The 55,785-nt window shown below is 43.7% G+C and overlaps 2 long non-coding RNA genes across 3 annotated transcripts; one reads left to right on the plus strand and one right to left on the minus strand.

Annotated features, from left to right (window-relative positions):
• Nucleotides 1-12,142: 12,142 nt before the first annotated feature.
• Nucleotides 12,143-29,615, minus strand: LOC108178118 (uncharacterized). 2 transcript variants are annotated; one of them, XR_016212479.1, is made up of 4 exons: nucleotides 29,491-29,615; nucleotides 26,160-26,227; nucleotides 15,444-15,524; nucleotides 12,143-12,282 (listed from the first exon to the last, which is right to left on the minus strand). It is a non-coding gene; the product is annotated as an uncharacterized LOC108178118 (long non-coding RNA). The 2 variants fall into 2 exon arrangements; XR_007909459.3 differs by lacking the exon at nucleotides 26,160-26,227 and having other exon boundaries at nucleotides 29,491-29,607.
• On the plus strand, nucleotides 12,237-28,866 carry LOC149125123 (uncharacterized). Its single transcript, XR_016212478.1, has 3 exons — nucleotides 12,237-12,391; nucleotides 14,420-24,343; nucleotides 25,152-28,866. It is a non-coding gene; the product is annotated as an uncharacterized LOC149125123 (long non-coding RNA).
• Nucleotides 29,616-55,785: the final 26,170 nt, after the last annotated feature.

A 55,785-nucleotide genomic window follows, 5' to 3' on the forward strand; every position in this document is an offset into this window, starting at 1 on the left:
TTTTCTAGCGTTTTCTTTCTTTAGCACATGCTTCTGGCACCAGCTGGCATGAACGGGTGAGGCTATGAAATCAAAATGGCTACTGTTCATTGCTCTTGTGTTTGCTACAGTTTCCTAGCAAGTCACAAAATGCTTTGGTAAGCAGGCCTCCAGTGTATATTCCTGAGATGAAAATCCAGTATTGCTTGTAGACAGTTCAGCAAAGATTAAGCAAAGCCAGTCCTACCTTCTTCCTGGATGGCTCTGATCCAAAGCTATAAACATGGACAGTGCTCATTCCTTCTGAGCAACTCCAGCTGAGAAGTCTTGTAGCTCATTGTTCCTTGGCAAGAGCATTCTGTTCACCACTGTGTTCTGCATATGAGAGATAGTCACTATTTGTTGACAAACTGACCAGCTGTTGATTCCAGATACTATATAGAGTCATGTCCTTGTACCTCTACAGAGGACCCATTTTCTTTCTTTCTTTCTTTTTTTTTTTTTTAAAGATTTTATTTATTTACTTGACAGGTAGAGTTACAGACAGTGAGAGAGACAGAAAAGTCTTCCATCTGCTGATTCACTCCCCAGGTGGCTGCAACTTCTGGAAATTCTGCCAATCTGAAGCCTGGAGCCAAGTGCTTACTCCGGGTCTCCCACACAGGTGCAGGGGCCCAAGCACTTGCCCATCTTCTACTGCGTTCTCAGGCCGTGGCAGAGAGCTGGATTGGAAGAGGAGCAGCCAGGACTAGAACCAGTGCCCATATAGGATGCTGGCTCTGCAGGCAGTGGATTAACCTACTGCGCCACAGCACTGGCTTCAACCCATTTTCTGTGTATTCAACTTGGTGGCCACTAGCCACATGAAAATATTGAGCATATGAAATGTAGCTAGTGTGACTAAGGGATTGATTAGTTTTAATTCATTTTGTTTAAATTTATAAAATGACACTTAAACAGAAAACTTAATTATACTTAGATTTACTTGACTGTGAATCTGAGTAATTTTTCAAGTGTAAATTTTATGAAGTTTAAGTTCACAGGAAGTATTTCTAATAAATGTTTCACAACCAAATTGAGGTGTTAGGTAAGTATAATAGACACACAGAGATGACACTAAATAATTTAAAGTATCTCATCAAATTATTTTATATTAACTATATAAGAGAAATAATATTTTGGATATGTCAGGTTAAATAAAGTATATTATTAAACTTACTTTTGTTTCTTTTACTTTTTACCTGAAACTACGTGTGTGGCTTGCATTATATTTTGTTGGGGAGTGCTTTGCTAGAGATCCCCTTTTACATTTCATTAAAATTCATTTTTCCTTTTAAAAAAGGATTTACTTATTTATTTGAGATTCAGAGTGACAGAGAGTGAGGGAGAGACAGAGAGATCTTCCATCTGCTACTTCATTGCCCAGTCACAGCACTGAGGCTGACTTGGGTCAGCCCAGAGCTCCATCCTAGTCTCCTACATGGGTGGCAGAGGCCCAGTTACTTGGGCCATGAATCTACAGATGCAATAATTTAAATAAAATGATGTTTTAAAAAAATGATGCCACTCATATACTTGCTCATTCCAATGAAACTCTGGATGCAAACAAAAGCTAGAAATGGAAAGTTGTGTCGGATGTTGGATCAGGCATGGATCCAAATTTTTTTTGAGGCATGAAGCTTATTTGAGGACCCATTTTAAGAAAAATAATATAAAATTACAAATTACATAATCAACAATATGGAAATTTGGAAGAAAATCATGTAACAGAGGAATCCTAAAGTGTAAACATCATTAGCTTTGAGGCAAATCAACTGTATTGGAGAACCTTCAAGCACACGTGTGGAACAGAACAAATTACCTGTACTTATCTCTTGGGAGCTGCCAGGTTCCAAAAATGTGGACCACTGCCCTCAGCTGCTTGTCAGTGAGAGTAAGTCCACAGGCCTCAGAGCTCTCAGCTCCACAACACACATAATATTCCCTGTATTCACATTCCATCTCCCCAAATGTGACAACTTTCATCTCAGAAATACCAAATGCCTTACAGATATTTTCTGTTAATATTGACAAAACGGCCATGTAATAGAGAAAACTGTAACATTATAAAGATAATTCCCTGGGAAGAATTCCAAGGGCACCTGTCAATCTCATGTATCCTGATAGTATGCATAAAAGTTCCAGCTGGTAAGTGGTTTCCATTGGGAAATGACTTCCTTGTACTAAGTTTGAAGCAGATAAGCTGGCAAATTGCAGTTAATGATCTGAAGTTAATGATCTATTTCTGCAGCAGCTTGTTCATCTGTCCCCAGGTTTTGCTACCATTCCTTAGGCTAACACTCCTGGGGAACCTCCTGGGACAGAACATAGCCAGCAGGTGAGGAGACGAGCCCAGTCTTTGGAAGAGCATTAGAAGAGAAACATAAGCAGACAGTCAAGAGAGGGATCCAGAGCCAGATGAACTAAGTGGTCAAATACCAATTAAAAACAAAGTGAATATCAAGTCCAAAAGAGGATAATGTATAAAAGAGAAAGTTAGAAATACAATGCATCTGCCAAGCAAGATTGGAGTTTTAATGGAACTGACTTCATTCAACTAAGTCTTACATGTGACATTTAAAACATAGGTATTATTCAGTTAAGTGAGATTTGGAAGGAGCCCATGCCTGGCCACCTGCATTGCAAATTCTAGAGGTTCTATGCCTAAGGTTAGGTCGTGCTGACTTTGAGCCAAACGTGCCTCATGAGCTGAGTTTCCTGTGCATTGATAGCATCCAAGCGCCCACAGCTGAGTTCTCAGGTCCATGGTGAGCAGAGTTGGTCACTGCTTGCTAGGAAGAGTCTGCTACTGAACTTGCTTTTTCCTTCTCTTTTGTTTAAAGATGACTCACAGGTGGGGAGGAGAAGGTCAGTGAGGCTTATGCACAAGATCACCGATTTATATCCAAAAAAAGTTACATAATAAAAGTTCCATCACCTTTCACTCATTCTTATTTTATTGTTTCAAAAAAGCCTGTGCTTACTCTTTCTTTGATTTCTTCAAAATTCAGCCTATCCCCATGGTGTCATTATTGGGTGATGGAAATTTAAACCTTGCCATTATTGGGTTTTTCTCTCCCTCTGATCACATATGAATAGAAGATGTTTAGGTAGTACCCAGAAAATTAGATTTGGTAGTCACTATTGTATTGGCTAAACCAATAGACACCCCCAAACTTCTTCTGTTTTGTCACTTCCCTTACAGCAAAGTGTGGCCAAGTGATAACATGAATGAGTGATGACAGGACTTGTTCGTGGGCTGGCTGGAAAGGCTTTGTTTTTCCTCACAAACTGGATGCAAAGGCCTAGTGCTTCCTCTTCCTCTCTTCCTCCTGACTTTGATATGGTAATAATGCCTGCAATTGCATCAGCGGTTTTACAACCAGGAAAGACAGGACAGGAGAACCGCAGATGGGGTACCCTCAGTTCTAAGAGCCATTTCTCTCGGAATTCTGGTTGTGAGAGGTAAAGAAACACCCTCTCTGTTTAAGCCACTATATGATGGGTTTTTAAAACTTAACTTTATTTATTTCCATTTTATTTGAAAGGCAGAGAGAGAGAGAGAGATCAATCTTCTATTTCCTAGTTTACTTCCCTGAAACCTGTGTCAGCTGGAGTTGGGCCAGGCCAAAGCTGGGAGCCAGCAACTCAGTCTGGGTCTCCCACATGGGTGGCAGGGACCGAAGTACTTGAGTCATCACCTGCTGCCTTCTAGTGTGCATATTAGCAGGAAGTTGGATCAGAAGCAGAGTAGCCAGGACATGAGCCACGCATGCTAGTATAGGATGTGGGTGTCAAGGGGCACTGTGTCAAATGCCCCTCCCCACATTTATTTATTCGAAGCTAAAAATTATTTGCAGCTAAAAGCATTTCTAACTGACTCACGGAGTAAACAACTGTCCTGGTTGCTGCTCATTTTCTTCTTGTCCAATAATTCTTGAAATACATTCCTCAGCAGATTGGGGTCCTTGTGCCTTGCTCTAAAAGCCCCACAGCCATTCCCCCTGAGGCCTGTCCTGGGGACAGGAGTGGATGCCTGCCTCTCTGAAGACTTGTAGACTAGGCTTCTGCCCCCAGAATGGAGAAGCTGACCCTTTTCCTGTCTGGCCACTTCAAGACACTTTCCTTGTTCCTCCCTCTATGTGGGACATTTACTACAACCCTTTTGTAGTAAATAAACCAAGTGAGTGCCTTTCTACTCAATTACAAACTACTTCTGAGACGAAGGAATGAAACCCAAGATGCCTGCTTCAAATGTAGGGCTTAAAACTATACAGAACCAACACAAGTCAGTATTTTAATAAAGTATCTAGCCACACCTACCAATCTAGCCAAGTAACCACTGTGGCAAGAGATGTTGTGAAAATCCTAGCAACTGGTTGACTAGAATGACTTTTGGTGCCAATTTGCATGAATGACATCACTTATCATCTGCACAGCAGGTTTTCCAACGCACTTGTGACATCCCCTGGTCCACCTCCCAGATGCCCGCAACAGCTGGGCCTGGGCCAGGCCTATAACAAGAACCCAGAATTCAATCCGTACTTCTCATGTGGGTGGCAGGTACCTAACTACTAGAGCCATCATCTGCTGCCTTCCAGGGTGCACAATAGCAGGAAGCTAGAATCAGAATCGGGGCTGGGACTCAAATCCAGACACTTTAATATAGGAAGTGGATGTCCCTACACTGAATGCCCGACCCATTTTCTCTTGATTTTTGAACAAAAGGCACATACTCTCGTGGAATTTACAAACCCTACTCTTTTGGCCCGTGTTTCTCTTTACAATGTAAAGTTCTATGCCAATGATTGCTATCAGCCAGAGTAACCAGGGCCACTCATATATTCCTTGTGAATTTCAGAGAACATTTCAGATGCTAACTATAAGGGCACAGGTGGACTTTAACTCCATCAAAAATAGCCAAAGAGTTCACAAAACTGCTCCATCCATACACTACAGCACAACTAGTGCATGCAGACGTTTGGTTTGTTAGCTGAACTATGTTCTGTTTCTCTGGTGTCACGGCCCCCTGTACTTCACATTTTTGGAAACCCAAAAGAAAAACTTCTCATGCATTTAGTTTAGGGCCCTCTCAACACCTACAAGCCCATCTATGATTCCTTCACAATTGTCTGCACTGCATGCTATTTGAAGGACATGCAATTTTAAAGCAATATAATTATAATTATAAATGTTTTCCCTTCCTGAATTATTTGTAGGTAGTCATAATTGGCCCCAAAGAACAAATATTATTGATCAATTACAGAACCCTACTGCAAGAAATAGTAAGTGGTGGCTTTTAAAAGGCTGGGACAACATATAGTTCTTTTCTAAAATCTTTGGACTCAAAAGGTCATTCAATCAAAACCCAAAGATTTGTGGCCAAGCATCACTCCCTTTCAATAAAAAACCCTTCAGTTTCATAATAGTCTACAGTAACTGCTCACAAATTAGAGCAAAAATATTCTTCAATGTCAGGTTTCCATTATTCAGGGGAAAATTATGAGGTTTGTGGCTCTTTCTAAACCAAATTTCCCTCTTGATGCTTGTTTTCCGGTTATGTCAGGTTTCTTCGGCTGGTTCCTCAGAGCCTTCAGGAAGAAATGGAAATCATGAGATTTGGAAAATTGAATAAAGAATCACAGAGTATTGGAGCTCATTTAACCTAACCTCTTCAATTCACAGGTAAAGAAACGACAGAAGGCAGTGGTTAAATGACTTAACCTGACATCGTGCAATGACCTCCAAGAGAGCAAGGATTGAAGTCCAAGCCTCCTGCTTCCCAGTCCATCATCCCTTCTCTCACATCAGGATGTGCGCTCTTGGGCATGGATGAGAAAACGCACACCAAGAATTATTATTAACAACGGTGTGACAAAAACCAATGCCTCGCTGGCGCCGCGGCTCAATAGGCTAATCCTCCGCCTAGTGGCGCCAGCACACCAGGTTCTAGTCCCGGTCGGGGTGCCGGATTCTGTCCCGGTTGCCCCTCTTCCAGGCCAGCTCTCTGCTGTGGCCCAGGAGTGCAGTGGAGGATGGCCCAAGTGCTTGGGTCCCTGTACCTGCATGGGTAACCAGGAGAAGCACCTGGCTCCTGCCATCGGATCAGCGCGATGCGCCGGCCACAGCGCGACAGCTGCGGCGGCCATTGGAGAGTGAACCAATGGTAAAGGAAGACCTTTCTCTCTGTCTCTCTCACTGTCCACTCTGCCTGTCAAAAAAACAAACAAACAAACAAACAAAAAAAACCCCAATGACTCTTCAAGACATTTACACAGTATTTCTTCAGAATATCCTTTTCCTATTAGGCAATCTCATTCACACCCATAGCTGCCATTACCACTTGCATATTCAATGACTTGAATTAGCATAATCAGCTGTGGCTTCTACTATTACCACTACCAAATCTTCCTATGCCACTAATTCACCAACTCTAACACAGTCTTGCCAAATCGGAACTTATATTTCATTTCCACAAAATCTCTTCTTTCTGTATTTTTCTTTTGTTTTGTAGCTTGATAATCAACCAGTGGCCTAGCTTTCCATTCACTTCCAATTTATTAGCAATTTCTGTGGTTCTATTCTCTAGATATTTATTTACTCATCTCTTCATCTCTATTTGCACATGTGTTGGTTACATCTCACCTGGACTCTGCATTTGTCTCTTCTTCAAGCTGTTATCCATACTACCTTCAGACTCATATTTCCAAAGGGTATTCTCTTGCTGTGCTCTTGCCTGGATCTCTTTACTCCCCTCTCCATGTCCACCCAATCAAGCCCATGTAGCATGATGACTTAAGGTCCTTTGGGATATGACTCCTGTTTGCCTTATTTTATCTCCTGAATATTACTTGGAATAGAGTAATTGTCCAAGCTATAGAATTGAAGTGTTTTGAATTTATAGAATTTTAATAACTATAATTTAGGAAGACCATGATTCATTATCTTACCCTTTCATTGAATCATGGGTTTCTTTCCTTACCATGAAATCATCACAGATAATTCTCTCCAGATGGCAAAATAGTCATTTCAGCATGACATGCAGATAAGGAAAAGACATCTTATATCTTATCTCTTTTTCAGTAGGGTATTTAATAGAGTGTTTCACATATCTTTAGTGGCATTAGCTAGCATCCGTATCTCTAGCAATCTTCAGTCAATACATTTTAATGAATATTTATTAAATTGTTCTCTACTTCTAAGATTTAGGAACATAAATAGATGAGCTTATTTTGCATATACTCATAGATGAGATATTTGGGGTTGAATATGACACTGACTAGATTAAAGCGACCACTTAGCAAGTGGCAACACTAGCCTAGGCACTGGCTAATGTTTCACTGCAGGACCTGATATACATTTCTACCAAAGTACACAGTACAGAGGTGGTTGGTTGGGATCTATGGGAATCTAGGTATGACCTCCAAAGGTAAAATTTATTTGAATTGCCAATTGCACCTAGACTTTGCATTTTACTTCATTATGTATTGTTATTTTTAAGAAAGCTTAATTTTTAAATGATTTCCACGTAACACTAGAAACCTTGAAGAGTAAGCCATTGCTTCTAGTACTTCTTTCATGTTTCTTATCTGCCAGGAATGATGAGCTACCAGGTTCCTTAAGCAGAGAGGTTGTGTAAAGAGTATGGAGTCTTATCACGAAGACAGATCCAACCACGAGTATGATACCTACTGGACTTTCCTCCTAAACAAGTCACCTAACTTTTCAGAGTTTAATTTTCCTCACCTGAATGAGAATAATAATTTACTTTCTTAGATTATTTTAAAGATCAGATGAAAATTGCTTAAACATCTGAAGACTCGGGCTTGGAACATGGGCAGGAAAAAAGGAATTCAGGTAGCCAGAGCTACAGTCAAATATGCCATATTGAATCACTGCATCAAAGAAACTGCTGTGGCCACCAGTGGGTCCTGGGTGTCTTACCTTAGGTAGTTGCCATCACTACCGGCCTCGAATCCAGCTTGTGGAGTATCACTGTTGCAGCCATGGGCACTGTCAGAATGAATTACTGTCCCACTAAACCACCACTCTAGCTGCCAGGAAGGCTAGGAATGCAGGGATAAGGCCTTTTTGTCTTTTATAGTAGGAGATTAACCTATGATCCCAATCATAGGCCAGCAGAGAGAAGACTCCCTCAGATTCTACAGAGGATGAAGAGGTTGGCCCATAGCATCTTTTTCTTGAACTACTGCCATGGTCTCCTAACTGGTTCCACTGCCTCCATCCTAGATCTCCTTCAATCCAGTCTCCCTTTTGGCATCATAGTTTCTCTTTCAAAGGAAAATAAAATTCTACTATTGTTCTGTTTAAAGCCTTCAAAGACACCCTTCGCTTAATGCCTAGATCAATGCAAACTCATTGGAAGACCATCCACACCCTTCCAATCAGGTGCCACACTCTTCCATACAAACCATCTTTCTGTCCAGCTGAAATGTTAGTTTTCCCAGCGGCTCAGGCTGTTTAATGCCTTTTCATCTTCCCATTTGTAAAAAGGGGAACTGTGATGGAATTTTTAAAAATTGCAAGATTTGCATATTAACTTCTTTGGAAAAGCCCAGCATTGTGGGATCTTCTCCACATGGAGGAGATGAAGGAAGCCCTTCCCCAGTTAAGGCTGAGGCCAGGAGGCCAAAGGATGGGAAGCTCCACGGCCCACGGTCGCAGGTGGCAGCATGGGCAATCTGTGGTTGGTGGAGATGACGACTGTGCCTGGCCAGAGCACAGATCCCAATGGGTAGAGGGCAGGGACCAGTGTTGGAGAGCAGCAAGCAGCCGAAGAGGCGAACTCAACTCTACCCTGTTTTCCTGGTATAGTATAATTCTGGGATGCTTGTTTTCATCCACAGAGGGAGAAAGAGAAACTCCTTGAACGAAAACAATGGAGTATTTTATCTGATGACCAAAGTGATCTCAGACCAAACAATGCTTAATTTAGAAGAGGACTAGACACATGTGCCACAGAAATCAGACGTGGCCATAACAGTGAACACTTTTGTTGTCCCTGATTGCCCAAACTCTACTGCTCAGCTTTCAAGACTCATCTTTAACATGCAGATAAAGAAAGTTGTGGAAGAACTCAGAGTAAACCGCTAAGATTTGTTAGTTCTGGGCAAGGAGAGTATGGGGGTGGGGGTAAATGAAGTTTTGTTTTATACCCTTGGCCACTATTTGATTTTTTTCACAATATTAGTGTATTCTTTTTATTATTGGATTTTTAAAAGAGGAATGGCAGTGTTTCCTTCTTTGTTATTTTCCTTTTAAAAAGACATAAAATGGGACAGGTGTTTGGCAAAGTAGTTAAGACACCCCTTAGAAAGCCCGCATCCCAAATCACAGTGCCTGAATTAGAAGCCCAATTCCAGCTTCTTGGTGATTCACATCCTGGGAGGCAACAGGTAATGGTTCATGCACCTGGGTTCCTGCCACCCACGTGGGAAGTTCGCATTGAATTCTCAGCTCCCAGCTTTGGCCTGGATCAGCCCTGGACATTGCAGACATTTGGGGAGTGAACTAGCAGATGGAAGCTCTCTGTCTGTCTTTGCCTTTCAAATAAATAAAATAAATAAAAATTTAGAAAAGACTAGAAATGGGAGTAGGAGTTTAGCTTCGCATGTGTCCCATATCTGAGTACTTGGGCTCATCCCCAGTTCTGGCTCCTGACTCCAGCTTCCTTCTGACGCAGACCCTGGGAGGCAGCACTGATGGCTCAAGTAATTGTGTTCCTGCCAGCCATGATGGTGACACAGATTAGGTTCCTAGATTCTGAGTCCTGGCTGTTGTGGGCATTTAGGGAGTGAACTAATGGTTGGGAGCTCTCTTACTTGTTTCTGTCTCTGTCTCTCTACCCCTCCAATAAGCAAGCAAACGAAAAGACTTGCAAATGCTTTGTAAGGAAGTCACAAAAGCTATATGGGAAATGTAAAAATATCTTAAGAAAGAGTGTGTGTGTGTGTGTGTGTGTGTGTGTGGTTATGGGGGGGTGCATTTGGTGCAGTGGTAGGTACTGTTTGGGACTCAGTGCTGGGGTTGGAGTCTTGGCTTCATTCCCTCCCAATTCAAACTTCCTGATAATGCATACCCTGGAATGTAGCAGGCGAGGGCTCAGGGAGTTGAGTCTTTACCATTCATGTGGGACACTTGGATTGAGTTCTTAGCTCCTGGCTTCAGCCTGGCTCAGCCCTGGCTGTTGTGGTCATTGGAGGAATGAGCCAGAGAATGGGAATGTCTGTCTGCCTATCTGTCTGTCTCTTTGACTTAATAAGTAAATAAATAAAATACGCTTTAAATGAAGGTGTAAAAAAGAATGTAATCTTTAAAAATAAATAAAAATATTAAATGGTTTTAAACAATTTCTATTATCATATGTATCAATGAGAGTTGTATCAGACATTCATCAATATATCAAAGGATAAAGTAAATAAGTAAATAAAAAGTATGTTGTATGTCTTTTCTATAGGGGTACTTGAAATCATTTGTGGGAGAATGGAATTCAAAGATCATGTGACTTTTCCACAAACACTTCAAGTACCCTTGCACATGCAAACCAAACTTTCAGCCACCAGCAATGGGCCATTAGCTGCCATGAGTTTTTCCTGCTTTGGCCTCTTCAATGTCTCCTTGCCTGTGGGACAGTGTCCAGGCTGCACAAGTGTGCACACCACATGTGCCCTGAATCGCATGCCAGTCTTTTCAAATGTGCATGACCTGACTTAATAGAAAATTAAAGACAAGTATTGCTCTTCAACAAAGAGGTAATAATTGTTGAAACACTCTTGTAGTTTCTGGTGGAGCTGGGATGAGGCTCCTGGTCTCTTGGCCATGACGTTTCCCTGTTTCTGCAACACTGCCTCATCTCTGCTGCTTTTAGACCTGTGTACCCGAGTCATAATCCATTCCCTAGGGTATTGTTCTAATGACACTGTAGATGCCACTGTCCCGTTCTCCTCTTAGCATTTCTCAATATCCTCTTCTTGTTCCTCCATAACATGAAAAAGTGAATGTTTATATTCAAATTGGAAGTATGGTGAGTGTGTGTGTGTGTGTGTGTGTGTGTGTGAAAGAGAGAGAGAGGAACTATGTCTTCCACTGCCACCACTCTGCCATTTAGTATGCAGCATACAGTAGGCAGTGGTAATTCTTTACTGAATAAATGAATGAACACCAGCTATTTATTAGGTAGACTTCTCTTGGTCACAGATCTCTTATTTAAGCTGTTTGAACAGAGAAGGAAGTTGGTTGACTCGTCTCTAGGAAATTTAGGCCTCAGCAGGTTTTAACCATGGCTGTGATGCCTTTAGATTCATTTCTTCTCTTCTCCCTCCCTCTTTCCTGTTCTTCCTCCCCTTCCCCCTTACTCTCTGTTCTCTCTCTACCCCAGCCCTCTCGTTCCTGTCTCTGTCCTTCTACCTGTCTGAAATTGAGCCTCCTCCACCTCCTCCACGTGTGGTGAAGATGGCAGCTGGGAGCTCTGGTGTCTCCTGCCCTAGTGTAGCATTCCAGGGGACAACATCCATCCATCTCAACATCAGTAGTTTAATTTCAGGAAAGGAGAGTTTTAGGATCGGCCCTAGGATCTCTGTCCTACACTACCAGTGTGGCGGAGTAAGCGTTGGGTACTGTGATTGGCAGCTTCTCCGATACCACATGGAAGGGGGTGCTGGCAAATTGAAAACAACATATGCCTGCCATAAACATTTTCATGGAGAAGTTCAGCGACAAGTAAAGGAGGGGCTGCTTTTAATGCAAAGCAACTTCCTGCCTCTTGGATGGAAGCTCCTTGGATTGAACTAGACCTTTTGAACTGTTCAAGAACATGAACTTTTAAAAGCGGGACTGCATTTTATGCCTTGAGTCCCAAGGTAATAAAGAGAAACCCCTCCACCGCCTTGCACATCTAGCTATCCAACAAGACAGAGAACTGCAAGACAATTTTTATTTTGGCTTCCAGCCACATAGAAACTCTAGAAATTTGCTTACAGATACACGGTTTCGGTGTTGGGGAGGAAGTGGGCTGCTCAGTAACCGGAACAGGATGCAGCTCCCCATTTCAAGGAGAAAAGCCTGCAGGCAGGTGGCTCTCTTTCCTGCGCATGTGGAAAAACTCAGCGTGCTCTTCAATCACCTGACTGCTAAGACGTTGAGAGTGCTGATATTTTTGGAGCCTCAATTTTTAAAGGGGGAAGTGGGCTTTCAGTTTTGAGCATTTGTTGATTTGTCCAGGTCTTGGTGTTTCAAGGTTGTTTTCTGGAAAAGAAATAATAACCAGAATTTTTTAAAAATCTTGGTATTCGTAGACATCGCTCTCTAACTCCATTGGTGCCTCTTGCTCACTGAGCTCCGGCTGAAGAAGGAGGTAAGTCAGAAGGCTGCAGACTGCCTGCAAGTTCATGAGTGGGAAACACTTAGGAGGTAGTGGACTACAAAAGATGCTCCCAAGAGTGCGCCCTCTGCTGGAGGGGTTAAACAAACCCACATCATTACAGACCTGGTATCGGGGCACTCCTGGAAATTAAGCAGTATCAGAAATCCACTGAACTTTTTTTGTTGTTATTTTATTTTAATTTGATGAGGGGAAAAGAGACTGATTCTCCATCCACTGCTTCACTCCTCAAATTACTGCAACAGCTGTGGCCAAGCCAGACCAAAGCCTGGAACTCCCTGTGTCTCCTACTTGGATGGCAGGGACCCAGATACCTGAAGCATCATCTTCTGTCTTGAGGTTGTTTTTCGCAGGTAGTTGTAACAGAAGCAGAGGTGGGTGGGACTATAACACAGGCACTGCTATGTGGGTTACAGGCACCCTAAGCAGTGCCCTAACTGCTGTGCTACAACGCACACTCTCCATGGAACTCCTGATTTGCAAACTCCCCTTCCATGTCTGCCTTGAGAAATTGCTCAGAACTTCAAAATAGATCTAGAGAATAGCTATTGGTGCTTTGTAGGAGTCAAGTGAAGACCATCTGGTTGGCCTTTATTTAAAACATATTTTCCAATTTTATTTTTTTTTAAATTTATTTACTTGAGAGGCAGAGATAGACAAAAACAGAGCTCCTTTCTGCTGGTTCACTCCCACATACCCCCTCCCACGGTTGGGGCTGGGCCAAGGGAAAGACAAGAGCCCAGAACTCAATTAAGGTCTCCCATGTGGGTGGCAGGGACCCACGTATTTGGGCCATCACAGCTGCCTGTTAGAGTGTGCATTAGCAGTAAGATGAAATCAGGAGAGGAGCTGAGATGTGGGTGTCCCGACCACTGTCTTAATGCTGGGCCAAACAGCTGCCTGTGGTTGGCCTTTTTGAAGACCCTCACCTGTGTGTTATCCAATCCAAACATGTAACACTTATGAAAGAAAGCCAGCCAGCCAGCACAGCACATATGTGGAGAACATGCATGAGAGTCCACTTTGACCGGAAACATTTTGTTCTCCAAAGCTGTGTTCCTCTTCTTTCTCAACATTAGTCCTGAATGTAAGACAATTTTTCCCCACTAAGGGTATTTAAGTATATAATCGAGAGTGGAAAATAGGGGTCATAGATCAGGTATTGGCAGTTTTTTCATTTTTATTTGTCTTTGTTCTTAATATAAATGTAGAGATATAAAACATCAACTCAAATCAAAAGGTTTTAGAGAAAAAGTTTCAGCAGTTCAACTTTGTAACAGTTATAAATAAATCTGTTAAATTTTTTCTGGCTAATGCCAACATTTGGATTTTTAAAAATAAATAAATTTCTTGTGGACAGGAACTAAATGGTGTTTGGAACATTTTTATCAAACAGTAGAATCTGTCCATACACTATTTTTCTGAGTTGTGCTGCATGCAAGTACATATTTTAAATGCTGTTGTCTTTGTGCCTTTGTAAGTTCACTGTTAACGAGCATCAAACTGTACTTCCTACCTCAAGATATTTTACTTTTACAGCCTTTCCATATTGGGATGAAATGGCTAGAAATGCAATGGTTTTTCTAAATGAATTAGAAGGGATGTGATAAAGATTGCGTTCAGATGCTCAAAAATGTAGTACTTGCATACTTAAATATTGCTGGAAATAGAATATAGAAAATATTCAACTAGTTCTTTGTTCACATTTTTAAAATTTCATAGATTGGATTTTAAGGGAAAGTAATAATAAATATTTCTGCTTTTCAAAGTTATAAGTATATATGATTAATAAGAAAAACACTGGAGGAAATGAAAATAACCTCACATCCTGTACTTCCTGACATCCTCTTTTGATTTTGTGAGGTTTCCTGTCATTATTTTTCAGTGTATTTATTTTTAAGGAAATTTCTTAGCAAGAGGAGAAAGACAAGGGCCCTATCCCTCCACACAGTGCCTTCTGTGAGTGTCAGAAATTGACTGCAGTATCATTCCATGTTTTAGCATATTGGCCTATGATGCACATCTCTCAGCTTACATGTGGATTCAGGAAGCAGCAGAGAAAAGTCCCAGCACTAAAGAGAAAGCAAGAAGTACCATGAAGAAACATGAGAGATACAGGTCATGGTTATCTTTACTTATTCTTATTAGTATGGCTGGGTACCATTACTGAACTAAATACTATTTCTCTCTCTCTCTCTCACATACACACACACACACACACACACACACTGCAAGTTTGTCATGTGCCTGTAGTTCTTAATATCAGAGTTCCTGCTGCAGATTAAGCTGTGTTTTAGGTGGTCTGACTCATTGGTGAATCATGAAATTAATTTAATGGGAAGAGATAAATTTAAATCTACAATAACATTTTGTGAGGTCAATTATATTATTCCCATTGTACACATGAGGACTAGCAGATCTGTTGAAGAAAACCAGATTGGTACAAGGTAGAACTGCATTTTGAGTCTTCCTGATTCCAAAACCTTGTCTTAACCACTAAGGCTATGCAACATCATTTAACATATCTCTTAACAGTCATGGATTTATCATATACATGTAGCCATATATAGAAGAAATTCTATCTGCTAATATATCTTATAAAGGAATACATAGGGCTTGTAGAGAATCAACAGCTTGCATTATCTTGAATCTAGGCTTTGAAATAAACTGTACACATATGCGTACATGTTTGTGCATGTGTGTGAGTTGTGGGGGGAACATCCATGAGACTCAGCACCACTAATGTACTAAAAATCACTGGGGTTCAGAATCATGAGTAGCTTCTCAGGCAAGAGAGAATTTCTTGTAAAATATCCAACAATGATATTTCATATTTACCTAGTCCTTTACAGTTGGTACGGGGCCTTCCTAGATATCACTTGACCCTCGTGTGTTCCATGGACTCGATATGTGTGGCCTTTGCACGGTACATGCTGTAAGAGTGGTGACAGCTGATAATGACTCGTTATCAACAAGAAAGTCAACACAGTCGACCACAATCCAATAGTATAAAAATGGTGCTTACAGATAATCTGCCATCCCCAGCTCTTAAAGAGGCAGCATGGTGGCTCCTATGTGTGTGACTGAGCAGCTGCATTCACAGTCTCTAAAAAAAATTAGACAAAAAACCCACAATCAATAAATTGGCTTAAGAACACCAAGAACAGTTGAGAAAACACCTTTATTTTTTAGAACTAACTAGGATGGTGTTTAATAAACACACCTGTCATTTCAGAGAACTCTCTTAGAAGCACCACACCAGGTATCTGTATTCCTATACTCTCACTCACTCTACTGTTTTTAGAAGAAAAAAAAAAGCACAGAAACACATAAACAGAGCTCTTTCCAGTGTGTGTTGGCTGCCATTTTACTCAGGTTTAAGCAGGGAGGGCTTAACGACCTTCAAACCCTGCCTTGCATGTGTGTGATGTCACATCAGTCTGCTGTGGGTTAAGGAAGGATTTTGGAGGCCAAAGTCATCCATGAAATCAATTTGGTGAATAGAGACAAACATTCTTTAAAAATGCAATAGGACCGAAGAGAAAATGTCCTGATGCATCAGAGGCAAGCCAAGGTAGGCATGTTTTCATGATGTTTTAGCCTCATATTTCTTTTTGTATCATGTGTATACTGAGGGTGGGTACTTAGTGCAGATTATAGCCAAAAAGAACTTCGAGAGCCACTGGGTGAAGTCATTATCACAAAAAGCATTTCAATAAAAATATCATTTTGCGGAGGATGTCTCAGAGCACACAGACTTTTTGTTACAGTCAGTGATAAGCAAGGGAATTCCTAGGAGGGGAGGGGTGATGTGCAAAATACAAAAGAGGGCGAAGAAGCAAAAATGCACCCAACCCAGCTATCCACAGTGGTGGTCCTGCTGTTTGATTCTGGCTGTGATTAACAAGATAAAGATAGACTTATTGGCCCCACTAGCAGGGAGAGGGTTAAAGGGGAGAGGGACAGACAGAAGAGACAGGGAGAGCAAGAGGGAAAGTGCCAGAGTGTACACAGCACGAGGCAGAGCAATGGATCATGAGGGGTTCACGTGTGAAAGACACAGAGGAGAAGAGGAGGAGAGAGCATAACTAAGAGACAAAGAGGATGAGGGCGGGCAGACAGAACCACACTACAGTAAAAAGATGCCTTCACCTACCAGTGACGCAACTAGACCTGAATGGCTGAAACAATAAAGAAAGGTACTAATTGATGCATGACTTGGCTTATGTACCAAGGGTCCACAGTTCTGTTACAAAGCTCCACAGTGTTGGCCTCAGCCTTGTTCCTCTTGTGGATACAGGATAGCTGCAGGATGGTTTGGAATATGGGATGATTGTAACAGCGAACGGGACTGTGTGCTTCCTTCTTCTAAGCCAAGGAGAAAAAGGCTGAATTCCTGTGGTTCTCTAAAGGGCAGGGGATGACTTCCCAGAAGCCCCCAGCAAAACTCTGCTTTCATCTTGTTGACCAGAAGTGAGTCGCTGGCTCACCCGAGTCTGTTCCTGACAGATGGATGACAACACCCAGACCAATCAGACTCCTCTCTGGATCTGGGACTAACCTTTCCCAAGCACGTGGCTGGATAACAGGAAAGCAGAATTGAGTTTTTATTAGGAACGAGGGAGAGGATATTTTGCCGAATTGGCAACCAACAAAATTCACTTCAAGTAAGAATTTTTCAAAAACCTTGATAACATATCCTAGTAGTTCTAGTGGATTTGATATTAAATATTTCCATCACTAAATTAGTTTCATCTTGGTAAACTAGTGTCATTTTCCTTCTCATAGGATGCCTTTGGAGATATGTAAATAAAAGCAAAGAAATCAAGTACAGAGAGCTTCTATTTTCTGTATATTATACCACAGAAAGAAATCTCAATTTTTACCCAAAAATAATATGCTGTATTCACTCCCCCAGAGACAATGCACAATGGCTGACCTCTGTTGGAACAAGCATCATAAGAGAGACCCACTAGCATTGTGTAGGGCTTCACTTCTCTCCCTGGTTTCCTCCCCCACTCAGAAGCTACACTTCAGCATTAAACTCGTGTGTACTTGCCAACTTTCTGCATCGTGACACAAAGACATTGCTGGTTAGGATCATTCTAGCCTGAAGAAAGGCAAGTGCGATGCCAGCCAGGCTTAGATGAAACACACACTGTTTGCTGAGTGGCCACGGTGTTTTGAGGGTTCCCTTTATAAAAGGGTAACAGAAAGTCAACAGCACACAGTTGCTCAGATCCGTGCTTTGGTCTCACTGCCACCACCCGCCACTAACCTACCCAGAAGAATTACAGCCTGGGTGGTGTTTGAACTATGTCCCCAGGAGAGTGTTGAGTAAGATAAAAAGCAAGCAAGGTCACCAATAAATCATTTCTGGAAACAGGGACATTTCAGGAAAATTAAACAAAGAGTAGAAAAGCCTTAGCTTGCAATCTGTTGCTGCAGAATTTGAATGATGGCTTTCCTCCCCGCTTAGACAAACACCAAGCAGGAAGCCCTGGACAGGAAAAAAATTCCATCCGGAGAGCCACAGAAGAGAATAGCTAACGAGGACGGTCATTGTTGCCTCATCGTCCGCTTAACCAAAATTGAGGCAGTTAGTCCTTTAACCCTTTCCAGTTGATCAGATCATTTTCACAAGTTCTGCGGTGGGGACCTGGCCACTCTGGGAATCGCGCTGCTGGGAACACCGGCTTTGAAAGTTATTTCACAGCACAGCTGAGTCCCCGGACAGTTTCACTAGCCTCTCTCTTGTGCCCTGGTTATCGTGTACAGGTAAATTGCTCTCCCTGGGATCTTTACTGATGGCACGGTAGATGGGAAAGCCATTTTCACAGCTCACTCCTTTATGGTTGTAAATACCTTCTGGAGTTGGAACCCTGCATTTTCCTATGTGCATGTGGTGATTTTTCTATTCGGCAAGTTTTGCCGTGGTCCTTCTTCCCTTTTATTCCAACACTTGGACGTTTGTTAATTGCTGCCGTAGCCCATCCCACAACCATGTCAGCCCAAATTTATTAGCTGAGCTTGCTGCTGGCTGCCTCCATAGCAACCGGCTGAAAATATTAAAGGACTTTCCCCATGAGCCCATACTGAACAAAAGCACATTGCCACTTCTTTCTGTTTTAACATTTGCCTACCCCAAGAGGAGCTGGACAGAATTCAGAAAACATTCATCTTCTGGAAACAGAAATCATCAGTTAGGTCAAATGCCAGGCCCTGTATCTTTAGATGCCCTAAAGTGAGATGGTCATAATCATTGCATTCTGATGAACGATCCATGGCATTCACCTTGAATAAATCACTTACCTCACTTTCCATGTAGTATGTGCTAAAATAGACATTGCTGGAATGAGAACTTCTTATAACAGGTAGGGATTCAGTGGATATTCATCTATTTGACTAAATAATTTATTGAAGATGTTTTTAATTAATTTAAAAGTTCAAAATCTCCTCGGACATTAACTAGCATTTTAAAGAAATGCTAGGCACTGATTTTTTTTTTTTTTTTTGACAGGCAGAGTGGACAGTGAGAGAGAGAGAGAGACAGAGAGAAAGGTCTTCCTTTGCCGTTGGATCACCCTCCAATGGCCGCTGCGGCCGGCGCGCTGCACTGATCCGATGGCAGGAGCCAGGTACTTATCCTGGTCTCCCATGGGGTGCAGGGCCCAAGCACTTGGGCCATCCTCCACTGCACTCCCTGGCCACAGCAGAGAGCTGGCCTGGAAGAGGGGCAACCGGGACAGAATCCAGCACCCCGACCGGGACTAGAACCCGGTATGCCGGCGCCGCAAGGTGGAGGATTAGCCTAGTGAGCCACTGCGCCGGCCTAGGCACTGATTTTCATTCTCTTCTAAGAGTCCTTCTGGCTGTTAAATCCTATGAATTTATGAGTAGATACTACTGCAGGCTCAGGAGATTCCAGATTGTTGTTTTGTTGTTTGTTGTGAAGTTTTGAAGGAATCAGTCCGACGCTGTCTGGGTGGTACAGATCTATACATAGGGCACTATGATTCCGGCATTATGTAATAATACCTTGCACACAATAGATGCTAAACAACTACTACTTGATTCTTGCCAATTTCACATTTTGTAATTACTAGTTTGGTAATTATACAAACTATATGTAGTGAAATTTTCTAATAAATGGGTCGTCTTATGGCAGTATTTAGTAGCTTGTGTGACTGCTACATGATTGTAAGGGAGTGCATTACCTTTATGCTTTGGTAGCACAGGATTTGACATTCCTGCCATCCTTCACTGGGACTCCTCACTTAATTATACATGTATATGACTCCAGGGAGTATAACAGGAATGGTCTTTGTCTTTCCTTTATACAGAAGTTAGACATTAGAAGAGCAAAAAATCATAAAATTTCTCCCCAGGAATACACCAAACCAGGCAAACAAAGAGGAAACCAATCAAGCTTTGCCCCACTTGACCTTAATTGTGCTAGTTGGGTGCACTATATTTTTTGCTGAGGCCCAGGCCCTAATCTAGTTGCACTCAGTTCCAGTGATGTCCTCTTTGTTTAACGGGAGAAAAGGCATCCTTATTACTCTCTCGGCTTTACAGGCATGGCCCTGTATCCTTTTCCTAATGGTTGCCAGCCTGCCCTGTCAGTTCTTTAACCACCTTCTGCAGCTTGCTTGCTGCCTGGGCTGTGTTTCAGACTCCTGACTTCCAGAAACATAAAAAGCACTACAGGTGCATTTAGGCTAGTTTCTCCCTGGAAACCTATCATCATTATCAGCACACAATAACAGCATCTCCCGTTATTACTATGGGCCAGCTAAGCAGTATGCTTTAAGTGGATTATCTCATTTAAACCCCAGCAATTCTGTGAGGCAAGTGCATCATTCAGTGCTTCAATTACTGAGAAAGTACATAGCAAATACATAGTTGTGGTACAGAGAATTCAACCCCTGCCTTTGATACTAGCATCCCATATCGGAACACTGGTTCAAGCCCCAGCTGCTCTGCTTCTGATCCAGCTCCTGCTAATGTTCCTGGGGAAGCAGTGGAAAACAGCCCAAGTACTTAGGGCCTCTGCCATCCATGTGAGAGACCCGTAAAGAGTTCCTGGCTCCTGGATTTGGTCTGGCTCAGCCCTGGCCTTTGTAGCCATTTGGGGAGTGAACCAGCAGATCAAAGAGCTCTCTCTGTCTCTCCTCTCTCTATAACTGTCTTTAAATTAATTAACTAATTAATCTTAAAAAATAATAGAAGCAGGACTTTAACCCAAGAAGTTTCTCAACTGCTGTTCTCCACCTCTTCCCAGTCCCTGTCTAAATAGAGAATTGAATGTGAGCTACTGAGGTTGGAGCCAGGCTCCCTAACCATATGGCGTTTATTTCCAACATGGGAGAGGGTATAGGAACAACGGTACAGAATGATGCTGCTCTGTGATAGTCTTCTCTCAATTCTCTTAGTGACAAGATGTTTTATATATTTTATTTGGATTCAAAATTGGCTTTTTTACTTTTTATCCCCATGAAATGCCACAGACAGCCCAAATTCCATTCATTACGGACTAGCTGTGTCTCTTATCACTTGTTTACATAGAGGGTTCTTGCATGGCCCTAGCTACTTTTAGGTTATCTTAGGAAAGACAAAGAGCCATAGAAATAGTTTTAAAAATGACAAACCTTGCAAGCGTTCATTTTATATGCACACAATCTTTATTTTCCAATTTCTGTTAGTTGAAAATAAGAACAGTAGGAGAGCTCAGAAAATAGTGGAGCTTTAGAGATACTCATGGTTACCTATAAACAAAAGCCAAACACCCTCCTATATCCTCACTCCATACAGACAAGATGATTTCAAAAGACTTGAAAAGTACTTGATAACCTGCATGTAGGCTACAAGAACCTAATTACATACAAGTGAATGGAAGAACTAAGTAGTACAGTTTTTTTTTTTTTTTTTTTTTTTTACTCTTACCATATGAATCAAAAGGATAAAAAGACTAAAGTATGGATTCAATTCAGAACTCACTAGTGGCTTTTATCAGGAGGCATTTCCTGTAAATATTTCAGGAAGTCGAAACAGTGACATTACAGGAAGCAGTGTTTCCGTGAGAAAGTATCGTGCCTCAAGAAGGAAGTCAAGGCCAGGTAAGAGATAGAAGTAGACTTGTGGCTGCCAGGGTGCGGGACAGAAGTATTATTAGCTATGAGGAACGCTCTTACTTGAAGAAATTTCTTTTTTAAAAAGCTAAAGGCTTAGGCTGGGAGGGAAGGATCTCTCCGGCCTGAAATGTGGCTGTGAGTTCTGAGCTACCGAAACAGGAAGGAAGCTGGGCAATGGCCTGTTCTGTGTTGCGTTTGCCCTGCCAGGAAACCACGAGATGGGCATGTGATAAGCCCAGTCTGCTCCTGTCTCTGCCTCCTCCTCTGGGAGTCTTGACCCACACTGAATTTTTCTCAAACGGGCAGATTTTCCAATTCTGAAAAGTGCCCACTCACCTCAATAGCAAGTTCCAGATAGCGGGGCTCCGGTCTGTTTTGTATACGGTTATATTGTGGGTGGCTGGACCATAGTAGGTGCTCAGTGAAATATTGTTGAATGAATGTTGAATGCACACTGCAGAGTCCAATCATTTGAGAGCAGCCAGAGAAATATGTGGGACTTTCTCGCTCCTCACCTCAGCAATGATGACAAAAGCAGCAGCAGCAGCAGCAGCAGCAGCAGAAGTCATTTGTCATCTGTTATAGCAACTGAGATATTTTGTTCATCTCCAGTTTGTATTGTGGATTCCTTGCAGAGAAGTTGCCCATGTGATGGCATGATCGTATGTTTTGTGCATGTGTGTGAGTGCATGTGTGTGTGTGACTTCTAACTGAGGAAGAGAAATCAAAGCATGGAGCCCTCTTCATGTGTGGGGTTGACTCCCGCTGAAGTGGGAGACTTAATTCTCCTGATGTGGCAGCAATAATATAGAATTCTAAGAAGCAGGATTAGCTCATAAACAAAAGAGCCCTTCCTTGCGAATAACACGGCTTAGTGATACTAAGAGAAAGGAAATCTGGGAAGGCCACTCCTCCGCTCCCGAAATCTCAGGACATCTAAATTGGGAGTTGGTGGCCATGTAAACAAATTCAAATTACCTTCCAGCAAAAACCTCAAACTACTCATTTGAGATGGTTTTGGCTAGAAGATGTGAATTGAGATCAGAATCAAAAGCCACAGAAATACTGAAATAGCTGAAACAGAGACAGTCATTACAGGAAGCTCATGGAGGTTCAAAGGAGGTTAAAAACAGAAGAGGAAAAGCTGCAGCAAGAGGGGCTGGGGGCACCGCCATCCCTGCTGGAAATCTTCATCGCGTCCTCTGAAGAGGAAGGGGAGGGAGCTAAAGGTGCAAAGCAAGCAGTTTAGAGAGCCACACACAGGAAATGGGAGTGCTGATGCAACCGAACTGGAACTGGAAGGCTGCGTTGCAGCAAAGCTGCTACAGGGTGGCTGAAGACACTCACAGAGGACAAAGTCAGCCCAGTGCGGGACGCAGCGTGAACTGCAGGTCCAATATACAGTTACAAACGATTATAAAGTCTCAAGTTCCTTATTGAAATGACACCCAAACTGGTTTAGCTGTATCATGAGAGAACTTCCAAAAAGTTGTAGAAAAGGCTTATTACGAAAAACCAAGCCCTGCATGGATTTTAAACTGCCTTTGCACCAAAATAGACTTATTTTTAATCTTATTTCCCCAAAACTCTTTATTGTGTTCCCTTATGTAATCATTCTAGAAATTTTCCATTGTGCTAGAATTGAATTGGTTCAAATATTGCTTGAAATAAATGGACCTCTAGGTTTAGAGGAGTTCTGTGTTAATGTATAGAGCTGTCTCATGATGCTGTTGGTTAATTGTAGTAGGTAACATTTAGTACATTTCCCACAAAACTTTTTGTGTATTATTATCAATCCTAAGAAATCTTAAAAGGGTTTATAGAAGAAGTTCTCTAAGGCAGTGTGATTTGTTAACAATTAGGAGACCTGGGTAGAACAGTCTCAGGACAAGAACCGACCACTCTCGAATGCAGAGCCTATGTTTTAACACCGCCACTCCATCTTGCCTCCAGACTACCACTCCATTTGGTAGATACACGATAGTCTTCCCAAATGTAAATTCCATTTACATTTTCCCTTCTTACCAGAATTGTTATTTCCCTTGGTCAACCTTTAAAGGGAGAAAGAATGGACAGGAAAATGGTGAGGATTAAAGAATAACCCAAGGAAGAGGAGAAAAAAAGATGTCTGTAGATTATAAGGCCTAGAATGGTAGAACATCAAAGCCAGTTGGTTATCATGGATTATGGGTCAATTCCCTCACTAGAGGTAACTGCTGACCCCTGAGTAAGAGTCTTGATAAAAGCGTCTTAGCAAATCAGTGACAAAACACTTTGACCAGATGGGGGTTGGCTAGTTATTTTTCTTACATTTATGTTATAGTACAACAATACTTTTGGAAGATTATTGTATCAATAATCTAATTTTACTATGATTACTACTATTTATAAAATCATAACAATTTGATGTGGTTAAGTGATTTCTCTGAAGTCATAGAACACGGTGCAGGCATTTGGCACAGTGATTTAGACTCCACGTGGGACACCAACATCCCATATTGGAGTGCTTGCATTGGAGTCCCAGCTCCTCTTCCAACTCCAGCTTCCTGCTAATGCATGCACCCTGACGGACAGCAGGTGATGGCTCAAGTACTTGGATCCCTACCATCCACATGGGAGACCCAGACTCAGTTCCCAGCTCCTTCTTTTGGTCTGGCCCAGCCCTGCCTGTTGCTGGCATTTAAAGAGTGAAATCAGTGAATAGGAGACCTCTTTGTCTATTGATGTCTCTCCATATTTTTTTTTTCCAGGGGATATGCTGTTTGCCAGTAAGGCCCATTTGGGGTTGAATGTAAGTTTATGCCACTTAGATATGGTTGTTTGCTTTGGAGTCTGGAGCTTGTGTTTCTCACTTGGCTGCCATCCCGGGACTGTGACATGCAGAGGACACTTCCCCAAACAGTTGGGACAGTTGGGATACACTGCTGCTTTTTCACGACACAGTGGGCTCGCCATGCTCCTTGGGTAGGGGAATGAGCTCCTCAAGCCTAGTTGCCTGGAGTTATTTAATGTCTTCAGAAGGAAAGTGCTAAATGTACAGAGAGGCCCACAGATATGCACATGGATAAGGTCATTGTGAAACACCCAGAGGATTTAACACAGAGCATGATCACAGTGCCAGGAATTTGAGGACAGATGTAGAACCCTGCACATGCTGCGGCAGAAGTGTGCGGACTTCCCTCTTTGCTGAGGAAAATTCAGGGAGGCCTTGTCTTGGGCAGGTTTTCAAGTCCATTGGCTCTATGGGAATCTCTTCTGGGCTGGGCTTACTGGGAGACTGGCAAGCAGGTGGCTTAGAGTCGCAAAGAATGTGTTTCTAGAAATCTACAATTTTATTTCATTGGAATGAATGAAATGCAATGTTTCTGTCATAAAACACCTGAAAATCCTGTTGCTCTTTATAGAATAAAATGAATTTAAATATTTCAGTCATGAAAAGCATACACTTTTACATTGAATCAGATATTTTTGTATACTATTTTAATAGAATGATATTATTTCTACACTAAGGGAAAATGTAAAATTTATGGAGAAAAACCTACAACTGAGAGCAGTCAGTCTACTAATTTAAATTTTTTTCTTGATATTTTGTGTGGAAGAGACTGCCAGCTGCCTAACTGGACATCATTCTCCTCTTCTTCAACCGAACCGTGACTTTTAGCTGGGCACAGCATCACTCAAGACAAAGACTCTGTTCCCAGCTACACTTGTGTCTGAGTGCGGCCATGTAATTCATTTCTGTCAAAGACAGGAAAGCATCGTTCCTGGTGGGAACATCTACAAAGGCTTCTTAAAGGGATTCTCCTCAACCTGGAGTGATTCTTTCTGCTTTTCCTTCTTTTGGCCTCTGATGCAGAGGTGATAACCAGGAGCACTAGCAACCCAAGAGAACCTTAAGTGTAAGTCACATGTAAGAAAATGGAAAAAAAGATAACCCATGTCCCAGAAGGTCTCTTACAGCAGCCACATCCAGACTGCTCTCTCCAGATTCCTTTTAGGCGAGAAAAAACCCACAAACGTCTAGATAATTTACATCTTTCTTTTCTGGGTGGCTAAACCTAATCTCAATTGATCCATTAGCAATAAACTCCTCCACTCTGAGTCCTTATATTGAATTTCAGAGCCTAAACTCCAAAAACTGCTGAAAATTTCTACAAGAGTGTAGGTTGAGAGACACATATTTGGTTATTATCTGCTTGTTTTCTCTGAAAAACTATAAGAAGAATCATTTCAATTTCTATTTTTAACTTTGAAAGTCTTGCTTTTGATTAAAAAAAAAGTAGGAAAAGAAAAATGGCTTAAGATCTCATTAGTTTCTCTCCCTATTCCCCGAGTAATATTTAATAATGGTATAAATATTATCTGGATAAAATTATCTGTTTTTCTACATAATTATATGTTTTAAGTTCATAAAGTACAGCCATATAATTATCTCATATGAGTCTCATAATCGATACACAAAGTAAGAGTAAGGAAGCAAGATAATCATAATTATTTCCCTTTCTACCAAATTAGAAACTGGGTTTTCATTTTCATCACATCACTCTGAAGCAGATGGAACTATCTTTACCTCTAATACACATAAAGCCAAATCATGGAATGCCCACCTTCTGGTCCAAGGTCTTGTGTACACACTGACATTCAATAAATTCTTGTTGACTACTTGGATGTGTGCCTGGGGGAGTGAGTGAAAAAGGAAAATGGAAGTTAAAGGAAGTATCAGAGTCACAACATTGGAATTAAAATGAGGGTTTTCTTACGCCTACTTTGATTCTTTTTCCATTACACCATGTTGCCTCTCCCTAGAAATTCATTCCTGATTTGCTGAGTTGTGCCTTTTGGTGTACTGTTGGTGAAAGACAGTTTCAGATGGTCATCAGTGGTGAGCAGCAACTGATGCCCTGGCACAACACTGCACACATCACAAAGGAGTTTGCTTTCACTGGCAGCTCTCCCAATCCTCACATATTAATGCTGTGCCAACAGCTATTGTCTAGGACAAGTGACTGTGCTGGCAACATAGGATTCCCCTAAACAAAGTACTTCACATGGACAGCCAGCAAGGACTTCCATTTCTAGCTTTGCCTGATGCCCTCACACAGCTACACCATTTGTTTCACTTGGGAAAATATTCTCGAAGGCTTTGTGCTTTGAAGATTATGGCTTAACAATAATTTAAAGATTTGAAATAGGAAACACAAGAGCCTAGTGACTCTTAACGTTTAGTGCATTGTCTATCTTCTGAAAGACCTGAAAGAAGAAAGAACCAGAAAAAAACTGCAATTATCACCAGATTGATTTGAGGGTATGTGACCAAAGTGAATGTACTCCCAATTACTATACCAATGACATTCTTCTCAGATCTAGAAGAAACAATGCTAAAATTTATATGGAACCACAAGAGACCCTGAATAGCCAAAGCAATGTTAAACAACAAAAACAAAACTGGAGGTATAACAATATCAGACTTCAACTCATACTACAGGGCAGTTATAATCAAAACATCCAGGGACTGGCACAAAAATAGACATTTAGACCAATGGAACAAACAGAAATCCCAGAAATCAATCCATGCATCTACAACTGAGTAATCTTTGAGGAAGTGGCTAAAATCATTTACTGGAGGAAGGGCAGTCTCTTCAACAAATTGTGCTGGGAAAACTGGATCTCCATGTGCAGAAGTATGAAACAAGACCCCTATGTTACACCTTATACAAAAATCAACTCAAAACGGATCAAGGATCTAAATCTATGGTCAGATACCATCAGATTACTAGGGGAGAACTTTGGGGGAAACTTTGCGAGACATTAGCATAGGCAAAGACTCCTTGAAAAAGATTCCAGAAGCACAGGCAATAAAAGCAAATGGACAAATGGGATTACATCAAGCTAAGAAGCTACTGGACTACAAAGTAGACACTCAATAAAGTGAAGAGGCAGCCAATAAAATGGAAGAAAATATCTGCAAACCATGCGACAGATAAAGGGTTAATATCCAGAATCTATAAAGAGCTGAAGAAACTCAGCAACAACAAAACAAACAATCCAGTTAAGAAATGAGCCAAGGACAACAGGCATTTTACAAAGGATGAAATTCAAATGGCCAACAGAAACATGACAGAATGCTCAGGACCACTAGCCATCAGAGAAATGCAAACCAAAGCCGCAATGATGTTTCACCTCACCCCATTTAAAATAGTTCTCATATAGAAATCAAGAAATAGTAAATGCTGGAGATGATGTGGGGGAAAAATGTACCCTAATACACTGTTGGTGGGAATGTAAACTGGTACATTGTGGAAGACAATATGGAGATTCCAAGCTTCCATTGTGTAAAGCAGTATGAAGACTCCTCAGAAATCTGAAAATAGATCCACCATATGACCCTGCCATCCCACTCTAGGGAACTTACACAAAAGAAATGAAATCAGCATATTAAAGGGTTGCGTGCTCCCCCATGTTTATTGCAGCTCAATTTACAATAGCTAAGATATGGAATCAACCCAGATGTCCATCAACTAATGTCTGGATAAAGAAAATGTGATATATATATATATACACACATACAAACTATGGATACTACTCAGCCATAAAAAATGAAATCCTGTGTTTTGCAACAAAATGAATTCAAAAGGAAACCATCATACTTAGTGAAATAAGCCAGTCACAAAAACACAATATCGCCGGCGCCGCGGCTCACTAGGCTAATCCTCCGCCTAGCAGTCCGGCACACCGGGTTCTAGTCCCGGTTGGGGCGCCGGATTCTGTCCCGGTTGCCCCTCTTCCAGGCCAGCTCTCTGCTGTGGCCAGGGAGTGCAGTGGAGGATGGCCCAGGTGCTTGGGCCCTGCACCCCATGGGAGACCAGGAAAAGCACCTGGCTCCTGGCTCCTGCCATCGGATCAGCGCGGTGCGCCGGCTGCAGCGCGCTTGCCGCGGCGGCCATTGGAGGGTGAACCAACGGCAAAAGGAAGACCTTTCTCTCTGTCTCTCTCTCTCACTGTCCACTCTGCCTGTCAAAACAAAACAAAACAAAACAAAAAAAAACCACAATATCATATTTTTTCCCTGATCTATGGTAAGTAATAGAGTACAAAAAATATAATGTATATGAGTGCAATTGACATTTTGAAATTTGATCATTGTTTATAGCCCTCGTCTCAATTGTTGAGGAATAGTGTTTTTTTCTTCTTCTTAATATTTGTTGAATTATTTACTTAGTGGAAGGTTAAGCTTATGAGTATAAAATAAGCTGAAAGTATGTCATTGTAGCAATTAAAAGAAAGAATAAGAAAGGAAGGAAGGAGGAGGAAGGGTGGGAGTCTGGGTGGGAGGGAGGGTGGCATGGGCAGTATCACCATGCTCCTGAATTTGTATACAAGAAATATATGAAATTTGTTCAGCTTATATAAATAAAAAATTTTTTTAAATAAGTAAATGTATATTTTTTTTGCAGACAACCAAGACAAATATTAAGAGATTTCTCATAGGTCATGTAGTTTGTTAAGACATTAGCTATTGATTCTAGGTACTATATTAGTCAGTAAGCTAGTAGACAAAATTTTAAGCCTGCCATTTAATAGGTGAGTGACTTTAAAGAAATTAGCAGTTCTCTCTGAACATTGATTTAAATATATTTATAACTAGAATAATACTACTTGAATCTCAAAGTTGTCAAAGTTTTAAATAATGCATTGTAATGTGCCTAGTTTAGAAGTCACTGAATTCCATGTTAGTTTCATTCCTTCACCTGAGATTCTAGCTCTGTTTAAAGAACTCTTTACCACTAAGTGGAAGCACCAAGAAATCCAATATAACATCTATCAAAACATTCTAAACTAGAATGCTTTAAGATACAGAAGTTTAAAACTTCATATAACACATAAAATTTACCAAAATATCTAAGTGGAACTGGAAAACACATGGCCTGGTTACTTCACCTGTGATAGTTCTGATTCTTCATGTGCTTTGGGCCCAGATTCTGTAACAGAAGTCAGAAGAGCAGGTGGAGATATTTTGGTGCCTATTACTTTCTCATGTTCATGACCCAAATGTACTGACTTACGCTGACGTGATCTGCCTTATGTTTTAATAGGACCAGTCTAATGACCATATTGTGAAATAGGCTGAAAATGAGTGAGATCAGTAAGGAGATTATTTCAATAATCTGGTGAGACATGATGCAAATATTTGCTGATGGACTGGATGTGATAGGAGTCAGAAAGGACTCCAAGTTTCTTGGCATGAGAAAGTAAGAAGGAAGATGTTGCCATTAACTTAGGTGCAGAAGGCTACAAGAAGAACAGGTTTGGGGCAGACCAACAGTCTGGTATTAGACACGTTAAGTCTGAGAGGTTTTCAGACATGCACATAGAGAAGTCACGTAGGCAATTGGATATCCAGTCGGAATCTACAGGGGGAGATCCGGGCTGGGGTGAGCAGTTGGGTGTGTTGGCCCATACATGATATTGAAAGAAGAGAAAGCAGATGGATGTTGGTGCAGCAGCAACAGGTGGTAAACCGTGGCGGAGGGAGCTTGTGGCAAGCTCTTCTGAGTGCTTCGGTTTTCCCAGTGGGTTCTGAAGCAAGGTCATCTGGTGGGAGTGCCTGCTGGAGATTCAGAAGCAACGGCAAATGCCCAGCTGTTGAGGGTAGAAGCAATCCTCAGTAACAGCTGCCGGGGCACGGTCTTTGTCTGTCACGAGGTTCCCAGCCACCGAGAGTTCTCTCCTTTGTTCGGGCTATCATTCCAGGTCTCAGTTTTCCCACCTGTATCTTTGTGGTCAGGCGCTTGTATAATGTGGTTCTTGCCTAGACAGAGAATTTAGTCTCCTGGCTCGGAGAAGCTGGGGCCTGGGCTAGAGCGTGGGGAAGGTCCCGGGGCCCCAGGTGAAATGAACAAACAAGGCCACTGAGGAGTGACATGGACTCCCTGACTCACACTCACGAAGTGATTCAGAGACGGTTGGGTGTTCAGGCTTCATCATGTGTGGCTCACACAGCATGGTTTATCCATTCATTACCTTAAAAAAGTACAGACTATGCTGTGATTCATAATTCATTTCTTAACATAAGCCTTAGAGCATCAATTTTAGTTGTTATTTATATGATTGCAACAGCATTATTTATCATACAATATTTAAAAATTGGAAACAACCTAACTTTTACAAGACCAATAGTTAAATAAATTGTCTTATATCTGTAGAGTAAAATATGTTATAGCCATTCAAAGTCATACAGGGGCAGACATTTAGCCTAGCAGTTATGATGCTGGTAGATGACTGTGTCAGGGAGCTGGTGTTGTGGCATAGCAAGTAAAGCTGCCACCTGTCAGCATCCCATATAGGCTCTGAGTAGTGTCCTAGTTGCTTCACTTCCAATCCAGCTCCCTGCTAATGCTCCTGGGAAAGCAGCAGAAGATGGCCCAAGTGCTTGGGCCCCTGCTACCTGTATAACAGACCTGGAAGAAACTCCTAGCGCTTGACTTCTGGCTTTGGCCTGGCTCAGCTCTGGCCATTGCAGCCATCTGAGGAGTGAACCAGCAGATTGAAGATCTCTCTCTCTCTCTCTCTGTCTGTCTCTTTCTCTTCTCTGTCTCTGTACTTTCAAATAAATAAACACTTTACAAAAATCAGATGATCATGACCCTACATAATCTCAATCCTCCTAGGATTTCTTCACCTGTCCACTGTTCCTTCTCATTTCAGTTGTAGATTCTTTGAGGTCTCCCAGATATTGAGTGCCTCCATCCCAGGACAAGTGATCAAACCCACGTGATTGTGGAAAGGCCTCAGGAGGCAGAAGAAGAGCTGAGCTGGAGAAGGGCTGTGAGCCTGCGAGTCGGGTGTGATGGATGCGGGAGTGGCCTCCTTGAAGTCCTGAGCCTTCCGTCAGGCTGGGATTTCGCCCCTGTGAGCAGGCAACAGGCGCACTGTTCCCAGGACGCCTAGCACTCATCATCTGTGCTCGCACTGTTTATTCACTCACACTCCTGAAGTCTTCTGCAGCCGAGTCATATCCTGTTCTTCAATGAAATCTCTTCCATTTTACCTCGTTGGACTGGAAGTGACAGCATTATCTCTGTTTCACAGTGCATGAAATATTTGCAGCCAAGGTAAGGCATTAGTGATGTGTTAGTCTGTCATGCAAAAAAGGCAGACTAATTGAGATCAGGTGAGGCCACCTGATTTTGGAGTAGCCAATAGTCATTGCAGGTGGCGCACCCTGCCCCGATTGGATTAGAACGTGCCATTCTCTGTATTGGTAGGTCTACCCAGGTTTCTCTCTGGGACGCTGGCTTTCATTTCCTTCTGCTTCTTGGAGATTGGGAAATCACCCAGGCCTCCCAGATCTTGGCAAGGAACAGACTGACTTCATGTTGTTACTCAGCGTTTTGTTTCTTAGTGGAATGCCTGGCTCTGCACAACCGGTTTGTAAAGTCTAAAGATCTCCTGGGTGTGCCCAGAAACAGAGCAGGCTGGGGAAGAGATCTGTAAAAGGACACAGGGTGAGAACAGAAGGATTTCACAGCTCTGCTAGCCTGAATGAAGCCTCTGTCAACAGCCCAGGCGCCTTGGAGCCCTTGCTCTCTCTTTTGGTCACCATTGCACCCACTCTTCCAGGGATACCTCAAACCCTGCCCTACTCAGCCTGGTTTAATGTACTCCTCTTCTGTGTATCTTATAATATTTTTGTTTATTTCGTCTTATTTAACAAATTTTCCTTGTGCCATACTCATCTGTGTGTGTCTTATATATGTATGTCACCCTACTAGGTGGTATATGTGTTAGAAAGTTAGGGGGACCCAACTTACCTTGACTCTCTCCTTGTAAGCTCAATAATTTGCACTTCTGAAATAAAAATGCTTGGATTGAATGGATCTGAATCCCAATCCAAGGAAATAGTTTGATTTTGACTGATCTAGGAATACTGAGTGATGTATAATTCTTGCCTCCCCTGGGCAGACTTGAGCCCTCAGGTGGACTTCAGCTACTCCTTGGCTGGTGACAGCTTCAGCAGAGGAAAGATTTCCCAGCATTGCTGTGGTCTACAGGAAGCTCAGCCTTTGTGGACCTTGAAGTCTGTCTTTCAGTGATAATGAAATTGCATCTGTTTTCATGGTTCACATACTAATGTTGTAAAAATACTGAAAATACTAGCAATATTAATGAATTAATTTTAATGTATTAATTTTTAAAGAAAATAAATACGCCTGTATAGGAGTATTAACATTTAAATTTTTGTTTGTAGATAAAGTGGGATTTGGTGAATTTAAATGATAATATAGATCTGTGTATAATATCATGTAAGAGTTTCATAATGCATCTTTGGGTAACACAAAAACCTCCTAAAGCAATATTTTCAGATTATGCCTTTTTTTTTTTTTAAAACAAACAAAACAAAATCTGTAGGTAAAATATGTGTACAAGGAGCTGGCACCTGCAGCACCGACATCCCCTGTGGTGCCAATTTATGCCCCGGCTGCTCCTCTTCTGAACCAGCTCTCTGCTTATGGCCTTGGAAATTTATTTAAATTTACTTATTTAAATTTATTATTTGTTAAAATTTACTTTTATTTATTTAAGTCATTTGGGGAAGAGAGAGAGATATTGAGATTTTTTCTGCTGGTTCACCCCCCAAATGGCCACAATAACCAGAGCTGGGCCACACTGAAGCCAGGAGCAGGGAAACTCAGTCCAGGTCTCCCAACTCCATGAGCCATCACCTGCTGCCTCCCAGGGTATGGTTAGCAGGAAGCTAGGACTGTGAGCAGAGCCGGAACTCCAGCTCACTTTGATATGAGATGCGGGCATCTCGAATGGCATCTGGACTGCTGCTCCAAACGCCCACTCCTGATTTAATAATTTTTAAAAGCTGGCAGTAACCAAATTCTTTTATGATTATGAAAACACATTCGTTATCCAAGTTACTATTTAAAAAAATCCCCATCCTACAGTGAGTCTAAAATTTCTCTTTCCTAGTGGCTGGTGCGGTGCAGTGGACTAAGCACTGCTTTGGACGCTGGCATCCCATATTGGAGCACCTGTTCGAGTCCCAGCTACTCCACTTCCGATCCAGCTCTCTGCTATTGCATCTGGAAAGGCAGTCAGTGAAGGCCTAATTGGGCCCCTGCCACCCACACAGGAGAACTGGTTGGTGTTCCAGGCTCCTGGCTTTGGCTTGACCCAGCTCTGGTTGTGGTCGCCATTTGTGGATGGAAGATTTCTCTCTTTCAGCCTCTTCATCTCTCACTCTGCCTTTCAAATAAATAAGTAAATCTTTTAAAAAATGAAACATAAAACTTCTCTTCCATTAAAACATTTTCTAATCTTGATTTTAAATATAACTTTGATTTAATTTTCATAGAAGATACACTTGTAAAGGACAAAACCAAAAAGGTACATGATGGTACTTAGATTATGAAAAAAAATTTTTTTAAAAAAGATTTATTTATGTATTTGAAAGTCAGAGTTACACAGAGAGAGAAGGAGAGGCAGAGAGAGAGAGAGAGAGAGAGGTCTTCCATCTGCTGGTTCACTCCCCAAATGGCCTCAATGGCCAGAGCTGCACTGATCCGAAGCCAGGAGCCAGGAGCCAGGAGCCAGGAGCCAGGAGTGTCTTCCAGGTCTCCCACATGAGTGCAGGGGCCCAAGGACTTGGGCCATCTTCCACTGCTTTCCCAGGCCATAGCAGAGAGCTGGGTCAGAAGTGGAGCAGCCGGGACTTGAACCAGTGCCCATATGGGATGCTGGCACTGCAGAAGACAGTTTTACCTGCCATGCCACAGTGCCAGCCCCCTGAAAAATCTGTCTTACCCCTACCTGCCAGCCATTTCTTCCCATTTGCAACAAGTTAACTCATATGTAACATGTAGGATTTTTGGTAGGACGTATGATTGTTTTGATATTCTGGCAGATTGAAATTGTTAACAATGCTAACTCTTCTTACTATCTGCCAGTTGTTGGGGCCTGCTGAAGAAATCGGACTAGAATTTGTCCCAGGAGGGTTGTAAATGAGGCCAAATCAGAAAGGAGAGAAAACTGTAGCCCGGGGACATTGAGAGTACCTGTGATGCTGTGGTCCCTGAGGCTGAGGGCCTCAGCCCGTGCTGGGGAGGTCTCCTGGTGGAGCTGCCCCAGGGGCGGTGAGGAAGTACATGTCAGAACAACCGAGAGCCCCCAGCAGGATCCAAAACCAAGAAAGACGGTCTGGGGTAGACAAGAAGGAACTCGCCAGAATTTCTTGGAGGATGGGTAATTTTTAACAAAAAGAAGAAACTAGTACAAAAGTATCTCAGCCCCTGTGTGAAAGGAAATGAAACTCAAGCAGTAGTCAAAAACAAAACAAAACAAAGTTGTCAACAGCTGTTACTGAAATCAAAATGGAGAAGATAAACACACAGCAGCCCCACCAGGGCATCTAAAATGCAAACGACTGATGTAACAAGTACTGGCAAGGATGCAGAACAAAAGGAAGTGCTCGAAGGACTGCAAGCCCTTGTGCAAACCCTTTGGAAAACGGACAACGTCTCTTCATGCTCAGAATACTCACCCCTTAGAACCCTACTTCTGGGCGTTTACAGAACAGAAATTCAGATGTTTGCTCGCCAGACATTTGTGTTAACAAGAAGCACTAATGAGGAAAGTCCCCAACTGGAAACCATCCAGAGGTCCAGCCGCCGGAGAATGGCCACATACACTTCTCAGTGGAAGGCCACTCAGCAAGGAGAACAAAGGGACCACAGCGACATGGGCCAATCTCGCAACACCAGACTCAAGAGGGTCTGATTCCATTTAGTCAGAGCCCAAAGCAAGCAGAACCCACTTCAGTGTTAGGAGCCAAGAGAGGGTGACTAGGGAAGAAGTTGTTGACCAAAAGGCACAGGCGTGGGAGTCAGCAGAGGGGCCTGGTGTTTGGAAATGTTAAACATGTTCACTCTCTTAATTTGACTGGTGACTACGGGCATAATGTTAGATTTGTAAAAACTTACCCAAGTGTACACTTGAAACTTGAGCATTTTCCTTTATGTATTAAATTCTTCAGTCAATATGTTAACTCTATTTGTCCGTGGTAGAAATTAGCAAGTCATTGAAAACTTACCTACAGAAGGTACAGCTGTTTATTGTCAGCTTTATGTTGGTACAGACAATAATTGTGAACCTCATTTTCCATTTTTACAAAATGTAGATAATAGTATCTGTTTCACCGTAGATAATTCCGGTAAAAGTGTTTTGAAAATGGTGAGGTCCCACACGAATCCCTAAGGGAAGAATGCTTTGTCCCTTCTCCCAGTGCTTGCTTTCTGTGAGCACAGCAACCTTGCCTCTCCCTGCCCCTCTTGATGCTGCCGCAAGAGGGTAGCACTGATGGGTGAGTTTGCAGGCACCATGCATCTTTTTCAATATTTCCTTCTTGGAAGCTGTCCTGTCTGGCATAAAATATGACTACATTTTGTAGAAGTTGGACACTTTCTACAAATTTAGACAGACAGTAAGTGACAGAGGAGGAATTTGAACTCAGGTGTCTCTGACAATGCAATCAACATTGACTGTCTACTAAACAACATTTATGTCGTGGAGAGCTGAGTTGTATGGTACAGGTGAGAATACAAAAGGGATTTGGGAAAGGGAGTGATTCCTGCAGGGATTAGTCAAGTATGGCTTGACAGGATTTTTGTATTCCCATGCTCTGGGGGTCAGTTCCTGTTAAGTTCTCCCAGTGTAAGCCCCGGGAGCCAGCACGGCTGGAGTCAGCACTTAGCCCTGCTTGTCTACGCTAGAAGTGCCTGTTGTTAGAGAAACAGAGCTAACAGAATTGAGTCCCAGGGTCATGTGCCAGTTTCTCTGCTAGGTTAGGAGCAGTTTGCATTTACCTCTGTTGGTGTTTGCCTTTGAATTCTTCTGGGCTTCACCTCATAAACCTTTCTAAGGACGAGAAGAAACAGGAAGTGTAATTCCAGCAACTTCAGTGTGAGAATGTGCAAAGGGCATGTTAACAGCATTTCATAAAGGAAGACTATTTTTATTGAGATACAATTTACATTCAATAAAAAGCATTTATCTTAAATGTGCAGTTATTGTTAAAGATTTCATTTATTTATTTGAGAGAGAGTGAAAGAAAACTCGCTCTTACCCACTCATTCACTCCCCAAATACCTGCAAAGGTTAGGGCTGGGCTGGCACCAAAGCTGGAAGCCGGGAGCACAGCCCACACTTCCCAAACAGACGGCAAGAACCCGGTCACTGAATCCGTCACCACTACCTGCCAGGGTCTGCATTGGTGGGAAGCTGGGGTCAGGAGCCAGAGAAGGGGATTGAACCCAGGTACTCTGATTTGGGATGCAAGTGTTTTAACCATTAGGCTAAATGTTTGCTCCCATTAAGTGAGTTTCAATCACTTTATATATCCATACAGCCACCACCCAAAATGAGACAGTGAACATTAGCATCATTCCAGATCATAGTATATAATTTTTACATATGTGCGTCTGGCTTTTTTCACTCAAGATTATATTTTAGAGGTTCACTCATGTCATAGTATTTACCAGTAGTCTGTTCCTATGTACTGCCAAGTGGTATTCAACTGAATAAGATATATGACAAAATGCTAGACACTTAGGTTCCTTCCAGCTTTAGGCTATTAGGACTAACGCTGATATGAATATTCCTATGAAATCTTTGTGTGAATGTGTATTTTCATTGCTTTTGAGTAAACACTTGGGAGTGGAACTCCTGGGTCACAGGGCAGATGTGTGTTTGTTGTTATGACAAAGGATTCTCCCAGGGGTTGAATCCCTGTACATTTCTTCTACCAATGTTGCTTTGTCTTCCTGAAGGAACTGTTTTTTAGCAAAGTCAAACTATGATGACATCTCAGTAAAGAATATTTATTACAGTGTCTAGGGTGGGAAAGATTTCTGTGGGAATCATTCGGAGGAAGAAGAAAACAGCACACAGAGAGTGGATTGGCACTCACCAAATAGAGTTCACCAGGAAGCCAGCCCAGGGGGACCACGTGGGCTGTGGGCTCCATGGCTCCCAGTCAAGGCTGTGTTCTCCACTGATGCCATTCCTTCCACATGCCAGGCCCTCTGTCCGCGATCCAAGAAATCTGGGCAACTTATTGTTTTTGTTCAAGTTGTACTTCATTGAAATTCTTTTTGGAGTGTCTCTTTTGGTCACAAGTTCCCTCTCTTGTCTGATAGCCAGGACAGCGAAGCTTAGGAAAGCAAGGCTCTTTGAATTTGTGTGGCTGACATCACCTCCAGTTGATAGGGGAAAGGGCTAACCCGTCCCAGCTTGTGGTCAGCTTTCCTTTGGCTTCTTACAAGTTGATAGCAAGTTATTGTTTATCTTTTGGCGTCTTCTCCCAGTTGACTCTTAGTCAGGTTTTTAGTTTGTTTTCTATGCCATTATATTCAAGGGAGGGAAAGAACTTTGGCAGCATTTTAAGATGATTTCATGTTGAGACAAAACTTTTTTCTATGAATTTTTGTTTTTAGTTATCATGACAGAGGCCAGAAATAGTAGGGAGTAGCCCCAAAGAAATGACTCTTTTTAAAATTTCTGTATTTTATTCATTAGAAAGAGAGAGACAGACTGTTTCTTTTGAAAGAGAAGTCATCCATTGAATGGCTCACTCACCAAATGGCCACAACAATCAGGCTGAACTTGGAAGCCAGGAACTCAATCCAGTATTCCTATGTGAGCAGTAAGGACACTTAACAACCACTTGAGCCATCATTTGCTGTCTCTCAGGATGTGCATTCGTAGGAAGCTTGGGAGTAACTGCAGGACTTGAACTCAGGGACTCTGACATGGCATGTGGGTGTGGGTATCCCAAGCAGCATCTTCATTATTGCAACAAATGTCCTCCCCAGGGATTAATCGTGGCTTTCCTTAGGCATGGCCAATCCTGGTAGTATCTCCTTTTGATTCCATCCTAATAGTAAAAATCCCTGCTAAAGTAGGTCACCAGCAGCCCTTATTCATTGAGCTGTACAGTTGGTCAATTGTCACACTATTATCTATTCTTAGCGTACTACCTAGAGGTCAGTGATTCAGTTTTACCTGATATTCTAAAAACAGAGCAACAGGGAACACACTGGCTGGCTAGCTTGAAACAAGTACCCACCTCTGAACCTACTGCCATAGTCTAAAGGAAAGAGAGCTGTGGTCAGGTCCTGATCACATATGGGTCCGAAACACAGGAAGTGAGCTCCTCGCCAGAGTCCGAGAGAAGGTTTAGGTTGCTGCAAGAATGGGATGCTGTTGAATAAAACCAGTAGGCATATAGCATGGAACATTGGCACCAGCATTGCACTCTTTCTGGAACATTCCTGGTTTCTGTCCACTGCCCACACCGTCACCACAAGGTTCTAATGACTGGTTCCACTCATCATTTGGGTTTCAGATTATGGGTCACATCATCAGAGAGGCTTCTCTCAATACAAACACAAGTCCCTGCTTGGGTGTCTGACAGCTCTTGTCAGTTGCAATTATGTATTCGTTTGATATCTAAATGCTACCTTGACTCTAAGCTCTATGGGTTCAGGACAAGTATATATTGTTCATCACATAGCAGGTTCTCAAAAAATATGCAGAGCAACAGAGTAAGCATGAAAGGAAATCTGCTACTGGATTGCCTTGATTTCAGGTCTTATGCTAACTCCCTGGATGTTATTTTTTAGTCAATGGTCAACAAAGGAACATCTGATTCAACTTTAGACTCAGTTGTTACAACCAGTAAAAAAAAAAAATTGCCTCAATTTTGCAATGAGGAATTCGAAAATGACACAACCCTTAGAAGTGAGCACCACTGGGTAGATCATGATATGGAATTATCTTTCATGATGAATTAATGACTATGTCCCTCCCCTTGCCCAGTGCTTTTATCTGATTACAGTGACACAGTAATCCAGGAAGAGAAAAAACACAGGAAATCCTGTTTAACAGATGGAAAAAAATTGTTCTGAGAACAAGAAAGATGAGAAGAATCACACCGACTCAAACAAGTTATTGCTCAGCACTCCTGAGAGTGTGGTTCTGCACTTTCTACCAAACACATGTTGCCCAGCCCCTCAAGCTCACTCTGAACACACACTGCTGTGTCCCTCAGTTGTGGGTGTGTTCCAAGTCCTACCATGTTCAATGTAGGCAATTAGAATATGAATAGATTTGAGGTTTCCCCTACTTTACAGGCATTCTGGTTATCTGAGTGTTCGGCATTCCTTCTAATACTACATGCTTTTTAGCTCAGGACTTATTCCATCTCCATTCTCATTCTCAGTGGTTCTCGGGCCTATGAGAGTCTAGATTTCTCCAGGCTGTAAATAGACTTATGGGTGACACACGGACTTCAAGAGTTAGTAAGAGGAAAGACAACTTTGCTAAGGCTTCTGGGTCAGAGTCAGACATCCTCTCAATGGACTTGAACCTGAGATAATCCAAAACTGCAGTTGATTTGCTCCCATGTGGAATGTGAGGCTGAAACCAATCTGTGGAAGGCAGAGCTGAGAGATGAAAAAACCACAGCCTAATGACACATTTTGAACACTGAACCTAGTTGTGCCCAAAACCCACCATACCCCAGCACTTTCAATTACAAAATCCAATAAATTCTCTCTTGGGAAGTAGGGTATTCTGTTTTTATCATCCAGAAGGATTTTAACTAAATTATTTGATTACAATGTCCTCTTACTCAATTGTATGCTCTTTCTAAAAAGGGAGAGAAATAAGCGAAGTAATACAGCTATTCCCTGGAGAGGTGCAATGCATACAATAATGGAATTGGCCACAACAAAATGAAACTAAATGGAGAGTCCTTTCAGTGGGATCTAGTTCCACTCTTCTTGTGTGAAATAGTTTATCTGGTATCATTTGGTTATTGATGGGAGGCCCCTCTAGGGTAGAACCAATCCCTACTGCTGGTCTCATACCTTGCTGGCTGGCAGGTCTTCCACAATTTCCCCTAATGAGATTTAATGCTCTAAATGATCTTTACACAGCTGATACTCCCTCAAGCTTCCTAGACCCACACCCTCCTCTTGTTTGTCAAATGTCATTGCAAATCCATCCCAGGAAAAATCTGCCACAATTGTTTATCTCAGAATAAAATTTCTAGGCAGCGTCTATTTGCAAGCAATATACCTGTGCAAAAGCTAAGCCTGAGGACTCACTTTTCTGATGACTAGTCTCACAAAAACAAGAATGGGATGGTGGCAGTTGGGGTTGGGGGAGGGACACGCTAGGAATCCTCTTAGGGTCAGAATAATTTGGTATACAAGACTATTTAGTTAGCAATATTGGTTTCAGCACAAGATGTTTTTAGATTTTCATTTAAAAATTCAAAGCATTTGATATATCTCAAGAAAAGATGAGTCTATGGGGCCGGCGCTGTGGCATAGTGGGTAAAGCCACTGCCTGCTGCACCAGCATCTCATGTGAGTGCTGGTTCATGTCCCAGCTGCTCCACTTCTGATGCAGCTCCATGCTAACGTGCCTGGGAAAGGCAGTGAAAGATGGCCTAGGTGCTTGGGTCCCTGCTACCCACATGGGAGACCAGGAGGAAGCTGCTGGCTCCTGGCTTCAGTCTGGCCCAGCCTCAGCCATTATGGCCATTTGGGGAGTGAATCAGTTCGGGAAGGATCTCTGTTTCTTTCTACCTCTCCCTTTTTCTCTCTGTAGCTCTAACTTTCAAATAAATAAATAAATCTTCAAAAAAAAAAAAAAAAAAAAAGAACAGATGAGTTTAGTTTGTGCCCTGGTTGGTGAGTCACAGTTAATTTTCACTTGCCAAAATGATGAGTATCTCAGTCTTTGATAAACTAACACCACCTCTTTGGATGTCATACTCCCAATAGATAATAGCAACATAATGAATGATAATCATTTAGTAGATTTTTTAAAATACAGTACTTAAAGAACTATAAATAAGATGATAGGTTGTGCTGTGCTTCTCAATGAATTCTGTCTTATTTTTTAAAGATTTATTTATTTATTTGAGAGACAGAGTTAACAGAAAAAGCAGGCATGGTGGGTTGGGACAGAGATATCTTCCATCCAAAGTACGTGGGCCATCTTCTGCTGCTTTCCCGGGTATATTTACAGGGAGTTGGATTGGAAGTGGAGCAGATGGGGCTTGGGCTGGGGCTCATATAGGCTTCCCGGGGCCACAGGTGGAGGCTTACTCTGCTGCACCACAGTGCCAGCCCCAGATCCTGTCTTCTAAATGGGGAAAAGAGACTACATAGCAGATGAAAACTAATTTCTTTTGCATTTGTGAAGCTGCATAGCTCATGATGCCAACACTTATCCTGTGTGAGTAAAGACAGAGAGCTCTGTTATTTTCTAAGCTTATCAAAAATAGAAGAAAGGATTGCCCGTGTTAGTCATCTTCCCCTCAAATATTCCTGGAAAAGAAAATACCGGAAGGACTGAAGTTGCTGTGCTATGAAGCAGAAAGTACTGTGGCTCAGTCCGAATCAAGGGGACTAGATGCTGGCCTTGTGTGGCTCTAGGCAAATCAACTGCTCCTGTGATCACTCCTCATGTGAAAAATGAAATATTGAGTAAGTGCTAAGGCAGCGTCTAAGTAGAAATTTTGGTCATTGAAATGGAGCGATTGCTAATGTAATTCTTGGTTTCACTTTCGGTTCCACGTGCGTGACCGTGACCTAATCAACACGACTTAACCACATATTGTCTATCTCAGACTCTGAGGGTCATCACAGCAGCTAAAATGAACCGAACTGGGAGAAAGAGAGAGCCAAGGTATTCGTAGTCATCATGTACTCATTTGCAAATGCTTTGGGACACTTAATAGCCACCAGACACAACTCTAGGTAGTGGGGATACAGCAGTGAACCCTGCTGTATACAGCATGTTTTCTAGAAGGGGAGATAAGATCATCCGCAAACAAATGTACACACTCGAGTGTGTTAGAAAGTGATTAAGTTTTATGTAGAACGTAGACCAGGGTGACAAAGGGAATGCTTGAGGCTGTTCTTTTATGTAAAGAAGCTGTGGCTAAAACGCAGAGAGCATCCAGAGGACCCAGTCAGTTCTGGAGGAGTAGAGAGCAAGCCAGACTATTCTTTGCTTAGGAGGAGGAGGTGTAAAGGGCCAGAGGCAGGAGTGTGCTTGGCATGCCATAGCAGCAGCATGGAGTCTCGCAGCACCAGGAAGCGTGGTAGACGAGGAGAGCACAGGGAAGGGAAACATAGCAAAGAAGCTGGGAGTTTGGTTTAAATGAATAGAAATTTCCTCCATCCCCTTATTATAGACAGTTTGCTACTAAAATTGGGTAGGGAGGAGTATACTGGCTCACTCTAATTGTAGTATCTGCTCTGACGGGAATGGGATTAGGATCTGAGATGCACTGACACTATCATCCAGAAATACAAGTGAGCCCTTGGAGAGCAAAGCAAAAATTTTTTCATTTTCAGCCAGGTCTTGTCTATTTTATAAAGGTATCTTGGGTCTCACCCTTCGCTCTGGGGTGAGGCCCCATTGCACCGAGGCTACCTAAATTAAGTGTGTGGTGGATGTGGCAGGACAGGCATGCAATGTCTGTTCTAACCTCCTTCATGAGTGTTTGCTAGTACTGAGAGAAGAGAAATCTAAAAATCTGTAAATCCATGTGTTCCAGACTCCTCTGCACTGGATCAGAGGCACTTACATGGATGGGCTGGGGAAGTGAAAGGGAGGCAGAGGCTACCTTTTGTTCTTTGGCTGTGTCTGTTGAAACCTGCTTTTCCCTTAGTGCAGCCCAGTGCCAGGCCTAGTTTCATGGGTGTCAAAAGGCAGCTACAGAAGTGGCAGCAGCAAGAGTTTGGGAGGCCACATTATGACATGCATTGGCCTGAGACACTCCTGAGTTGAAGGGTCCCTTCTCCATTAAAAAATAAAATTCTTTATTCTATGATGGCATTGGAACAAAGGTAAATATAGATTATTATATAGTAAAGCATTTTATTCAATGCTAAATTTCATTTTTTCTTCTAATCTTAAAATAAATAAATATTTTGGGGGGCTCTGAAAAGAATTAGGGGCTCTAGGCACTCTGCACACTGTACCTAATGGGTAAGTTGATCCTGATGGCACTCAGTATCCTGGATTGTGGCTAACACAATGTGTTCTTGAACCCTGGGTATCAGGGCAGCCCCTGGGCACCTGTCTTCTTCACTGTGGCAAGAGAGTCAGTCCTCAGGCCTCCTTGGAAGGCCCTTTGGCCATGTGGTTCCAGGACTCCTTCTGGGAGACCAAGGATTTGTCCTAAGGTTTTGTAAGCACTGATCCCTTATCTTAAATCCAAAGCTGGTTAAAATAACAGTAGAATTTCTGCTTCCTGCAGTTCGAGTTAATTGGTCAAACAAGGGTTTATGTCATCACTCTCATGAATCCTTCAGGTCTGTCCTCATCCTTAAATTTCCAATTCAGACCGTCTGGTCCTCACACTGTTCTCTTATTCTTTTACTAGGATCTTTGGAATCCCTATTCCATTGTAGGGAAAATCTCTGAATTGGTCTGGGTTCTCTACAGAAATAGAACTAATCAAATGTATATGCAAGGGCACCTCAAAAAGTTTGTGGAAAGATGGAATTAAAAGATAAGTTTGTTTCGGTGCAAAAAAGCTTTGAAATCCATGAATGCATAGTATTTTCATAATGCTTTCTGGAGATCCCTTGTATGCATGAATTTCATTTTTTTTTTTTTTGCACCAAAATAAACTTATCTTCTAAATCCATTTTCCATAAACTTTTTGAAATATCCGTGTATGTGTGTGTGTGTGTGTGTATGTGTGTAGAAACAGAGTGAGTGCTTTATTTTAGGAACTGGCTCATGCCATTATGTAGGCTGGCAGAGGACCCAAGGAAGAGCCACTGTTGCAGCCCAAATCCCAAGGCTGTCTGCTGGCATGATTCCCCCTTTTCAGGGGAAAGGAGTCTTTATCTGCTAAGATTTTCAGTGGATTGAAAGAAGCCCACCCACATTGTGGAGGAGAAATTGTTTTACTTAATGTCTGCTGATTTAAATGTTAATCTCATCTAAAAAATACTTTCACAGGAACAAGCGGAACACGGTTTGGTCAAATATCTGGGTACTGTGGGCTAGCCATGTTGACACATAAAATTAATCATCACAGTTCCCATTTACATAAATCCATCGAGGGGAAGGCAGAGAAAGAGAGAGATAAAGAGACTGACGGACCTAGGGAGCTCCCATCTGCTGGTTCATTCTGCACATGCCTAGGGCTGAGCTGGGGCAAGGCAGGAGCCAGGAACTTTATCCACGTCTCCCACCTGGGTGACAGGGATCCAGTTACTACAGCCATTGCTGCTACCTTCCAGAATGTGCATTATCAGAAAGCTAGAATTGCAAGTGGAGCTGGAACTCAAACCCGGGTATTCCAATGTGAGAAGTGGGCATCCCAAGGGGTGTCTTAACTTCCAGGCCAAATGCTTGCCCTTAGATCCATTGCTTTAGCTCCTTCTTTCACTTCCTTGCTCAATATATGCTGTCCTGTGAGATCACTGTCCTCCCTCCCAATTGTCCTCGGATGAAGGCCTTATCTGCTCCAGCTCCCCCAAGTCACAGAGCAGGGTGCAGAGGCCAGCTTTCTGTCTCTCTCCAGTGAGCTTTCTCACCCTCTCGCTTTCTCATCCTCCTTCATGTTCTTTTCAGTAAAATCCTGCACTATTCTCAGTGCTGTGTGTGACTCATAGGACCCATTCGCACTTCCTGAGAGTCCTGTAGTAGCTGACTCAGGTCCCCTGCTCCCTGCCCCAACCATCACCATCATCTTTATTAACTACAAAATCTGCATTAGCCATCCAGATCCCTTGCCTTGTAGACATTTCCTGGGCTAAAGACCTGCAGCCATGTTAGTCAGTGTGGCCCCTCTGCAGCCATGGCCTTTACCCCTCCCCCAGCTTCCCTAGCATCTCTCCTGCTGCACAAATCCACCCTCATCTGTTCACTAATTCTGTTTGTCTTTATACATTGTTCGAATCAAAGACTCTTTGAGTTCCTCCAAGGGCTGGGCTTGATCTCAAAAATCCCATGGAAATAAACCCAAAGTAGTAAGGTAGCAGTGTGGTAGATAATAACTGAATGGGATAGTCTCCCCTCTTTTTGTTGTTGCTCCTATTACATGATTTTATCATCACTTATTCTTTTTTTAATAACTATGTATTGAGAGGTGCAGAAAGAGAGAGAGAGAGGGAGGGAGAGGGGTTCCATCCATTGGTTCGCTCCTCAAATGCCCACAACAGCTGGGACCTAAAGTTGGGAGCCAGAAACTCAGTCCGAGTCTCTCATGTGGGTGGCAGGAACCCAATTTCTTGAGCCATTACTGTTTCCTCCCAGGGTCCACATTAGCAACAAGCTGGAATCAGGTAATTTAGTTAGGATTTGAACCCTGGCACTCTGATATGGGAAATGGATTAAAAAAAATTATTTGAAAGACAGAGTAGCAGAGAGAGGGAGAGACAGAGAGAGATATTCCATCCACTGGTTCACTCCCCAAATGGCTCCAAGAGCTGCGACTGGGCCAGACCAAAGCCAGGAGACAAGAACTCCATCCTGGTTTCCAGACAGCAGGAGCTCAAGTACTTGAGCTAACATCTGCTGCTTCCCAGATGCATTAGCAGGGAGCTGGATTGGAAGTGGAGTAGCTAGGACTTGAAATTGTAGTCCAATATGGGATGTGGGCATCCAAGGTGGTGACTTAACCTGTTATACCACAACACTGGCCCAGGCCTATTCTTAAATAGCATCTTGAATAGGACTAGGCTAAGTGCTTGCACATGTCTTAATTTTCTATAAGAAGGAATTGAGAAATTAAGATTAAGCAGCTTCACAAAAATCACCTTGCTAGTAGGTTCTGGAACTGTGACTTGAAGACATAAAATCTATGCATTTTCTAGTGCAGCAAAAACTCCAAGGGCACAACATTGGGGCTACCATCATTCTTAGCAACATCCTAGGGCAGAAGAGGTGGGTTCCGAGTGGAGGTAGAAGGAGTGCTTGGGAGAAGGAGAGAATCTCTACATCTAGAATTGGTTTCCACCCCTGTTGCTTGGTCCATTTCCATTGACACAGCTTTCTTTTTTTTCTTATTATTTATTTATTTATTTTATTTTATTTTTTGACAGGCAGAGTGGACAGTGAGAGAGAGAGAGAGAGAGAGAGAAAGGTCTTCCTTTGCCGTTGGTTCACCCTCCAATGGCCGCCACGGCTGGCGCGCTGTGGCTGGCTCACCGCGCTGATCCGATGGCAGGAGCCAGATACTTCTCCTGGTCTCCCATGGGGTGCAGGGCCCAAGCACTTGGGCCATCCTCCACTGCACTCCCTGGCCACAGCAGAGAGCTGGCCTGGAAGAGGGGCAACCAGGACAGAATCCGGCGCCCCGACCGGGACTAGAACCCGGTGTGCCGGCGCCAAAAGGCGGAGGATTAGCCTAGTGAGCCGCGGCACCGGCCGACACAGCTTTCTAAAGCTTACCAGGCCAGAATTTACTGCTTTTACCCAGGGACCTGCTCTGGTTTGAATATGTAGCCCGAAGTTCATATGCTGGGAACTTAATCCTCACTGCAGCAGTGTTGAGAGGTGGGGCCTTTGAGAATGAACAGGGCTTTCACGAATGGGTCAGGGAGAATGGGCTTGTTGTCATGGGAGGGCCTTCTCTGAAAAGATGAGCTTAGGCCTCTCCTCTCCCCACTCTGCCTCCCCCATCAGACAGGTGCCCTCTGCCATGAAAAGATGAGCTTGGGCCTCTCCTCTCCCCACTCTGCCTCCCCCATCAGACAGGTGCCCTCTGCCATGTCATGACACGGCAGCAAGGCCCTCAGCTTTGCCTTGGGCTTGGACTTGTCAGCTTTCAGATCCATGCAGAAATCAGTGTGTGCTCTTCGTACATTTCACAGTCTCAGGTGTTCTGTCACAGCTGTGCAAAGTGGACTTAGACAGGCTCCCATAGAATCCCTGAGGATAAACATGAGATCCGATAAACATAACGATCCGATTTTATGAACAGTTCCGTATCAATCACCCAAAATGTCCTGAGCACTGGAATACAATGGTAACCAGAAATGGTCACCAACAGAAGGCGTCAATCAGGTTTTGAATACGAAGCATGTATACCAAAGTCTCAATCTGACTTTAATTCTGCAAAACCATTAACTAATTACAGCCCTTTAACTTTTCGGATTAAGACAAATCTGGCACCAGTGGTTTCATTCCCTCCATCTGGATCTGCCCAGCCTTATTTCAACATTGAACACTAGATACTGTTGACGTGTAAAGAGTGCACTCGACACAGGATTTCTGGGAGGACTCAAGGAAGTAATAACAGCCAGACCGTAGACACATGGTCTGTCTCATTGCACTCATCTACAACAGACTGGAAGCTCCATGAAGACAGGCACCAGAGTTTTACCGAAGTTGCAAAGGTTTTAGCACACAGTGAGTCTTCAGTTAATATGGTTTTGTTCAATGAATAATATGGATACTGTTAGTCCAACTTTTCAGATGCAATAAGCATTCAGAGAGATTGGTTGGTTTCTCAAAGCTAGCTGGTTAGAGGGGATAAATGAAGTCTTTTTCTTTTCTTTCTTATTGATTTTAAATGTTCTGCAGACAACATATCCCCCTCTTTTTCTTTTTTAAAAAGCATATTTATTTGAAAGACAGATGAGAGAGAGAGAGAGAGAGAGAGAGAGAGAGAGAGAGAGATCCTATCTGCTGGTTTACTCTCCCAGTGCCTGCAGCAGCCAGGAACTCAATGGGTGTCTCCCACGTGATTGGTGGGAACCCAAGTACTTGATCCATCCCCTTCTATCTCTCAGGGAGCTGAACCTGAACTGGAACCCAGGCACTCCAACATGGGATGCGGTGTCCCAAGAAACACCCGCCCCTAAAGGAGGTCCTCCTAAATGCCCTACCCTCAGTGCCTCTGAGAAGCCTGCGGTCAGAGACCACGAATGTGTGTTGTTAGCTCTCTGCTGCCTTACTTTGCAGGGTGACCTTGAGCTCCTCAGCACCTATTCCTCTCCTCCTCCAGAAACTGAGGGTTCCCCCAGGGCGTCTCTGTGGCATGCACTGCTGCCATCCCCTCAACTCAAACTGCGCCCCCTCCCCCCCAATGGTGGCATAACCCAAAGGGGCCAGGCTGGTCCCCCAGTGGCTCCGCTGCTGCCACTGCTGTGTGGCCTGGGGAAGATGAAGCCTAAGAAGCAGCACACGCCCCCTAAGAAAGAACATAGGAAAGAAAACCAGGGAAAGTATGTACGTCCTTTCCCCTAACCCCGGCCATCCACACGCTGTTTCCACTGCTGGCAGCATTGGGCACCAGGCAAACTGAAACCCGAAACCCGAAAGCCTGACCTCTCTGGTGAGGTTGAAAGCTACCTGACTGCTGTCCTTTATTTATTTGAGAGTCAGAGTCACAGAGAGAGAGAGAGAGAGAGAGAGAGAAGCTTCAATTTGCTGGTACTCCCCAGATGGCCAACATGGCCAGGGATGGACCAGGTTGAAGCCAGGAGCTGTCGCTCCTCCACTTGTTGAGGAACGACACCGGACCGGATGCTGTTTTCTTTCCCCAGTCCTTTGCCGGATTTGCTGCCGCTCTCCCGCCTCCGCGGAGGAGCGGCACCCCCGCCGCTCCCCTGCTTTTGTGGAGGAGCCGCACCAACGAGCTCTCCAACCGACTCTCTCAGGGGGCACGCATGTTGTCTCTCTCCCCTTTTTATAGTCCTCTCACACCAATCCGTGCTCTGCCGGTGTTCTCTCTCCATGCACTGAGCACACTGTTCTCCTCCAATCAGAGGTTGGATTAGGAATCACCTAATTGATGAAACAGCTGTGTAAGATTTGTTTACTCCCTCTCAGCACCATATGATGGGAGATCAGACGCATAGAGTTAGTTTCAGTCCACAGTCTCAGTATTTATTTGTCTCCCGGGCTCCCGCCATGTTGCGGGAGATGGACCCTGCTCCCCACAAGGAGCCAGGAGCTTCTTCGGGGTCTCCCACAGGGCTGCAGGGGCCCAAGCACTTGAGCCATCTTCCACTGCTTTCCCAGGCACATTAGCAGGGAGCTGGATGGAAAGTGGAGCAGCCGCCAGGACTGGAACTGAAGCCCATATGAGATGCTGGCACCGCAGGCAGCGGCTTTACCTGCTACACCACAGCAATAGCTCCCTCACTGCTGTTTATCCCTGTGGCTCCTGTGCTGGCCTGGGTGACTTTATGTTAGTGACATACAAATGATATAAACGTGGGAGGGACCTGCTTAGATGTGGATATTAATGACTTGATTGCAGCGATGTGCTGTGAGATTGCTTGGCAGTGTGAAGCCAGAGAGTTTGAGAGGCATTCCAAGTGTGTGGGTCCCCCTTCCCATCTCATGCCCACGGGAAAGAGCCTCTAGCGGGGGCGGGTCACCTTTTTTTTTCTGCCAAGGGTCATTTGGATATTTAACACATCATTCACGGGCCACACACAATTATCAACTTAAAAGTTAGCCTGCTATCAATTTGTCGCTCCCCCACTTCGCGGAGGAATGACACAGGACCCTGTGCTGTTCTTTTGTCTGCTCGGCCCTTCCCGGGTTCGCTGCTGGTCCTTCCCGGGTTGGCTGCTGATCCCTCCACCTCCGTGGAGGGGCGGCTCCCCCTGCCACTTTCCCCACTTCCGTGGAGGAGTGGCACACCGCCTGCCGGCTCTCTCGGGGGCTGCTCAGATGTTATCCGGATGTTCCTGGTGCATGTTGTCTCTCTCCTCCTTTATAGTCCTCTTCCACCAATCCCAACTCTACTACCCACATGCCAAGCACGTTGCTCTCCTCCAATCAGGAGCAGGATCTTCTCCTGCAGCTCATCAGTCAAGTTGGCGAGAGGCAGCTGTGTAGAAGTTGTTTACTCCTCTCCCAGCGCCATATTGTGGGAGAGCAGATGCATAGAATAAGTCTTAATTCCAGTAACTTAGTCTAGTCCGAGTTGCTCCCCACATCAATTTTATTGAATTTTGAGTCCACCTGTGGTGGCCTTGGCAGGGCTATGCAAATGACTTCACGAGCCTTATGTGGCCTTGTGTGGGCTGGATCTTCCCCACCCCTGCAACTAAAGAGCTCTGAGACGGTTGCTGCTTTTGTTAACAAGGCACTGCACTGCGAGAATCAAGATCATGGACTTGGGACTTAGCGAAACAGCAGTGTGCACTGTGGCCCCAGAATCATCTAGTGTGATGTAGAGAAGTCTTAAGCCTTTCAAGTCTCTGTTTCCTAACCAGTAAATTGGGATACTGGCTGCTTCCTGGAGTTGCCAGATGAGCAGGAGATAAGATACGTTATTAATTGCTCATCGTGAGTGGGAAGCAGATGGGACACGTTACTGCTGAAGCCAGAGGACTGGAAGAACTCGAGGCCATGTCTACCGCTGTGCCTTCAGGGCTGTTTGCTGAGCAAAGGAGGAGAGACTGCAAAGTCAAAGTGCAAATCTATGAGGCAGTCAGAATGCGATGGAATCTGTCACGTCTTCAAACTTCTGCCTGATCATGCAGAATTCCCAGTCCTTTGTCAGTCTTCCCATAATCATTAACAAGAAGTCCTTTGGGAAAAAAAAAAAAAAAAACAGGCCAGCGTTGCTGCTATTTAGGCTAATCCTCCTCCTGCGGCACCAGCATCCTGGGTTATAGTCCCGGTTGGGGCTCCAGATTCTGTCCCAGTTGCTTCTCTTCCAGTCCAGCTCTCTGCTGTGGCCTGGGAAGGCAGTGGAGGATGGCCCAAGTGCTTGGGCCCTGCCCCCATGTGGGAGACCAGGAAGAAGCACCTGGCTCCTGGCTTCAGATCAGTGCAGCGTGCTGGCCGTGGCGGCCATTTAGGGGGTGAACCAACAGAAAAGGAAGACCTTTCTCTCTCTGTCTCTCTCTCTCACTAAGACTTCCTGTAAAAAACAAACAAACAAACAAACAAACAAAAAACACAATGCATGTGTGCATGGGATACAGCCAAAGGCAGTAAGACATCCGGGAAAGGTGTAATAGCCAATGATTGCTATCTTTTGGATATCCTGTAGGTGCTTTACTTTTGTCACTCATTTAATTATTTTTTAAGGTTTACTTATTTGAAAGGCAAAGTGACAGAAAGAGAGAGACAGAGAGTGATTGAGAGAGAGAGAGGGAGAGAGAGAGAGAATCTTCCACCTACAGGTTTACTCCCTAAATGGTTGCAACGATTGGAGTGGGCCAGGATGAAGCCCTGGAGCCTTTCCTCTATGCCTAGACAAGGGAAGGTCATGGAGACTGTTTCTCCCAAAGAAAGAAGGCAGGACCTTGACAGTGAGGAAGCCAAGAGCAGCCCAGGAGAAGCGAGACAAGTGTAGAGTCCCCAGAGAAAGATCTGTGGAGTTTCCCCACCGGGGCTTTCTCTGGGTGGTTTTTGAATTCTGGGAAACCTTGGACCTCCCAAGAGGTTTCTGGCAGCTCCTGACCCGGCCATACTATATACCCAAAACCCAGAAGAAAGATGGAGGAGAAGATCGAGAACGGACAGCTTGCTGCCTGATGGTCAGGAAAGGTCTCCACACTGAAATAATTAGATGTAGACTAAACAATGCAAAGGCTCTTCTTTGTCTTGTGAACATTCCTGAGGATAGCCAGAAGGGAAAGCAGACAGCTTTGGAAGACAGGAGGCAGGGAGAGGAAGGAAGAGCGCTTCTCCCTGCCACCGACATTCCTCCAGCAACACGTCTGCGCCAGGCGGTGGACACACGCTCCAGCCTCTGCTGTGTAACTTAGCCTCGCAGTGATGGGACGCCGAGGGCCCCAAGTAACTGTTAGGGGGCCCTCTCCTTGTTGGCACTGCCTGTAGAATATTCTGGCGTCTCCGAGGAGTCCAGGGGTCTGAGGGGAGGCCTAGGAAGGCCCTGTAAAGTAGAACCCACTTCCTAGGACAGAATCAGCATGGGGTGTCCACAAGACAGACCTGACACAGGCTCTTATCCATGGTAGGGGTGATCCTGTGGCTCTCTTATCACATGTTCATATCTGGAAAGTAGGCAAGAGAATTAGCATCAGTTCTGTAAACTCCAACAAGGAAGATGAACTGCTCTCCAGCTGCCTTCACCAGACAGGGTCTCATCATATATTTCTGAAATGAGGGGGAGAGAGAGAGAGAGAGGGAGAGAGGGGGAGAGAGAGAGGGAGAAGGAGAGGGAGAGGGAGAAGGAGAGGGAGAGGGAGAAGGAGAGGGAGAGGGAGAAGGAGAGAGAGAGGGAGAGGGAGAGCAACAGCATGCAAAAGCATTACACTTAATGCCTAGAACAAAGAGGAAAAAAAAGTGAAGATTAAAGATGGGCCCTGTGCCATTCAGGGAAGACCTCCTTACCGAGGATTAACAGCCCACTTGACCCACGTACTAACTGAGGCATGATTTGCCAGTATAATAAACTAATTCATAATAGAGGCAGTTCTTGAGAGAGCTCATTCTCATCTCTGCTGGTAGAACTCCTGCCAATACTTCCTGCAACATCCAGCTCAGAGGTCTCATCCCCATCAAACCCTTGCCTGGCACATCTGACTTGGGCTCTAGGTACCGTTAGTTTATAACCAAACTTTCTTACACTTCATATAAAAATATTTAGAAATATCTAAAAATAATTTAAAAATTATTAAGCCCACAACTTGATGAAAATTTAACACAATGTAGAAAAAAAGAAGAAAATAATTGAGTTGTAGTCTTACTGCCTAGAGATAAATAATTACCATCAGTATGGATGTTCTTTCAGTCTTTCTGGTCTTCCCCCCACCATTTGGTCAACCTACATTTTTTCCACTTAGCAAAATAAGATGAACATTTCTTTTATGTATATCTGTCTTCTCTGTCTCTCTATCAGTATTAGTTGTGCACAGTAGTCCACAGCTATTTTAATTATTTTTTAAAAAAGGTTTATTTATTTATTTGACAGGCAGAGTTACGGGGTGGGAGTGGGGGGTGGTGGGAGAGAGACGGCAAATTTTTCATCTGCTGGTTCACTCCCCAAATGGCCACAACTGCTGGGCCTGGTCCAGGCCAGCTTGATGCTCCATCAGGGTCTCCCACATGGGTAGCAGAGGCCCAAGTAATTGTGCCAACTTTTGCCAGGCACATTAATGGGAACATGGATCAGAAGCAGAGGGGCCAGGACTACGGCCAGTGCTCTGATATGGGACGCTGGCATGCAGGCCCATCCACAGCAACTTTAACAGCACTGCTGCAGTTACATCTCACTTTTCCTATAGTCCATGATAAATAGCTAACTTTTACATATTACTTACTATGTAAGTCCTTCATCCATTTAATCTCCCATCCAAGTACTAACCAGGCCCGACCCTGCTTAGCTTCCAAGATCAGACGAGATTGGCATGTTTAGGGTGGTATGGCCATAGACTCATCCATTTAATCTCTAATTCTAGGTGGTTGGTCTTATTATACTATCATTCAAATTCCACAGATGAGGAAAAAGGTAGAAAACGTGGAAATCATGTTCCCTGGATTACATAGCCACTAAGTTTTGAGCTGGAATTTGAACCTGAGCCAGGCAAATTCCAGACTCTCAACCCCTGTGCTATACTGTGGGGAGCAACTCGGACTAGACTGTTACTGGAGTTAAGACTTATTCTATACATCTGCTCTCCCACAATATGGCGCTGGGAGAGGAGTAAACGGCTTCTACGCAGCTGCCTCTCGCCAACTTGAGTGATGACCTGCAGGAGCTGATCCTGCTCCTGATTGGAGGAGAGCAGCGTACTTGGCGTGTGGGTAGCAGAGTTGGGATTGGTGGAAGAGGACTATAAAGGAGGAGAGAGACAACATGCACCAGGAACATCTATCTGAAGGAACACCTGAGCAGCCCCTGAGAGAGCCGGCCGGCGGTGTGCCGCTCCCCCGCAGAAGTGGGGAAAGTGGCAGGGGGGACCGCCCTTCCACGGAGGTGGAAGGGACGGTAGCCAACCCGGGAAGGACCAGCAGCCAACCTGGGAAGGACCAGCAGCCAACCCGGGAAGAACCAGCAGCAAACCCGGGAAGGGCCGAGCAGACGAAAGAACAGTGCAGGGTCCTCTGTCGTTCCTCCACGAAGACGGGGAGCGACATAATGGTGCCGTGACTCGGAGAGGAAACTTAGGAGGGAAGAAATGGGAAAATACCGGAGAGAGAGACTAGCAAACAGCCTAGGGAAGAGCCGGACGAAAAAGGTGCCAGAAGAAGCTATTGAAAGCCTAGGCATAGACTCGGATACGGACTGTGGGAAAGAAGTTAGGATTTAAAGTGAAAGCAAGAAGAAACTTAGACTCAGATACAGACTGCAGGTTGAAAGTGAAAGTGAAACCTAGAAGAAACTTAGACTCGGATACGGACTGTGGGGAGAAGCCAGGAGAAATGAGAGGGGATAAAGTTGGAAGAAAAGTTAGGAAACATACCGGGTAGAGAAAAATGTTAGGAGGATGAAGCCGTGGGGGCAGGCTGAGGTGGAGACGTAGGCTAGGTTTCGTCAAGTCAGCCCGGGAAGCAAAAGGCGAAAAGCTAAAACCAGAGGCAGAGACGTAAGCCAGGTTGGAATCCGTCAGATTAGCCCGGGGAGCAAAAGACGGGAAGCCAAACCGGGAGCGGAGATGTAAGCTATAGGTTGCATTTCGTCAGGTTAGCCCGGGGAACTTAGACTGAAAACCAAGAAACGGAAACGTGAGCTAGGCTGTGTGATTCGCGGAAGCCGCCGCGCGCAGAGAGAGCGCGGGGCACGAATAGATAGGAAGTGCGGGGCTGGCGCAGGGCCGTGGTGCGGGCGCGAAGGGCGCGGAGACCGCGGAGTGCACGCAAAGCCGGGAAGCCGCGCAGAGCCGGGAAGCCGCCGCAGGGCGGGCGCCGGGAAGCCGCGCAGATGAGAGAAGCGCGGGCTGAAGCGGCGCAGAGCCGGGAAGCCGCCGCGGGGCGAGGCGCCGAGAAGCTGCCTCGGGGCGGGCGCCGGGAAGCCGCAGGGATAAGAGAAACAGAAGTTTAGAAGTAAAATGAGAGAAATAGGAATGCTGGCAGATAGAAGTAAAATAGGAGAGATAGGAATGCCCGGAGGTAGAGAAATAGAGAAAAATAAGGCCTCCCCACAACATGGCAATGAGAGAGCTTGGATTCGGTCTGCCTGATTAGTAAGACGATAAGCACCTGTGGGCGGCTAGCAGCTTACCCGCTGCAGGTCACCGAAGA

The sequence above is a fragment of the Oryctolagus cuniculus genome, chromosome 8 (genome assembly GCF_051225735.1).
Source record: "Oryctolagus cuniculus isolate XC-2025 breed Fujian yellow rabbit chromosome 8, ASM5122573v1, whole genome shotgun sequence".
NCBI lineage: Eukaryota > Metazoa > Chordata > Mammalia > Lagomorpha > Leporidae > Oryctolagus > Oryctolagus cuniculus.